At 40.6% G+C, this 60,948-nt stretch overlaps 1 long non-coding RNA gene across 1 annotated transcript; it reads left to right on the plus strand.

The window, feature by feature from the left end:
* Nucleotides 1-37,896: 37,896 nt before the first annotated feature.
* Nucleotides 37,897-59,626, plus strand: LOC137146782 (uncharacterized). Its single transcript, XR_010918048.1, has 3 exons — nucleotides 37,897-38,032; nucleotides 57,623-57,703; nucleotides 59,228-59,626. It is a non-coding gene; the product is annotated as an uncharacterized lncRNA (long non-coding RNA).
* Nucleotides 59,627-60,948: the final 1,322 nt, after the last annotated feature.

Consider the following 60,948-nt stretch of genomic DNA (forward strand, 5'->3'; position numbering starts at 1 on the left):
TCAATATGGGGATAGTTGAAATCCCGTATTATTATTGGGTTTTTTGTTTGTGTAGCCTCTCTAATCACCTCGAGTATTTCACAATCACCGTCACCATCCTGGACAGGGGGTCAGTGGTATATTCCTGCTGTTGTATTCTGATTATTCAAGCCTGGAATTTCTATTCATAGTACTGCTTGAGTATCCATGGTAATGTTTGATTCATTTAACATTATTACTACATTTGACTCTATACTTCCTTTCACATACAGTGCCATTCCCCCCACCAGTGCGATCTACTCTGATGTTCCTGAATATTATCATCATTCAACCAAGTTTCCATGATGTCTATTGTATCAATATCCTCATGAAATATTAGGCACTCAAGTTCACTCACCTTAATATTTAAACTTCTTATGTTTGTATACAGGCATTTATAAAATGTGTTGTCTGCCTTCATGTAATATACTTGAAAGGGACTCTTTTTCATTTGACTATTTCTGTTCATCTTCTACCTGTACTTTATCAACTTCTATCCTTTCCTCTTTACTAGGATATAGAATATCCCTTTTAATAAATCTTCCCTAAGAGGTCTGTCTTTCTGAACCGTGTGCTCCTCCACAACTGTCAGCTTTCCCCCAGCCTTTAGTTTCAAAACTCTTCTACAAACTTTTAATTGTACGTGTCAGCAGTCTGATTCTGTTTTGGTTTAGGTGCAGTCCATCCTTCCTGTATAGGCTCTTCCTTTCCCAGAGGGTTCCCCAGTTCCTAATAAACTTAAATCCCTCCTCCCAGCGCTGTCATCTCATCCACATATTGAGACCTTACAGTTCTGCCTGCCTTCCTGCCCCTGCGCATGGATCTGGAAGTATTTCAGAGACTGCTACTATGGAGGTCCTAGACTTTAATCTCTTGCCTAACAGCCTAAATCTGGCCTTCAGGACCTCTATTCTACCTTTCCCAAAGTCATTGGTACCTACATGTACCATGATGACTGGCTCCTCCCCAGCACTTCACATAAGTCTGTCAAGATGTCTCAAGAGGTTTGCAGACTTCGCACCCAGCAGGCAAATCACCATATAGTTCTCTCTGTCATCACAAACCCAACTAATCAAATTCCCCATTATTATTATCCTTCCCTGCTTTCCACTTCTTGAGATTCCTCTCCTGGACTCAATCTCCATGGAAAAAGGCAAGGGATTAAGACAAATAATTGCTGGACCAATGTCTCAGATATTCAGATTCCAAATCAGAACTCTGTGTTATTCAGCCGTGGTTATTCATGCCTACGTGCAGCCTTATCTACCATATACTGCCTGGCTGTGAACACTGAATCATTCTATATTGCATTTACAAATTACAAATGTTGTGGCAGGTTTTGTCATCTGATAATTGACTGTGATGGAAGTTCTGTAGCCAAAAAGCATGTGTGCATAAGAGCCACAGGTGCAGCTGGCATTGCTATGGAGTAGTATTTATGATCACTTTCTGCTGTAGCACAAGACCAGCAGAAGAACTGTGATACCACATATTCTAAAATCAATGTGCATTTATTCAAGCATGTGTCGGACATGACTGTTTTTGTCCCTGGAGATCACAATTCACAAGCACTGAAAGCCGTGAAGAGGTTAATGAATCATTCTTGCTATTGTTTTCTCATAGGTGGATTGATTTGCTGATTTCTAGTCAAATTATGTATGACTAGATGTTAATAAATGTTATAGCTAAAAGTGCATGAAGCTCATAATACCAAAATCCAAATTGAGCTGTAGGCTTTCTTGGAAAATGCAAGCTTAATAATAAAGTATTCCTAAGGCAGCATACTGGTTCACAGTTACTGTATTTGTTTGTTTTTCTTTAAATTCTAGTCCTGAGGTTCCTGAGAATTTAATCCTGACTATTTTAGTCAAAGACGAAAGATTTCTCATATATCAATAGGCTAATAAATTGCTTGCACATATATTTCTTTGGAAAGAGATAGAAAATCAACATCAGAGTTTCATTTCTGGAACATAATTTACCACCTAAAAAAAAAATTTATCAAATTTTATCAGGATTTTTCCCCTTTGACAGCCATCTTTCACAGAGAAGTCATTGGCCTCATCAGCATAGTAACGCAAGAGGAGACCAGGTCTCTACAATTGTACCCAGACTGCTGAGGCAAGAACAAGAAATGGAATCACATGCATTAACAGTAAAGAGAGTGTTTTCCATTTAGCCTGGAAGGCCATGGATTGAATTTAGATGTGCACTGATGTGACTTCTTGATCTTGATTTCTCTGTGTGAGACATCATGCTGAACACTTTGCACAAGATCCCCAGTGGGAGTGGTAGAAATCAGACCTTTCAAGCTACTTATGGTGGCTGCAAGATAATGACTCAGGAAGAGTCACTGATATAGTTTGGGGAGTTTTAGTGACTCTCTCATTGTTCTCTGCACAGCAGGCATCAGGGCAAAAGTTTATCAGGAAAAAAACTTGAGGGTTAAATAGAACTAAAGAAATTTAAACATGTTTAAATAAGTTTTCTTGTGGGCTTCATTCCAGCCTTTGATTTGCATACTTCTACAAAAATTAAATCATGTTTTAAACTTAGCAGTCTTTTTGTATCTCTTATTTAATCCTTAACTCCTGACTCAAGCTTTATTAATAACATTAAATATTAGTCTTTCAATGTTAGCTGACTGGTAAATGGAAAAGGTGTCTGAGAAATCTTATTTCCCTTACTGGAATCATTTTTCTTAATAAGTAGTTAAAATGTACAAATGACATTCCAGTATTATAATGCTGTTGGTAGAGTTACCCATTGAAGAACAGAAATATTCCATGTAAATACGATACAGTCTGCAATGTGGGATAGAAAGGGGTATTTCAAGGTATTGCTAAAAATAATTTTATCCCCAAAATTACTAAACATTTATAGTCTAGAGAAACAAGAAATTATAGGCCAGATCTTAATTATTGTTCCTCTTATGCCAATCCAGGGATGTGGCCCCTGCTATGTTAGTCACAGAGGATTGTTACCATGCTCGAAGGGATGCCATGGTTAAGGAAAAGCAAAATCCTCTCAAACACTTATTATGAATTATTCATTAAAAAAAAGAAAAAACCTACAAACAAGCAGTAAACAACGTTTACTTCTGTCAAAATATCTTCTGTGTGTCTCTTTGTGGAGAGCTTTAACAGAGACTACGCTTTTAAGAGTGGGTCTCTCTGTGGTGGGGACACTGTTCTCTCGCTGAATTAATACCAGAGTGTAGTATTCCCCATATTCGTAGTGGATTGGGTCTTAGAGTATCATAGATAATGAAACCAGTTTATAGATGGGCAAAGGAATTTTGCTTAAGGGTTGGTGAATCCTATTTGGTTTATAATGGATAACCTTAATGCTTTATTAATGGGCAGAGGTAAGTAAGTCTTACCTTCTTCAGGTCATGTTTAACTCGCAGTCATTCAAATGTTACTCAGATGAATAGCAATGGGGTTTTTTTAAACCGACCAACTGATTTCATGGAGTAGTCGTGAGACAGGCAAACTAATGATTATTAGGAATCTCACATTCAAAGTATAGCCCGCTATTTATCTCTAGTCACTAAAGTGAACTTATGTTCTCCAGCACTATACAATTGTGACAGAGTGCTAGGAACCAACACCTATTGGGAATCTGGGAGCTAAAGGCTCCTTCCCCCAGCCTAAGGGGAGGAGCACTATACCCAGATCCCAAGCAATTCTGGAGGACAATTAATGATAAAACGGGAACAGCAGTGAGAGTTACAGGGTCAAAAGTAGGGAACTAGAGGGAGACACTGAGCAGAGAACCCCAGATAGCGCCCACTGCTCCTCAAAGGTGTCTAGAGAGACAGCGGACGTGGCCCAGAAGACTCTGCTCGGATTCGTGATCCAAGGGATGAGCAGAAATAGGCCCCACAATTGCAGAGCAACCTCCTCCTGGTATAGTGAATAGCTACTTTGGCCAGTACCAGGAATAGGTTGACAAGTTGATCTCGTGACTTCATGGAGACATGGATGAGGTGTGCATAAATCAGAAGGTGAGGGGAAAAGGGCAGCCAGAACCTGAGGAGAAGGTTCTGGAGGAGCTGGAAAAGGGGCTGCAGCCTCATGCACTTGAGATAGATGTGTGCCAGGATCTTCCTTATGCCACAGAAGGGACAAGTATTGGGGGGGGAGGAGGTGTGAACCGCACTAAATACATGCCCATGATCACAGCTCCATGAAGGAGCTGCCAAATGGTATCCCCAGCAAGCCATGGGGCAGAGTGGATTACAGACTCAACCAACAGCTGAGCCAGCACTCTGATCACTTGAACACTAGTTAATTCCCTGAGGTGCACATGATTATGCCTAATTAGCAGATTAGAATGGGCTGGGGAGGACTAAAAATCTAATTAGAAGAAGGTAGAAGGCAGGACAGGAGGGAAGTGCTGGGGGGTGAGATGTGCCAGAAATAAGAAGAATCTCTGGGTGGAGAGAACTTTTCCTTCTCTTCTTGGCAGAGGAGGAACTGATTTGTAAATGCTGTGACATATAGATTGGTAAAAGTGGTAGAAGACAGTGTAAATAAACTATGTAGTGGTGTTTAACAAATGAAGATCTCTGAATAGTCTGTGTAGCCAGCACAAAAGACAGGAGCAAGACTTTGTCCTGTCACAACAATCTGGTGTTTAACAGGAAAAGTTGTTAATACCTTGAATTACAATAGCATTTCAATATCCCCTTAGAATTATTATAAGAACAATTTAAGAGCCTTTAGCTCCCAGATTCCCAATAGGTGTTGGTTCCTAGCACTCTGTCACAATTGTATAGTGCTGGAGAACATAAGCTCACTTTAGTGACTAGAGATAAATAGCGGGCTATACTTTGAATGTGAGATTCCTAATAATTGCCCCTGGCAATGCTTTTGCACACATCTCACCAGTGATGCTATAGAATTGGTAATGTCATATTGTAGAAGCAATAGGGGGCTGGAAGATTGCTGCTTCTTAATGTTGTATTGTGGCTTATTTGTTCTTTGTCTGCTGCTGCTGCTGTGTGCTTGCTTGGAAAAAATGAGAGGTGAGTGTTGAGGTGAGAGTGCTGAGCTGATATCTCAATTCCGAGAGATTTATACTCGTCTCCTTGCACAGTGTCACTGAAGGTGGAAGATGCACCTCTTTCAGGGGCTTGGCAGGTTCCAAGTATTAGCTACTGTCACTCTCACTGTCTTGGCACCTTCATAGGGTGGACTTGGTAGCGTCTTCAGTTAATGCATATGCAGCAGTTTTCTAAATCTTTTTTCAACTTCATGGTTATATTTCTTTAGTCTTGGTGGCAGGAAGTTCTCAGTCTCTTTAAATTTAGTCTTAACTTTTTCTTTTATTTGGCTCTTTTTTCTGAAGTGTCCCTTTAGTTCCATTAGGACTAAATAGGAGTTGAAATTCACTTTTAAATGAGTCCAAACACTTTTGTCTTTTTTATATCTAAGTCTTTCAGCTTTTAAAAGTCTTTTTACACTTAAATGATTCTCATAGCGCATATTTAAAGTTAAATGATCATCAAAGTTCTTGGAGAAGTGATTCTTTACTTTCTGAGTTTGGTACAGAAGTTGCTTAAGCATTGCCATATACCTAAGTAAATAATTTTTCCAATATAAGCATTTTGTACTCATAAGCAATTATAGCCTGGTCATTTGATTCTATTGCAAGATAAAACATCTTAGTGTTTACATAGTCATGATATTAGGAAGTTATTATATTAAATGTTTGTATTTAAATACTAGACACTTGCAAATTCACCTCACAAAAGGAGCTTATACCATCTGAAGCATTTAAGGAATAAAAAAGGTGGAAACATGGCAGTAATAGTAACCAAACTCTTCTCCAATTGTGGGTTTTCTTTAACGGTAAATGAATGAAGACGTTAGAGCAGGGTAGTCAATAGGTGGATTGCAGGCCAAATCCTGGCCTCCATAAGCTTTTAACAAACATATTTTGGGGTCTGTTTTACTTATTATTATCAATATTGTTGTCTTTATTTTCTCTGGAGCCTGGATCTTGACTATACCTTGACCAATAAATCTGGACTTTGACAAAAATAATTGACTACCCCTGCTTTAGAGTGCTATAAAAGAAATCAGTTTCCAATAACAATATTTCTTGATGTTTTTGTGTGGGTTTAATCTTGAGATTTTTTTCTTTGAAGAGAGGCGGGGGAGAGAAGGGATGATAAGACTTCTGACCTAGCTTTTGTGCCTTCAATAAACCAGCTGCTATATATCACTTCTCTTTGAAATCCTCCAATATTATCTTCACATTTCTGAATAATGGAGTGGTATCCTATTTTTTGAGAAAACACTTCTGTTTGTTACAATCTACAGTAGCTCAACCCACACCTAAACACTCTTACCAAACACTTTATACATAACTAAACTCGCAGTAACTAATATTCAGATAGCTTTCTAATATCACATACATTAAAACTATATAGAGTATGAAAGCAAAATATAAGTAATAAAGCTGCATTACAGAGTCCATGAGATTCCTAGAGGTGATAAATACAGATTTATGGCCAAGGAGGAGGCGTTCTCCTTGAAGCTTTTTGTGCCTGTAGCTTATTGGAGAAAAAACAGATTTCCTAGCAAAATCTTTAATTAGCCTGGACATTTCATTTAATAAAATAATCAATCAACAATATAAGCATTTGACTTATTATTCTCCAAGCATCATGTATATGAAAGTAATTGTAAATATTTCCTAAAATTCAGTAAAGAAAAAAGGTTTGTATTAACCAAAAATTATACATTATTATACTTTTATTAATAACCGTTTGCCATCAATTGGAGGTTTATCACCCACAACAAATTAATGGGAAAAATGAATTGAGGTAAGGTGTGTTATAAGTTGCAAATGAGGTGTGAGTGAGTCAGATGTGAGAGAGTCAGTTTTTGTTCATCACCATGGGTATCACTGTGATGTAAGTCCAAAGGAGACTAAACTTCCCTGAGTCAGTCAGCTATGCAACTCAGTTTAGTCAACCAGAGCTTGGGGGGAGGAGCTAACTGGAAAATGGTGTGTTCTGCAGTGGTGTAAGTGACCAAACAGTAACTAAACAACCACCTCTATTCAAAATGCATTTTAAGTTAGGCCCCTATTAATTTAGACATCACCAGTGCTTTAGCAGAATATTTAAGGCCCTATCCAGCCTTTTCCTGTGTGGTGGAGTAGCTGCAGTTGAACCAAACTGAGGTTAAGTCAAAACCACGATCTGTTTTGATAGTCACAAAAACCAGAACACTGTCTAACATAAGTGAGAATCTCCACTCTAAAGAAGACAAGATCTGGATTGTTGTGTGTTCCAAGTCAGGATTTAAGAATGTTGACAGACTCTGTGTGGAGAGGCTTGTCTATCCTATCTGCAATATACTTGGCTCTAAACTACCCTAACATATCTTCACTTTCATAGGCACAAAATTCACAAACAAATTTAAAAAACAATGGTAAAATTTTAAAGAAAAAGCTTATTTGCACTGATGTGCTGAAAAGAGTTCCAGAACAGGTCATCCTTAGTAAATCTTACCCTACGAGGCTGCCAAGGACAAGGTGTTATCTATTGTGTAAATGCCACTTGCATAAATTACAGCTTCCCACAACAGCTTTAAATTTCACATTTGACTCTTTCAAATATTTTCCAAGTTTTACATTAATCTGAAATGACTTTCTACTACTAAGAACACTTTATATTTTGCTCACTTTCCTCCAGTTTCTCAAAATTTCATAAGAAACTTTTGAACTTTTCAAACCTATTGCAAGCAACTAAAATTGGTTATAGATAACTTTTTTCTTTGCCTCTCCAGAGGATGTAGTGACCTTTTGCAATACCGTTAAATGATCCCATATTTTCCCCAGTAAATGCCATTTAGCTAACACAATAATTAATAAAAACAAAGAATGTTTCCTGCTGTGTGTCTTGCTTGTATGCTTTTAAGTCCATTTTTCTACCATTTGCAATTTATCATAAGAGGGGATGTGACTATTTATGTTTAGCTTTTAATTAGGTTGTTTTGATCTTTTGTTCAACTGTTTACACATTTTAATTATTATACCTATGAAGAATAATTGAATTGTTTGATATGTTTTTTATAATAAACAAGGCCCTTTGTTCTTGTATGATAGTTATTGTGTAACTGTATGATCACAAGATACCAAGTGCTTTGCAACAACACACACAAAATACATTCTTATGACCTGAGTTTAAAATACTTTGATCATTTTTCTTTTAGGGCAGATCTCATTAATTTGGAGATGGAGACTTAGTCTCTTTTAAATGGTTACATATGACATAATGGATCTGAGCTCAAGGTGTAGATGATGAAACAAACAAACAAAAAATCAAAGGGTGATCCCTGTGCTTCCATACATATGATTATTAAGAATTCATTTGCAAATTTCATTTAATAGAGATTCATTGGATCAAGGTAGAATGGGTAAATGGTCATTTGAAATATCAATTTATCCTTATGCTTGTAGAAATAATCATTCTCAGAAATCTCTCCCTTACAAGGAAGGTGTAGTTCTAATTGTACTCTGCCCACAGGTCTTGAAATCTTTTATATATTGGGGGTTTTTTTACACTGGGTAAATGTATTGCTTGTGAAAGTGAGAGATTGAGAGCAATAACTATATCTTCCTTTACACCGCTCTGAATTAATCACATCAATCCTGATTTACACCATGCCAGCTATTAGAGTGCTGGGTTTCTTCTGACTAGAGACTGTCATTCATGCTAAACTGTATAGTGATTTTATGTGAACAATTGTCCACTAGGGAATATAGAATGGGAACTCTAAATATAGTTCCTCTTGCAAAGCAGAAGAATTTTAACCCAGGTTGCTGAAGGATTAACATTAACCTCCATAGTATTCTTTTAAAATCATTTAAGCGATTCCATGCATTCAGTTTCCAAAAGTAAATCTGTATATATTTCATTGGCATGGGTAATTAGAATAGAAATAATGATGACACTTTTGAGGGATAATACCTTCTTTAATTGGGAGAAGCTGTGTTTCCCTTGTCAAGGAGGATTACTATAATATCTCCACCACTTCCCCCAGGAATAGAGGACCAATTTAAATAAAGGCAGCCCCCACTTTAAATGTCTTGATTCTGATACCTACATTATAATGCACAGAAAATTATGCTACCACTGGGCTAAATCCTAATTTTCTCCCTTGGCAAACTCCCATTGAGTCTGATTTATTTTTGTAGTGTTCATATAATACTCAGTCTTGGCTCCAGTTCAGGAAAATGCTTAAGCGTATTCTTAAGTTTAAATAGCTGACTAGTGAAAATTCAACAGGCCTACTCACATGTTTAAAGTATATTCTTAAGTGCTTTTATAGTTTGGACTCACAATGCTGAGCAGCTTACAAGACTGAGTTCACTTTCCATTGACTTCAGTGAGATTTGGATCAGGCCTATACTACACCATGATCAGATGAGAAAGAATTAGTCAGTCAGTGGGCATTTGGTGAGTATGAACCAAATAAGGAGCCCTGGATTTGACCTAAATTTTTCATTTGGAGGTCATGGTGGATAATCAACTGAAAATGAGCTCCCAGCATGACACTGTAGCCAAAAGTGCTAATACAATCGTTGGATGCTTAAATGAGAATCTCAAATAGGAGTAGCATTTTTATTTTACCCTTGTATCTGGCACAGGTATGACTGCTACTTACTGTGCCCATTTCTGGTGTCCACAATTCAAGAAAGATGTTGGTAAATTAGAGAAAGTTCAGAGAAGAGGTACGATAATGATCGGAGGTTTAGAAAACATGACTTATAGTGATAGACTCAAGAAGCTCAATTTATTCATTTCAACAAAGAGAAGGTTGACTTGATCACAGTTTATAAATACCTGTATGGGGAACAAATATGTGATAATGGGCTTTTCAATCTAGCAGACAAAGATATAACATGATCCAATAGCTGGAAGTAGAAGCTAGACATATTCAGACTGGAGTCTCTAAGGAGATAAGGTAGTCTAAAACAGTATGGATATTGGCATCCTCTGGAGTTATCCAGCAATGTTGGCATCAGGTAGAAAACCTTTTCCACTTGGCTCTGTAGCATTACCTACTTTGGTTAAGGATGGATTTTACTGCATCCAAGCATGATTTTTCTAGGGTCAATGTCCAGCCAAATATCAGGCAGTTAGGTGGGAAGATGTTGGATAGGAATGTTTGATCTTGCCTATGTCCTGAGTCAAAAGGTCTCGAAAGAGTTGGATATAGATGCTTGGGTTTGTTGACATCTAAAGAATGCTGGGAAAGCAGAACTGTCTGTGCCATTTAGAAGCAATCAAGATCATTCACACTCCCACTTACTTGATCTTCTTCAGAACTTAAGGAAACAGGAGACAAGATGTAAAGGTGTATGTCAATTGTCCCCACCATGGAGCTAGAAATGCATCCCTTATGGAGCCCTGACCTTGAGCCACCCTGGAACAGTAGACAGGACATTTCTTGTTTTCTTGAAATGCAGAGAGGTCCAAAGATGAGAACCCCACTGTCAGAATGTGTTCGGTAACACCGAATCATGTAGTTCCCATTCGCGGTCCTTGCAGTAATGCCTGCTAAGGCTGTCTGCTGATGTGTTGTGTATCTCTGGGAGGTGAGCTTCTGCGAGAGTGATCTGATATTGAATACCAGTTCCAGAGGTTGACTGCTTCTATGCAAAGAGAAGTGGATCTTACTCCCACTACCCTGTTGTCATGCTGTCTGTCATGATTTGGGCATGCCAGGTTTGAATGAATGGAAGGAGCCGTTTGCATGCTTGTGTACTGCATGCAGCTCCAGAAGGTTTAGGTCTTGAAGACTTGGCACATTCATGTAGCTTGTGCTGTGTGTTTCACCAGATGGGCTTCCCACCCTATTAGGGAGGTGTCTGTTAGCAGCCTTTTTGTGGGGGAGGGAGAGGCAAAAGGAAGACCCACACATAGTACTTCCTTGTTCTCTGTGGGGGAGTGAGCCTATTCTTGCTTGGCATGTTAACTGTTGTAACCACTCCTGCAGACATCGCAGGAAGAGTTGTGTGAGGGTGTCGTATAGATGCATGAAGACATGCGACCTAAAAAGATGACACAGGTGTGAATAGCCATCGGGTGGCTCAGCCAAAGCTGAGAAATGAGATCCTTTATAGATTGGAATCTGTCCTGAGGTAGGTAAGCTTTGGTGCTGATAGAGTCCAGGGTCATCCCCATAAAGTCTATAGATTCATAGACTCTAATGTCAGAAGGGACCAATATGATCATCTAGTCTGACCTCCTGCACAACGCAGGCCACAGAACCTCACCCATTCATTCTGTAATAGACCCCTGACCTATAACTGAGTTATTAAAGTCCTCAAATCATGGTTTAAAGACTTTAAGGTACAGAGAATCTACCAGCAAGTTAGCCATGCCCCATGCTACAGAGAAAGGTGAAAAAACCCCAGAGCCTTTGCCAGTCTGCCCTGGGGAAAATTCCTTCCTGACTCCAAATATGGTGATCAGTTAAACCATGAGCATGTGGGCAAGACTCACCAGCCAGAATTCTCTGTAATAACCATCTAACATCCCTTCACAGGCCACTGGCATATCTACAACCAATAGTCAAAGATCAGTTAATTGCCAAACTAGGCTGTCCCATCATACCATCCCCTCCATAAATTTATCAAGCTCAGTTTTGAATCCAGCTAGGTTTTTTGCCCCCACTGCTCCCCTTGGAAGGCTATTCCAGAACTTCACTCCTCTAATGGTTAGAAACCTGCTTCTAATTTCAAGTCTAAACTTCCTGATGGCCAGTTTTTATGCATTAGTTCTTGTGTCTATAATCTGTGTGGGAACTAAAATGGACCTTTCGTTGATTACTTAAAGCCCCAATGAGTGAAGGAGAATTTTAAAATTCCATTCATACCTGTTGAGGAGATCTCCCTGTCAGGAATCATTCATGGAGGTAGGGGAAACTGATGAGCCCTGTTAGTGGAAGTGGGCCACTACTATGGAAAGCACCTTTGTGAATATTCTTGGTGCTAATGCAAGGCAGAAAGCTAGCACTCTATACTGGTAGTGGTTCTGGATCATGGTGAAGCTCAGCATTCTCTTATGTGCAGGGTGGATATCTATATGGAAATAAGCATCCTTCAAATCGTGAGCTATGAACAAATCATCCTTGTTAAGTGATGGAATTATGGAAGCCTGAGTGATCATCCTGAACCTCAAGCAGTGGATGAAGATATTCAGCCATCTGAGAGCTAGAATAGGCCCCATTCTCTTTTCTTCTTCGTGATGATGAAATATCTCATATAGAATCCTTTTTCCCTGTGCTGAAGAGGTACTGGTTCTAGTGCTCCAAGACTGAGCAGAGTCTACTTCATGCCTGAGTATCCTTTTGTGAGAAGAGTCCCTGAAGAGGAAGGGAGAAGAACTCTATGGTGTAACCAGTGGTGATTATTTCCAAAACCCATTAGTCTGTTGTTACAGGCCTGGGGAAAATGAGCTAGGCAGCCATCAATTGAGTACTGGAGTTCTAAACAAGTAGCTGTGGTAAAGGGATTGATTCAGAGCTCTTGAAGGTCCCATTAAAATGTTTTCTCATGGGAGGCTGGAATTGGAAGAAGGATGAGGAAGGAATATTGTTTTTGCTGTGTTATACCTTCCGATGCTTCCTGTGTGGCTCATAACCCCTGTGACAATAAAGAGTTGAGGGGCTGGTCTCTTGTAGGGTTGAAATTTGTTGTATTGTTGGGGTACAGATGCACAATGAACTGAGGGTTGTCTTTGAGTCCTTTAGAGAATATAAGAACTCTGTCATCTCAATAAGCAAATTGTTCCCCTTGAAGGGAAGATGCTCCACCATGGATTGAATTTACCTTGGAAATTAGAGGGATTGGACCCACAATTCCGGACGCATAACTCCAGAAGTCATCATTGAGCAGGATGCTATATCTTGTACATCCATGGAGACCTGGAGGGATGATCTGGCTATCAATTTGTCCTCCTTGGCAAGCTCTTGGAACTGCAGTCTATCCTCTTTTGAGAGAGTTTTGTTAGTGAATTCTACAATTTTTTTATAATTAATAAAATAATATTTTGACATTAATGCTTGATAGTTTTTGCTATGTGGAACTATACGCTTGTTGAGGTAAATATTTTTCTCCTTAAGAAGACTAAGCGTTTTGCTTCCTTAGCCAAGGGGTTGGATCTGGCATGATGTTGTCTGCCTCTTTCAGTGACAGCTGGTACTACTAACAAATTCAGAGCAGGGTATGTAAATAAAAATTCTGCTCCATTAGCTGGCACGGTATTTCTTCTCTGTTCTTTTCAGAGTGGGAACACAAATGGCTGAAGCATGCCAGACTTCCTTGGCCAGATCTAAAATGCCTTTGCTAATAGAAAGCACAACCTTATTGAGATCAGCACTGTGGAAAATGTCCAGCAATTTGAGAGATGTCCTACACTTCCTCCAGCGGGAGCTGGATTGTGTAGCCGATACTTCTCAATATGTCTTGAAATTGCCTGTAGCCATTAAGTGGAGAAAGAGAGGCCAGTGTGACCACCTCTTCTGGGGATGAAGATGAAAACCCCATCAGAGTTGGTGGTTCTGTTTGATCCAGTTCCTCCTCTTCCTCCATTAGTTCTTGAGGAGATTCAAGATTTTTCTGCAAGGGAAGGGTTGTCTGGATTCTCAGGGGAAACATCTAGATTTGGTATCTTGCATATATGGATCCCTTGGGCCTCAATAAGGCCAGTGTTAGAGGTCAAATGGAAATTGGAGTAGTCCCCATGAGTAGGGTGCCATTGGTGCTGAGGTGCATGGTTTCTCTTATGACATCAGAATGGTGCCCAGGGGACTCTATCTAGACTGCACCTTTGTCTTAGTGGGAATGTTGATGCTTTCCCACTAACATCCCACTCAGCAGAATAGAAAGTGGCTTCAAATTCCAGGCAGGGGTTGCTGTTAGTATGGGAGGGCCTTATTATACCTCAGCTAGTAGATGCTACTGGTGAGTGACTCTCTTTCCTGCATACCATCAACTGATGTAGTGGGGATCTTCCTGGCTATGACTGGAGATTCTGGGTCCATGTAGATGGCAGTGTTCTATGGGGCAGTGTATCTATCCCCAGACACAAGGGCATAGACCAGACTTTCTTTCTGAAGCACTGTCAGTGTCAGTCTCATTGTGGTCTTCAGTACCAGCAACTCTTTATCATGTTGTGTCATTGTCAGAGTTGTCCACTTTGATTTTCCCCTTGCTGGTACTTGGAAAGGTCCCGCTCCTGCAGTTAACATCTGTTTTGGGGCACTTTATCCTTTTGGAGCTGGGAGAATGGTACTGTGCTCCTTTTGTGCTCTTAATGCTCCTGTACCAGGGCACAGAGTCTCACCCAACTTGGAGGGTGCCAGAAAAGAGGCCCTGGAGGGGGAATTTTCTCATTTTTGTGAGTCTGCTTCCTACACCCCTCCTGCCCTGTGTCGAGAGGTCCTTTGCTCTACTTCTATTAGCCCCAGAATCAGAGATCACCATGTTTGGAGGGGCTTGATAAACAGAGGGGTCTGATGGACTAGAGTCATACTGGGGCCTCATAGCACAAGCCACCAGGAGTCTCCAGAGCCTGAACTCCTGGCTGGATGGGTTCAGCTTGGGAAGCATTGGTGAGTGTGCACTTTGAAGAGAATGTGGGCTCCCCCATGGCAGTAAAGGCATTTCCCTGATTCATAGGGTCTCCATATGGCAAAAGGGAAGTATTTAATGTCAAAGTCATTGTCTTACTTGCTATAGTCATATGAGTTTTAGGAAGCTGGGTAGGATGCCATGGAAGATGTCATTCCTATCCTTATAATGTTTGTTTATTATTTGTAAAGCAGCAGCCTGTAGGAGCCCCAGTCATGAATCTCGGCTTTTTTGGAAAAAGCACTGTACAAACCCATAACTGTCCCTCCATACTTACCCTTCTTCCTTCCTTGTTATGCTGCCAACACCCTACAGAGCCCCCAATGAAAGGCTTTCTTGGAAGCAGTAGTAGAGAAGAACGGTACTGCAGAGGCAGAGCTCTGTGCTTCCCATCCTCTGATCTACCATGTCTCAAAGGCTGAATGGATGATAAGACCATAAGAATTTTTTTGCAAACCAATTTTTACCTTTCTTCTACTAAGGTTTTGATCCAGGAGCCCTGTAAACTATTGTGCTTTCAAAGTCTTCCTCAGAAAATAAGAAGTTGTCTAGACAACCAGTACAAATCATTCTTGTGCTGAAAAAGAAAGGAAAGAATAGCATAAGGTATGCCACTGACAAAGAAACATAGGCCATGGGTCTCTTTTAATGTTGCTGAGAATATGATCTAATGCAAGTCACCAAAACCAGATTCCCAGGCTATGAGAACAAAACACAAAGATGATTGGTTTGGCAATTTTATATAATGGAGGAATATTGTTGTTGTAAAGGTAAAAGTAATAAAATGGAATAATCTGCAAATTGATCCCTTATGTACAAATAAATTGTGTAGCCTTTCAACAAATTGGAACCTTAGTTAGAAAGAAACAATGATTATTTATTCAGCTAATATAAAGCTTAAATAGGATTTCATCATATGAATAAGGGAAACCAGATGGTGATGTTTCATTAAGATTAAAGACACTGTGGTTAAATGGTTAAATCCTGGCCAATCTTCAACCCCAAATAGATTTTGTATGAAAATCTTTACATCCTCTCTTAAAAATATGGCTCACCTTCAAAAGTGTCTTTGCTAATGCAGCCTATTGACATTCCATGCCACCATCATGCAGAATGGACAATGTTTCTGGGTTGCCTAAATCAAGAGAAAATCATAGACTGTATAATTCTTATTTCTACAGTTGTACTTATTACAACTTTCTCTATATATAATAGCAAAGAAAGCTAGTTTTTAATGGAAGATCTTTGGAATAATCACCAATGAGCCCTGGAGAATTGATACTCTAATGGATTTGGCAGTGATTTTTTTCTATCAAAATTTTTCAAACCCCACTTTTACATGGGAGCCAGACATAGCATTTCTATCTCCCTACAGGGGACAGGCAGCAGCTACACATGGGACCAGCAGCAGCACTTCTTTACCTGTGACTTCTGTGAGCCTGCTGGTAAATTTACTTCCCTCACATTGGCCTTAGCCACTCTGTCTCTGTGCACTTGCAAAACGTTTCTTGCAAAACTTTCCCCAGTCTCTTTTCATTACAGGCAGCAGGAAAATGACAGAGAGGAGAGGATCTATACCATAATTATAAGGCACCAGCACATGGGGTGTGAGGGGGGTGAAAATCCACAGATATTAAAGATGAGATGATGGGGAGAAGAAGCCACAGAAACATAGAGCAGGACTGAACAAAGCAGAGAAAGAGACATGGAAAGAGAGCTCATGGGCTTATTTACATTTCACATTATGTTTGTATTTTAATGAGACTCTGCTCTCTTCCTCTTGACTACTAGGAGGGACTGGCCAAGTCTGGCAGTTAACAAATCTGGCATTGTGTTATACATAGGGCACACATTTTAGAATCGTCCCTCTTTTACACATATTTGGTGTCACCTTGCAATGCCAGAATGTTTTGATGAAGCAGTGGCAGTAGATTAGTAATAGATATTCATGATCTAGGTCAACTGTTCCGCAGTGGAATTTTATGCACCTTTAACCCAATATAAAACACTTTTGGTGGTGGGGTTGGGATGGATGAACTAGTCAATTATAAAAATTGTAATTCATTTTCCTTTAAAAATCCCACTGTAGCTAGGGGCATGGCCTCCCTTTGAGACAGATGGGGAAGAATTGTCACTCAACCCCTTGGAGGGCAGAGCCAGGGAAGCCACACCTACCACACTGGAAGCAGGGGGCAGAGCCCAGACAGAACCCAAAAGTATAAAAGGCAGGCCCTACAGCTCAGACAGGAGGCAGCCGCTGAAGGAGAAGGATGTCTCCAGCCCCCTGCTGGAGAGAGGTGACAGTGAGGACCCTGAGTACCCTGAGGACACATCCGACCCGCCTGAGCCTTTGGACAACTCAGACAATCCCAGAGGGCTTGGTTGGACTACCTCTGGCAACGTACCTTGGGGAGGCTGATAATGACCCTTTGCCACAGGTACACAGGCCTGGGTGGAGGAAGTAGCCCAGGGGTTGCCGACTTAGGTTCAGCTAGGCTCGCACTCGAGCCCTTGTCAGTGATTTGCAGCTGGAGCCTCGCTGACCCAGTGGCAGAACACTCTCCAATTTATAGGGCCCTGGGCTGGGACGCGGTGGAGTTGGGAGGGCCTGCGTCCCCCTCCCCCTTTTACCATCCCACCCCTGGAGTCGTAGCCTCATCCTGGCCTGCAAAGCCTCGTTGGGCCATAGACTGCTTGCCTGCCCTGCCCTGCCCTGCCTGAGGGCTGAGAGTAATAGACTGCTTTGCCTGCCCCAGCTAAGGGCCTGGGGATAAAGACTGTGAAGGGCCAATCCCCTGCTTAAAGTTTGCCCACACAGGTGTGGCAGAGAGGGGTTGTGTCCTCCCTCTGAGACTGACAGGGAGGGACAGGCCACCTCCTATACACATAGTAGAGAATGTGGGCATTGCCCCCCTCCATGAAACTAAGGGGGACTGTGCTGCTTCCTAGACCACCAGCAGCAGATGGGAAGATCAGTCTCTGCTGCTTCTGTGGCGACGTAAAGACCCACCTCACGCTGACGGTGGCTGGTCTGACGTGGATAATGCTGTATGCAGTTGGCCAAATTTAGAATCTCCAGGTCCTTCCCAGATTACTTCCTCTCCCCGCCCTCTCCCACTCCCCCCTTCCCCCCCTCCCCCCGAAGTTGAGGGAGCTGCAGATGACAAAACTCAGGGCACAATTTGTCCCAGTTAATGTATTTAACTAAACAGATGATAGACATACACTATTTGTGAGGCATATGGGATTCTGAACATAAGGATGTTGTTTGTGTGGAACGATATAACAAGACACTGAAACAAATTGTATCCATATAGACAGGAAATAAAAAAATACACCTCTTTTTGGCCATGTAATGACTATTTCCCATTCCTGAAAAATTACCCAAATTTGGCTATTGCTCTTCTCCTGTTTGTCATCAATGTAGGAGAAAGAGGAGGATAGGATACTTCTTGTTGTTAAGAAAATTACGGATATTGGCTTCGATCCTGGAGTCATTTTTATTTAAAATTGTCTGTTGCCTGATGCAGCACTGCAACCCCATTCAGAGAAACTTTATGTACTTGCATAAATCCCATTGATGTATGTAGGCTTAAGCATATGCTTTGCTGAATCAGAGCCTTAAATTAGTAGCTAGGGAAACTGAGACAGAAGTGAATGCCACAATTTCACAATTCATATAGTTAGGTGCCTAAATAAGTGGTCTTTTTTTTTTTTACAGAGGTGATTTCTGTAACTCTCAATGGTTTCATTTTTCTTTTATTTCCATTGATTTGATATCTTAATACATATTTTTACAATCTGTGCCTTTGAAAATATCACCATTTATTTTTTTTCTGTGTTTTAAGCTAACAAATAAATAAAGACATTACCTTCCTGACATGAGGCATGATCCAATAACCACTGATGTCAATGAATCTCCTCATTTACTTCACTGGGGATTGGATCAGGCTCATAATGCAGATACACCACAAAGCGTTCCCATAATTAGTCTAAATCTCATTTGGGATGTCCACAAATTTAGGAGAACTAGTTCAGATATGAAGAGATAATGTGTATAATGGAGAAGATTGCTGTGATCCAGTCACTTTGAAAACCACAATCACAGATATAGTTAATCAGATATGAAATAACAAATAGAGAGAGAGAGAGAGAGAGAGAGAGCAAAAGCGAAAGAAAAGTCAGATAGTTTGTTAGACTAATTTGTTGAATGTTGTTTCAAAATTGGTCTATAAGCTCCTTAGAAACAGGGAGTGTCTCTTTCTAAATGCTTATATAGCACGTGGCGCAATGGGGCCCTGATCCTGACTAAGACCCTAGACACTACTAAAAACAAATTAATAATAATAAATATAACCTTAAGATAGCTATAAATACATATCAGCAGTTCCCACTGGCTCCTTATCTAGCTAAAACCATAGTGGTTGCTGGTAGTCTTTAGACAGATAAAACTTGCACATGGTTATGAGGGAACAGATTGTAATACCCTTCTTCACATTGAGTAGCACATTAGTCTCTGAGTAGTTCCACAATGATCAATGGTGCTACTCAGTCTGAGTAAGAGTATCAGAATATGCAGTAAATAATTAAAATTCAAAGTATTGTTCTTTGATTGTAATAATAAACCAAGGCTGCAGCCACTTGCATTCTGCTGCTATCTATAATCATAATTTCTATTGAAATATGCCTGGGTCAGAAGATTTAAGAAAACTAGTGATACCACTGGACACATAAACTCATTGCTTTCTTCTACTGAACAGAACAAACTTTTAAAACAAAACCCTGAGCTATTGCACAGATAAGAGCTGCAGAACATGCAGCAGGCAATACACATGGATTCGGTGGTGGCCAGATTGTGTCAATTACATCCTGGCCCACAGTGGAGCCACATTGCCCCAGGGAGAGATCTGGGATCTGCCTAAGGTACAATCCCTTCCCCAGCTCCCTGCTGCCCATGAGGAATGGGCTAGTTAATACCATGTGTTCTAGAATCATGCAGCCCACTCCCCTGCTCTGCTGAGCAATTTCCTCAGGCCAGTGCAGCGGGAGTTTTCTTTCCTCCTCACCCGTCCCTATTTAGAGCGGATTATGTCCCTAGGTGTAAATGGAAGAGCCCATGTGCTTCTGTGAGTGTAGGGCCTGCAATTGTCCCTAGACCTGTTATGGGGAGCACAGTTGGGATGAAAGGCTTCTTACACCCTCTCACAGAGCACACTTGCTGAAGGGCCAAGAACAGTCTGGCCCTAAACAATATAGTTTCTGTCTGCACTAATTCTAACAAAAACTTTCCTAGCCCATTTTGGGAAATCTAACAATAAGTAACTATGGAAGAGGAGCAAGTAGTGTTTCTGGTTCAAGCATGTTGTTGTATAAGATCATGATCATTGCTTCTCTTTCCACCTACCCCCTCCAAGAACTGCAGATGAGCTATCTACAAATCTGTTTCAGCTGCTTTAGGCAGCAGATAGGAAACCAAAATTCTATATGCCCAAGAAGTCTAGCCTTGCATTTCTTACCAATGTATTTACTTGCAGCAGAGTCTGGGGATGAAATCTATGAAGAAATTATCCAGAGCGCATATATGAAGCATTTTCTTCTTGATGTTTCCTTTCGTATTCCTTTAGGCTCCTGTTGCTGAAATATTAAACACAGAGCTATAAGTGGAATAGCTCAGAGTTTTAAAAATCCATGAAATTTACAAGTCCATAAAAGTTATGTTGGCCTTTGGTTTACAGTTGCTTTTTTTTAAATTTATTGCTTAGTAATACTTGGGTATTTCTAAAATACTGAGGGGTATTGAAATATTCCAAGTCAAATTATCATCTAATCATCAGATCAATACATCTGTGATTCAGAACTCCTTGGAGGAAATTTGCTGTGTCCAACTTGTGATACAGTTTAGAGATGAAACATCCTTTGAATGTTGTTAATAATACAGTACAGTTTTGAATACCTGTTTGAGTGTCATGTTAGAGTTTTATGTTTCCAGTGTAAGCTAATGGAGATCAACACTTTTTTGACACTCCTGATACCAAGTACTTATAAAGTGTTTATACCTATAATTGTCAAATTATGTTAATTAAGCACTGAAAAGACACTACTACGTTGAAGTGCTCAAAAAGTGCATTACTCAAAGTGTCACCTAGAGGCTCTTCATCGCAGCCACTTGGGGGACAGTTTTTTTTCCTTTCAAGCACAGTTAGAGCAGTATATCTTAAAGTGTCTTTCTGATCTTAATTTAATTAAAAAAGAAAGTGCCAGGAAAGTGCACGATTTAATCTTTTGAATTATAAATGCATTCTAAAGTAAAATGGCCTTTTCTTTTCACCTCTTCTTCTTTTCTTCTCAGTTCCATCTCCCCAGCCATTTATTATTATGTATTTAATTGCTAAAAGCACAGTTATGATAAAAGCTAGGAATTAACCCGTGTGAGGGTGTTTAGAGAGAGAGAGAAATCCCAAGGGCCTAAAGTACCCTTAGGAATAAAATAAAATAATAAAATAGAATCCAATTGTACTCTAAAGATGCTGGCTTACATTGGGGGCCTGTGCAGAGTTGCACTACCCCCAGGAGAGTTCATCTTATGGTTTCTTATGCCCTCCCTGTACACCCCACAAGAGCAAGTCACAATCTCACCCATACTAGAGTCTTCTACAATAATTGCAGCAGGCCTTCTCTCATACAGTGTTTTTCTTCCAGAGAATGCTAATCATTTTTAAAAAGAGATGAGTATAATTAACTTCATTTTGCAGATGGTAAGTTTAGGCACAAAAGAGATGAAGTGACTTGGCCAAGGTCCCCCACAGCAGAGCCAGAACTCAGAATGCCTGTCCCAGTCCAGTGGCTATCCACTAGACCATGCTGCTTCCCATATAATATCACATAGTAATACCGCTACTGTAAAAGGAAGTAGTTTGGCCCAGCCCTGTAGAAGTTTATTTTGAGGGTACAGAGAAAATGTATTTTCTAAAGCAGAGCAATTTAAAAGTGAGAGAAGAGAGAGAGCAGCACAAGGACACAGAAATTAAATATACATCTCACTGAAGAGTCTTAAGCCTGATCAAAAATAAACAGATACTTTTAGGAATATTATTATAGAACATTCTACTTCAAGGGTTGCTCTATTTCATGATAGAATATTCTTTAAGATGTACAGATAACAATTCCTACATTGCCTAATTCTGACTAAACTCTATTAAAATGATGTTTTCACTTTTCTGTGAAACTGTATTTAATCTTTGTAGTCTATGTGCTGAGAAAGATCATAAAAAGATAGCTGAACTTTACCTTAAACTTTTTTAATCTTTCTCTTTAGCTTTCATTCTTGTAGCGCAGCCTTAGCAATCAAACTTCAACACTCTATTCCTCAGAAAAACTTACAGATTCAAAAACCAAAGTGAGAGAGGTCTCCCCTTTATACCCAAAGTCACAGATTCTCCTTAATTGCATCTTGTGAAAGTCTTTTGGTCATGGCTACCGAAATTCTACTAATAGTTAGAAGCTAATTTGGCAATGTCTAAACAATATCGTACAAGTGGCTGGATGCCTAAGGGGAATAACAATGGAGCATGGAGCCTTTCACCTGTAGGTCATAGGTGCCTTTTAACTCTTGGTTGGAAGCACAACCACATGAGTCTTTGTTGGACTACAGTACATAAAATGAATTGCTCTTAAACTAATCCTCAGTGAAAAGTTGTCTATATCACAAACTGCTCTCTCATTTGTAGCCTAAACAAAAAAGCCAACAACTGGATGGGCATGTAGATGGAGACTGAACAGAGAAATTATTCCCTTCAGGTCAAGGTTGAGGCACATTGGCAGCTTAATCCAAAGAAGCTCTCACAGCAATTTTACTCTACATATTGACCAGAGTAGAACACTTCACTCTTGAGGGCTCCCAATCCAACACCTACCCAAAGCTTGATCGAATTGCCACTGAAGTCAAGTGGAAAGATTCTGACTTCACTGAGAGTTTGTGGAGCCTCAATGCATTACTTAATTAAATACAGAAAAGAAAAAGGAAATGATTCTTCTTTTGAACTGTTAATTCTTGCTGCATGGAGGGAAATAAACCAGTGATTTTTGTGCATTTCTTCAGCGTTCCTTCTTATAAACTATACCTCTTTCTGATTCTCCAGTGAGCTGACAAACAATCAAGAAACATGCAGGTAACATACAGATTAACCAACCGAAAAAACCCCGAAAGGAGCTCTGATTCACTGTTGGCATAACTCCACTGAAATCACTGGAGTTAGTCAACAGAGGACTGGACACAGAATATATGAAAGAGAACGTAGCAATATAGAAATATTTTTAAAACAGAGATGAGCTGCTGACAAAATACCTTGCATCTTGGGTAATCACAAAATATCTTACTGTTCAGGACTCACAGAGACACTCCAGTCTCTGTGAGTTCTGTGATGTAGTCCTATTGCTTTTGAAAAGTTAGCACATAAGGACTGAAAAAGAATAGATTCTGAAATACTGGGTGCATTATGAAAACCTAGACACACTTGGTTTTACTCATCCTTTCTATTTTAGTTTAATGGATATTTTTGGTTTTGGAAAACTTCATTGGTTGATTGGAGTGGGTAGGGTTATTTTTGTTTTATTTAAACCAAAGCTGGAGTGATTTGGGTCCATGTCATCTTACTGTGAACCACATGCAGTTTGCTGGAGGTTGTGGGTAGTTGGATAATAAATGGTTGTGGTTAGGGTTAGATAAATTACTCCATAATCAAAGCATCTGCCAACAACTTGCTTCCAACATCGTTATTGTAGTATATGAAGCCAGTGTTTACTAATTCCAAGGTAGTACAGCTCTTGAAATGCTCAAATTATCTGGCAGACCTTCAGACATCTGCTGCCCATCTGACCTGGAAAATAAAGTCTGATGAACAAACAAAATTAGATGATCACTGAGGTCTAGATTGTGACTTTTAAAGCCACAGCTGCCTAAATAGCAGGTGCATTGGGGGGAGGGGAGGAGGAAAGACACTAACTATTTAACAGAAGCGTCTGCCTCTGAAGGACACAGGAATGAAGAATACCCCCAAGGGATCTGGCGGAGCTCTTAATGGAGGAGCATTTGTTCTTTGCACTCCCTCTCCAACTTTTCCCCTTGGATGCCTATAGAAAGGAGTCAATGTAGTCCTAAATGATCACAGCTATTTTGATTGATGGAAAATTTGTATTTGCTGCTGAAATTTTTTGTGAAAATGAATGATTCACAGAATGAAACTGTATTTCTTCTCCATCATTCCAAACTTTTACATTGATCTGATTTTACACACAAACAGGCATCCTCCATAACACAGTAATGTTGTTGGGGTTTTTTTTCACCTCGGTAGAAGAAGTCAGGTAGCTCTCATAGGGATGAGAATAGTGCATTCTGGGACAAAACAAGGTTGTGCAAAATTAGACGACCAAAAGTAGTGGATTTTTTCATTTAAGATAGAACCTCTCACTGTGACTGACTCATTGCTTAGTCAGTATCTTTAAACCTTTTAAACAGTCATTTCAAACTATACAGATTTATCTTGGGTTGTGAGAGGAAAAATAATATTGCAGTAGGAGCTACTTTTCTGTAGATGACGCTTAAGATTTGTTACAAGTGGCATAGTATGTACAGTGAGGCCTGCAATGTAATGTCTTAGGGCTGCAGTCATAATATGGATTGTGTAAGCCCTTCATGTGGGTGGTTCAGAAAAACTTCCCATCTCAGACAACATTACATTTAAAAATTCAAATAAGAGGCATCTGGTTGGTGTTTTCACATGTGCCTCTATGGGGAAAAGAGCAAGCCACTAGGATGAAGTGTGATGCAACTGTTGTGCTTTGAAGCTATGTCCCTCAAAACTCTTGGAGGATGTCCGGATACGCAGCCTAAATTTCTGAGATGGTGCTTAGAAGTCATGGGACATGGCCCACATGTTGTAGCAAGGACACCTTGATCTTCCTGTAAACATTACAAGCCCTTCCCCTTGTGGGGAAATTTATATAATTTAAGACCAGAAGAGTCCATCTAGTCTGACCACCTGCATCACACAACCCAGGGCACACAGTCTCCTGATATGAGTAATCTGCATGGGTGGCTTTGTATGTATGTATGGAAAACTGTGATGGGGTGTGTAAACCCCACACCAGCCAGGAAGGGGTTACCTGAAGCCTGAGAGCTCTGTTAGCCCCACCATGTTACACCTGAGAGGTGTGTCAGGCTGAGGGACGAGTTAAGAGGAAGGAGACTCATGAGAGAAGTGGCCTGAAGTTCCCTTTCTGTGGGAAGGGTCTGACATAAGCCTGTCACAGAGAGAGCTATGGGAAAGCTACAGGAGTGGAGTTAACTCCTGTGACAGGCTTTAAAAAAGGAGCAGGACTCTCAAAGGATTCACAATAAGCAGTTAATTCATGGTCATAGAACTTCCCTATCCTAGGCTCTTCTTCACTTCTATCCGCCTCACCCTTTCATTTCAAAACACACACAGCTATGCTCATTTTGGCTGTAAAGAGAGTCACATTGTAACAAATGATGTCACATGGTCACACTAGATGTCTGTATCAGGAAGGGAATGGAGAAATACTTGAAGGACATATGGTACAACTAAAAAGAAAAAGGATTGTACTCATAATAATAACCATATATTGATTTAAAAAAAAATGTGCGTAAGACCAACAAGAGAACCCTGGAAATTAGCATCAAAGAACCTAAATCAAATGGCAAGGAAAATGCAGCCAAATTTTGTTACCCTTCATACTCAGAATCTGAAAATGTTTTAAATAGCTGTAATACAGTACATGCCAGAAAAAACATGCAGTGAATATGTTGCAGTCATTAGAAATCTAAAAAAATAGTTTTTCCAATGACCCTGAAAGAGGCTTACAGAATGAGTGAATGATATAATCTATAATTGGACTGGAATTAAAGAGCAGTGAATATATTTGTTTAGGATATGAGTGCCAAACTCCAGACATGAGGAAAATCTTTTTCTATACTTTCTTAATTTGAAACGATAACTGTCATAACTACATGATGCAACACTGTGGGTGGTAACCTGCCTTTGATAGCATTTCTACAGCTCTAACTGCCATAACAACTTGATGCCACTTTAATATGTGACTGTACTTTTCTGTGTTTCTTTTCAGAAAATTTCTAGAACACCAGTCATTAACTGTGACATAATATGAGTTTATCATGCTTTGAGCTGGAGGTCCAATTCAGCTCTGAAATCAGGCTCAGATGGGATCAGGACTGTTACATTTTTCTCAAGGCCTAAAACGTAAAAAGAAAAAACTTCACAGTCCCACTTTTTTTTTTTTTTTTTTTTTTTAATGTCAGGTTGGTTTGTCCAGGCCTTAAAATGGAACTCTTAAGGGGTATGCTTCCTACTAGAAGTAGGAGTATCTTTAAAAGGAGTGTCTTTTCTTTATGAATAGTACAGCAGCATCTCCTAGCAGATATATGTAGCAGGCATCCAAATGTGCTGCTATTCATCTGTATGAATGCCAGGACTAAAAGGGGAGGGATTTTTTTAACCTGTGAGAAAACAGTAATTACTTATTCTCTTTGACTTAATGACTTCTGCTTTTAATGTACACAGGGGAACTAAGCAGGCCAAGTTACACTCTGTGGCTATGTCTAAATTACACACCAGTGTCAGTGGTGTGTAGTGACATGCCACAGTGAAAAGCAAGCTGTGTCCACACGTGTGTAGCTACACATCAGTGAAAGATTCTGGCAAAGATTCACTGAGGCAAAGAAAGGCTCTGGCAGAGGGGAGGCAGCAGAGAACCCCCTCCCCCAAACCTTCCCCTGCTGCTGAAGTCTTTCTTTACTGCAGGGAAAGGTTCCAGCAACTGGGAGCTGGAGGAACCTTTCCTCGCAGCTGGTGTCTTCCTGGATTGGGAAAGATTCCATCGGGGGAGACAGCAGAACACTATACTGCTACAACAAACAGTGCAGATGGGGAGGCAGGGCATGGGCGAGTAAAGAGTTGTGTAGAGTATGTCCTAGAGCAGAGGTTCTCAACCATTTTCTTTCTGCATCCCCCCAACATATTATAAAAACTCCATGGCCCACCAGCCACAACAACTTTTCTTCTGCATATAAAAGCCAGGGCCAATGTTAGGGGGTTGCAAGCAGGGGGCCCGGGAAGCTAAGGTGCTCAGGCTTCGGTTTCAGCCCCGGAGGCAGGCCTCAGGGCCCCAGGCTTCAGCCCCAGGCAGTGGGGCTTCACCTCTCTGCCCTTAGCCCCAGTGAGTCTAATGCTTGTTCTGTTTGGTGGACTCCCTGAAACCTGTTCATGGTCCCCCAGGAGGCCCCGGACCACTGGTTGAGAGCCACAGTACTAGAGCACATACCCACACCCTTCAGGCATGTCTTTACTCTTCTAACTGTGTCTCACCAGCTACACTGCTATTTATACCCGTGCTGGGGTGGCTATGCAAGTATGCACATTACACCCTGCTGAAAAAAGCATGCAGTGTAGCCCTACCCTGTATGTTTACTCTATTACAGGCACAGCACTTAGCAAACAGTGTATTTGTAGGATGACTGAGTTCTATGTGCATGGATGAGGACTGTGTGTGATACTCATTATAAGGGGCAATGGCTAGTAGATCTGCATGTCCCCAGACTTCTCTCAATGTGCAACCCCTCCCAGCTGCCTGTGAGATGCCATACAAGCAGCTCCTTGGAAATGGGTTTCATTTTCTACACTGTCCAGGATTTGAAAGGCTCTGCTTCTCCGGGCACAACAGAAACAGATCTGAGGAGGGGACAAGATTTTCTCTTCACCATCCCCTCATGTATTTTCTTATTTTAATCCTTGTTACAGAGGTGGCTTGCTGGGGGGTGGGAGACACTGGAGCTAAGCCAGCCCTGATTACAAGATGAGCCCCACCTGGGAGGAATCTGGTGCAAAAGGCTCCAGGAAGAGACAGGAGGGGTGTGGTACAGAGAGAAAGAAAAGAAAAGAAAAAGTGTGTATACATACAGCTGAAATTGCCATATGCAGGAAAAGGAAGCCTCCTAGTAAGCTGGGGAAGCTCAAAGAACAGGAGACTGTGTGGAGCTGGGGAAGGAGGAGTTATAAGGAGCTAGTCTGAGGCCTGTAGAGCCCTAGCTATATGAGGCCTGCAAGTGGGAGCTAAAGAAAGATAAGCTGAGAAACTTTGTTTTGTGTGGGATGTTTGAGTTCTGTGTGGTGATAACCTGTTCCAGCTTGGGGAGAACTGGTGAAGAGTGAATGAAAGGATTGTGCCTAAAAGGTCAGTGGAGACTGTGTGAGGTCTTGGATGGAGGTAAAATAGAGGTGAGACAACCACAAAGGCAACCCTAACTGTGAGGGGTACTCATGGCAAGTGGTGGCTGCTGTGCTACAATTGTTTATAAATAAGTAGCCATACACTTATCTTTCGCTAATGCAAAAATAAGCAAGGATAAACCAAAAAGACAAAGGCTCCCTAGCATAAATTATTGTCAAAGTCTTCCATTTCACACTGTCAGTGACTGGTGCTATGCATTTAGCTGGCAGTGTGCTTGGGTGGTGTCAGATATCTCATTCTCTTTCAGCCCACCATTGTATGTGTTCTGTCAGCAATGACCATGGTATTTTTAATATTCTCTTCAGAAAATAAGGGCTCATCATCCGCCTGAGTCCACAGTAAATTCAACCCATGCAGCATTTATGTCTTTAGTGTTTTAGATATTTATTTAATTGTAACTTTAGAGATATTTAAACTGGATTATAAAAGGGGAAGTTAACAGTATCTAACAAGCAACAGACCTTTATTATTTAGTGCCTAGAGGTAACCAATCTAGAATCAGGCACTGTATGCACCCACAATAAAGAGATGGTCCCTGCACTGAGTAGTTACAGTCTAAATAAGAAGCAACAGGTAGATGCAGCAAATAGATGTGGGAAACTGCGATAGATCAGTGAGGCAGTTACGATTAGTATAATAAACAATATTGACACCACACCAAAAGCTTAATAATTCAAGTGAAAGATTCCTAAAAATTATAAATTGACCAAACAAAGTTTGTCTCTTTTACTCCAAGTGCCAATGCAGTGAATAACTTCATTCACTGGTATAATTTTAAACTTATGAACGCACTGTATGAACCTATGCTTTTTTGTATAACAAATTAATTGGGCTGCCTTTTTCCCATGAGCACTTTAGCAGTCTCCATAATAAGCCAAGCAGCACTGCAGTCAGAAAGCTGATTGTGCCCATTTAAAAAAAAAAAATCTATTTAATGACTTTTTTCCCCCTCTGACAAACCAGCAAACTCTTATAATTAACTTACATTACCTCTATCAGGAAAAAACTGCATGAGTACATAGGCAAGTATAAAACATACTTGTAGCTCTTCTTCAGTCATCTCAGAAAACCAGTTATATAGGCCTTGTTTATACACACACACACAGACATATATCCAGTGCATAACAATGTCTTAAACATTGACACAGAAAATCTATTCATTTATTTGGGGGAAAATATTAGTTGTCTTAACTGAATATTTTATTTTGTCTGACTTTCTCAGTGTCAAGCAAACGTCTCCTTGTAGTTATTAAGTCATGGACCCAGAAAACAAATGACAAACATATGCATGTCTGCCCTCACTATAGAATACTCCAACATTGCCCTTGCTTTGAACCTTCTTCTAGTTTGCTGTTCATTTTGAGTTAGGAGAAAAGCCATATTAATAATTATACATATTCTGTTATTATTCAGAGCTTGTAAACTTATTCATGGTGAATAAATTATCCCACAAATTTAGCCTTTTCTGTTTGCTTGTCATTTGCAAACTGAAGCTGATTTCTGCAAATTGATCCATTCTATACTAAATACCAAATTTTGGTGAACACTATTTAGCATAAGGAATACTGTTAATGAATTGTCTCCTTTCACTATTTGCTATTCACTTCAGTTTCAGGGTTTCTTCTCTCTGTAAAAGTTTTTATACAGTGACAAATAGCAAATAAATACCCTGTTTATGTGAAAATGCAAGTATTTGTATAAAGAACAGCTATTACTTAGCATTAATGTGGTCAAACTGTTTAGAATGCTTGCCAGTAACAGTTAAAAGGTACAAACATGAGTGAACTTAGTGTGTGCAATATTTGGTTGGTTGGTTGGTTGGTTGTTGGGTTTTTAGGTGAGGGGGAGTGGTAAAATATTCAGACAGGTCTGTAATCCATTTTATCACGCCTTTCATTTCAATCAATCTCAAATCACTTTCCAAAACTTGAGGCAGAGAGTTAGTCTATTTTTACAATTAAAAAGCAGCCACATCTGCAGTGAAATGAGGCAACTATTTATGCTCATAAATCAACAATTTGGGGCCCGGAAGTGCAGAATGCCATATCTAATTGAAACTGCAGGGAAAATGTTAGGTAGGCAGACTATAATTAACCAAGTTGGAATCTGGCCAGGACCAGCTCTGTGTATATTATATTTGTCTTTAATGTTCTAAGATGCATTCTTCACGGTTATCCCTGAATACAGGTACAGTATTAATAAAAATCTCCAATACAACTATCAAAATAGACCTAGATACATAGACTCTTAATAGCCCCCTATCTCCTTAGCTTTTAAACTAATTTAGTGATCATTAAAGTGTTACACACTCCCATTACATTATTATAACAAGTAACATCCCTCAGAAATTACCTGACCTTAACGTTTAATGAATGACTTGTCATTGCTTTTGTAATATCCATTCTAAATACTGCCCCTAGTGCTAGAATGTTAAGGGTCTACAACTGCTTACAAATCAAGGAAGTACAGTTTCCAAGCCCCAAGATATGGGTGGGTTACTTTGGCCCCAATTCAGCAAAGCATCCAAGCACAAGCTTAAGTCCATTCCTTTTCAGTGCATCACATGCTCAACTTTGAAGTCAATGGAACATAAGCACATGCATGGGCTTCTCTTTAAGCTTCGGTTTTTTGCCAAAAAGGGACGAACCACTGAATCAGGGCCTTGTTGAACATTCATATTATTACTTATATGGCTCATTTTACCACAGTTGTAAAAATTCATCCTTTTGTATGTTTGATCACTTCTTCCTTGTATGTTCCCCCTCTTAACTTTTTAATGATTTCCAGGCCTTGCTCTTGGTTCTTAGTACCAAAACTCAGCTCAGTCCTTTGCACAGCAGTTATCTATTCCCCATTTGATTTTTGGATCACTAGCCCTGAGAAGTAAAACCCTTTCTGTCATCTGTACAATCAATGTTAGAAAGAGCTTCACTCCCCAGAGACAGTCATGCACTCACTGATCATCTTTCTTCAATTAAAAGCATATGAAAGTCATGAAAGGTACTCAACTCACCGACTTCTATTGACACATGATAGGTACAACACAGCCATGGAAAGGCAGAGACATAGTTTCCTTGCACTGTCTATTCTATGTACTGCAGCACCTGAACTTGAAGGAATTACTTAATTCTTCATGCACATTCATACCTTGTCCTTCCTTTTATTATTAATCTTTTTTTTTTTTTTTTGTATCACAGGTGTATGTAATTCTTTAGAAGCAGTCGAGAAGTAATTTCTTGTCCCTTCGAGCTTGCAATCCAAACCTGCCTAAAACAGCTGCTCCATATCCCATTACCAATTTCACTGGCATGACTAGAGAGCTCTCAAGCTTGGAGTGGCCAGGTTTTGTAAATGATTTGTGAGAACCTGAGGAATAATTACTTTTCATGAACATTCTCTGAGACACCCTGCATAAATAACCAGTAAGTACTGTGCTTACCTAAAATGAAACCCATTTGTTTAGTAATCAATGACATACAACACGATGTATCGTCCCGTCTGTTCCCTCTCCCCATTTTAAAAAAATAGCCAAAACAATCTAACCCTCTCTTTCTCATTATATTTCTTGAGGCAAAGTTTGCTCTTTTCTGTCAGACATATAAACATTCAACCTTTCTTCTGAAGCAGCTCATATGATAAGTGCAAGTAGAGACATAAAAAGAGCTATGATCTTGTCAACCACAGCTAAAAAAAAAATACATTTATTAAAAGGAGAGCTTCTACCAGGGATCTTTGAGTGTTACTCTTTTTCACAAGGCAACTCTAGCATGGCCTGAGAAACTTCCTTTCTGTTAAATTAATATGTTTAGTTTGTGTGTGTGTGTGTGCACCAAATGGGAATTTTGGATGATACACATGTACATTTGTTGGCTTAATAGAAATAATGACCTTAAAGTTGTTAAATTAGAAGTCCCTATCCAATGATGCACTCTTTTTTCCCCCATTACCAAACTGAATTACAGCGTGTTAAAAGGTTGCTGTCAACTTGAAATCTAGTCAGTTTGTAAAAATGAGTTAGCACTGGTTCAGGTAAGGTATTGCACCTCCCCAAGTGTCTCCCTGCTAAGCGTTACAGTCATTTGTAAAAAGGCTTTTCTCTCTTTGCAATATGAAAGATCCACCCAAACACAAAGGTAACCTGCCTATCTAGAGGAAACAGTGATATTGATTTTATACAAAGCGAAGTCTTGGCCCAACTGAAGTCTGTGCCAAAACTCCAGTGGGGCAGGATTTCACCCCAAGTATGATCAAATGCACAGCATAAAGCACTGTAAATAGAAAACATTGTGTCTAAACCCTCTGTTATAGTAATTGTAGGCCTTATATCTGAAAATATTTTACCCAATATTCCAAATAAGTGTGGGTTTTTTAAATGGATGATATCTCTGATTATTTAAAAAATAATGAAAAGGGGATTAATGTCAGTTAAAATTTGTTGAAGCAAATAGAGACATTTAACATGGAGAGTTTCTGATGTGCTGAAAATGATTTCCTTTCAACTCCATCCCCAAGTGTATTCTCTCTGGACGTATTCTATGAATTTTCCTCTTGTTTAATCATCATGTTGCACTCTTCCTCCTCTGGACAAAACAAAATCCTGGAACCCAGCTCCATAACTTCAATATGCATATAATTTTACACTGTTGATGACTATAACACACCATGGCAAACAGCAGGGAGGAGCTAAATGGAAAACTCATTTGTTAGTTTTCACACTTGGAGGCTGTTATTTTTATAAATTACTGATATTGGACACTGTAGGAGTGCCCTCTTTCATATACACTGAAGTACTCTACTGGCCCCAGGAGTCACTAAGACTAGTGGATTTTAATAGTTATAGATCTTAAATGGAGGGTTAGAAATTGTTTCTTTTCATTACAATTACAACAAGGAATTAACCCCAAGGGTATCCACTTAATTTCATAATATATAGACTGGAACGCTAATAATGTGACTCTTCTAAAATGTAATAAAGAAGCAACTGGCCCTTTGATCCCTGGGGTAGGTTTCTGTAAAATGTATTGCAAAAAATGTAAAACAAAGAAGATTTTAAATTAACAAGCTTTGTAATGTCACTAGCTCCAGTGCTCAAAGTGATCAGAAGCACACAGACACTGCATATTGGTACTATTTTTACAGCAGGAGTTCAGAACCAGCACTTTTTATATCGCTTCACTGGTGAAAAACTAAAACCAGTTATAGAGGGAATGGAGGATAATTCACAATTAAGTGAAGCAAGGGAGAGCCACGGAGTGCAGCAGTTAATTATGAGTTTCAGGCTCCACTTGGACCTATACTGTGGCACTCAGGTTAAGCTTCCTGTTGTTTTAACCTTGCACGCCCTACTGCAAAGGACTACTCAACTTTGCATTGTAGCAGTAAGTGAATTCCTGCACACGCTGTTGCATTTGTAGAAGTGAGTAACACAGTAGCCTCTGACCTTTCTGTCACTGTGGACTGTAACTATGGAACCCAAGATCTGAAATATTGGATCATTCCATGGTTTAAGTCTAGATGAAAGACATATCTGTTTGATAATGATTTTAACGGTGTCTGACTGGATACACTATCCTGAGACATCTTTGCAGTAGAGGGAATGGGGTGAAGACCTACACAGGCTTATTTTATTTTACAGAAAAATTTTGCAATAAAAAGGAACACTGAGAATCCTACACTATGGGGTTTTTAAATCATAATTCTTCCAGTCTAGCCTTCTAATTAAGACTATAGCCTGGCTGCCCTTCTTCTGTTAGGTGGGAACAGTTCAACAGTGAAGAAACTATGGAACTTGTGTGTCTAATATACACAGAATTCTGTGCCCTTAGGTTACACTTACAAATATTCAGTGTACAGCAGCAAATGTTAGGCAACTGATTGACCATGTGTATATGCCAATACCCCATTTGTGCACATAGGTAGGATTCACAAAAGTGTTTAGGTGCCTATCTCCCTACTGAAATCAATGCGTTAGGTGCCCAAATACCTTTTAATACCAACCAAGGTACTTAGGTTCCTGATTCCCATTGACTTCATCCTTTGTGAATCTCACCCAGAGGCTGGAAGTCTTGCCATTGACTTCAGTAGAGCCAGGATTTCACCCAAACTTCCATACATGAATTGTACACACCTACATTAGAAAAAGCTAAGTCCTGTCCCATAAACTTGTCAATCAACTAAGGAAAAACTGAAGATCTAAACAGGTGATTGCAACTCATTTGTTCACATTGATTATGCAGATCACAATTTTGGGGATATGTAGAATATTTATGAAGCGACAGAGGTACTTTGTCTTCATTAAAAAATTATCCCTTTACAACTGACAGTCCAAGATCCCTCAGAGACCTGCCAGAGCAGCACAGAACAGATGTCAAAAGAGCTGCCAAGAAGAAAATGGAAATACGGAAGTGACTAAAGAGCATTTGGTTGACAAAGGCCAGAGTAATTGGAAAGCCTCACATATGGCTATGGGAGCCATTTGATGGGCCAAGTCAACACTGGTTAGATGTGGAAGATACAGTGGAGCATAAAAGAAAGTCAAGCGATCGGGTAAGATCAATTAAAAATTGATTGGGAAGTAGCAAGAGGTCCAACAGTTCATGAGAGCTGGCTGGCAAAGGATCAGAGGTAGCTGAGTATGGCAGGATGGCAAATGTGATTCTCAGTTGAGTATTAAATCCTTTAATCATATAAAAATCCTAATGTAGGACTATCTGTTGTTGGCTCTTGACAACTGGACCTTCCCCATCCCATCTGTCCACCAATGATGTCACTCCAGTCTGATCTCTGCCCATGTTGTGAGCTCTCACATACTAATCCCATCAAGAGCATGCACAGGAATAAAAACTTGACCCCTTTGGAAGGGACACGTTCTGTGCTCCCACCTCAGCTCTGGGACCCATGGGCCCACTCTCCCACTGCGGCCCCACTTGGGAACCCTTTACTCCCCTCTCCTACCCATTCTCGCTGTGGAGTACCCAGTGCTCCCGCCACCACCAGGTACCTTGTGCTGCCCCCTTGACTGACTCCTTTTTTGCCTGCCTCACCCCCAGAGGCTCTGGTCACTGCCCTGCTACTGTTGGTTAGATAGATTGTCGCTCCGTATTGCCGCAGCTGCTGATTGATGGAGGCAGAGAAGGAGGCGAGTTGGGCGAGCTCTGGAGAATGCTGGTTCCTGCAGGGGGAGGGGGTCTGGCTGCCCAGTGCTACAGTCTGCCTGGGGTTGGGCATGCACTGTGAGGAAACCTCCAGTACAAAACTTGGGGGGGAGGCGGGCAGGTGCCTTGCCCTCCCTAAATGGCATCCCTTCTCTGGGGGCTGGAGGAGCTATCAGTTCCTACCATGGTCCTGGGGGCCAGAAGAGTTTTTTGTGCCCCTGCCGATTATGGGGGGGGGGGGGGCATGCTCCTGCTTGCCCCACCTCGTACACACCCCTGAGTCCCACAGACTTCACAGCAACTACTTGTGTGAATCACTACTCAGGCCTTACGTTCTGGCCCTCTGTCTCATCCCACTCCCCACTCTTCTGCCATCCACCTTCATCATTCTTTGCCTGTAGCGTCCTCATCTTCAACTTTTTGGTTTTAACAACCATTAATTGGATAGTTCAGACTCTGACTTGGAAAAGTTTTGAGTCCCAAAATAACTGTTCAAGTGTTTCTTTAATTATATTAGCTTGAGGCTTCCATGCTTCATGAACTTGGAAAGCCAAAAAGGAAGAAGAAAAAATTGAGCTGTCCTCCTCAGCTGGGTTTTCAAAGGAGCCTGAGGGAAATGGGTGTCCAATTCTCATTGAATTTCATTGGATGCTCACTGCCTAACTGCCCATTGTGCCTTTGCAAATGTCCCCCATGTATTTTTTTCTCATTACTTTCCTAGGGAAACAGCATCCTAACTCAATTTAATTGTAATGCCCTTAAAATTATAACATGAAGAAGCAATTTTACTTGGACTGATCTTTTTCATTTCTTTATTTTACCTAAAAATCAAGTGCAATAAATCTTTAGGGCCAAATTGTGATACCTTTACTCATCATATAGAGTCATACAATATGCAGAGTCCCACTGATTTCAGTGTGACTCTTTGGGGAGTCAGGCACTACTTGGTATAAGTAAGAGAATCACAATTTGGCCCAAAATGTGCATATATACAATAACGTTTTGTTTAGTTCTTTTTCTCCCATGTATGTATATATACACGCAATTGCGATGAGGTGTATTGCCTCATAGAATCATTCAGTGAATTTCCCCTGACGTTTTCAACTTTAATTGGAGGGTCCAATATCAATTTGACTGATAAATAATGTTTTTATAATAAGGTGGGTGATAATCTAAAGTCTTCAGGTCAGCTAGTTATGTCAGTTAAATTGTTCAACAGAAAGGGTTTTTTTCTTCTTTCTTTTCTCTTCCAATTTAATTTCCTTTAGTATAATCCTAGAATATATTATATTGATTCAAGTGTAGATTAGTCTTTCTTAAAATTAAGAAGGGAAAAAGCAATGTATTTCAGCAACAGAATTTATCCTACAACAACTTTCAGCAGTTCCACCTATTGGTGATAGTTAATGATAATGCTCTCAAATTCACTCAAAGCCTGTGCTTACATCATCCAAAAGCCATACTGCTTGTTTAATGCAACTCCTCATTACAATTTAATATAAATGAATGACAAAGAATTACAGAAATGGCAAGATATGAGTGCATCCATGTACTTTGGGCTGAACCCAAATGCTGCAAAAATGTCTGATTATTCAGAATATCTGTTCATGACTTCCAGGAGTAAGATCTTTATTGAGGGTGAGACTAGGAACCCTCTGGTTTCTCTAGTAAGCAGTTGCTCACATGAATAATTCCAGAGATTTTAGGGCTCAACAAAGGGGGAAAAGCAATCCATAATCTGGATTTTAATCTGGTAACCAGAATAATTCTTAAACACAAACTGTTATCCAGATGAAATATATGAAATTTTATTTCCCATTGTTATCAGGCTATTGCTGATTAAAGCATTCCTGTCCGTGTAAATTGGTCGAGGATAACAGATGTAATGTTATGGAAAGTTTATGTAAAAATATGCTGAGGTATTTCCCCTCTCTATTGGGTTTAATGTCCTATAAACCGAGCTATGTGTAACTCCAATATCCTATCATAATTTAGCAATGTCAGACTCATGCCAAAAGCAGTGGCTGAAAAACTGGTTAAAAAGTGTCCTTTTCTCTTCTGGGAATGGATATTGTCTGTTGTGGATGTTGCAAATAAGATTGGACCTGTCCACACTTGTGGCGAGTATAAGGTATCTGCAGCCTCCTGGCTGCAGGAAAGGCAATGTCCAGTCCAGGAAAAACTAAAACTGGTTTGCACAATTGTGGTTGTGGGGCAGGAGGAGAATGTTCAGAATATTGTGTAATTTGCTACACTGTTCATTTCTATTTAATTTATTAATGTCTAGGTTTCTGAACAGTCAGTGAAGACTTAGAATTTTATTAGGCAAGAAATGAGTTAATCAGACCCAAGTCATTCTTTCATAGTCATTTTAACTACCTTCAGCAAAAATGGATTGCAGCAGAAGTGTCAGCCATGCATACACACATGGGCTAAAGTCAGTGGCGATTAGCCACACTTCATGGCTCCAGAGAGTCACAGTTCTGTGTTCAAAATGTACAGTCTAACTGCTTCTCTGCACCAGATTCAATGAAGACAGTTGTAAATTCTAACTTCCTTCACCAGTTAGGTTATTTATGCCTTAAGGGGAGTGTAGTGAGATGTACAAGCCCTACCGTGTAGAGGAAGGGGTTAAGGAGCTGCCCTGCACCCAGGCAGCTCCACCCTGCCACACCTGAAAGTCATGTACAGGCTGGAGGAAGAGCTTGAAAGGAGAACAAAGTTGCTCACTTGCAGGCAGCTGGTGGAGGTGACTAGATCAGCTCTCTGGAGCTCTGTAAAGGGAGCACTGTGGGAGGCCTAGCTGCTGGGGCCCCTGCCTATTGACGATTTAGTTGACCTGCTGAGGGAAAAGGACTCTGGACAACTTCCAGGTTGGGGACTCATTTGATCTGTTGTTTATATGTCTTGTGTGAGTAGGCCAGTAGGAAGTGATCCAGGGAGGCAGCTGCAGGATACTGTGGTGTACCTTTGGGCCCTGGATTGGAACCTGATTGAGAGAGCGGGTCTGGGTTCCCTGACCCACCCTGCTGGTTCTGGAGGCAAAAAGCCTATCCCTGAGACTAGAGGCCCAGGAATAGGAAGACCCTATATCCTAGGGTCCTGTCTCTGGGACTTTGTCTGAGTGAAGCCTGAAGCTCCTTGCTGGGCAGTGGAACTAGCATTTGTTGGACTCTTTACGTGACACAGAAGGGGAGAGACTACAGCCCAGATATCAACAGAAGAGTACCAGTCACACCCTTGCCTGGGTAGCACCTGTGGAGCGTGTCACTTCACAGGGGGTTAACCAAGCGAGACATGATGCCTTCCTGTGGGTTTCCAGTGAAGAGGGAGTACAGCTTTAATTCACTCGGGGAGCTCCATAGGAGCTTTGCAAGTGTGAGCCATTGTGGAAATAAGCTGCTGAATCAGCATGTTCACATTTCTCAATAACACCCCATTAGTGGGCTCTGCTGTGCTCCAACACTTACACCATCCTAGGTACTAGGGATGTTGTGGTTACTTTGGGAGGTCTCTGCCAGAATCTGCCTCAGCAGTTGCTGACATAATAGCAAGCAATTAATTTGTGTGTGATTTTTAGCACTGGTTCTCCACATTTGTGTGTATTTCTAATGCTTGTGTCCACTGTTTGTAGCACATGGGCAAAAAGCAGATCTTCCCCTTGCTGCTGTTTCTCCCAACTCCTGCTTTTGGCAGTTGTGCCTCTGTCTTTAACCCACCCCAAATTAAAGTGCTTCAGAAGAGCATGAACTTATTTGCTTACTCAGAACCCATTACCCTTATATACCTTTAGTCATGTGGTTCTAGGCTTTGGGCAAGAGATTACCTCTTGTCCTCCTTAGTGCTGTTCCAGTTGGGGTCGTCTTGTTAGCAAAAAAGGAGGCATTTTAGTTTTGAGAGGAAGTCCTGTCTGCCTTTGAGAATGTAGGTGACACAAGGTGATAATTACGGTGCAATCCAACCCAAGAAGGGAAAGGGGCATCCTTAAAGATGACCTATTTCAATAAATTTATTTTCCTACCTTTCCCACTTTGTTACAAAAGTAATAGATTGTCTAACACTAGTGACTAGCATGGCTAATCATCGCTCCATTGAGTTTCCATTGTGGAAATAACTGTTTATATCTTGCATGCTCTCACAGTGAATTCAGAGTTTATCATTAAGGGCTATTAAATTCCTATTAGTAATTTCAAACATTTGTTAGCCTCAGCAGAAACTCTTTACTGAATAACTGCAAAAATATTTCTTATCGCTCTTCAGTGATTCACTTCTTACCTGTTTTTACTCTTATCTCATTTCCCCATGTTGAAGGTCAAAGCTAACGGGAGAGCCAAGGTTGCAGCTCCACATTGTCTGGCTAGATGATTTCACAGGCTGCAGGAGTGTAATTTTAAGGGAAACACTATGAGCTGAGCTTCTGCAAAGATGTAGGAAAATGGTGGGCTTTTCTTCCTGGGTAGAATGGGCTATGATGCATGGACTTTCCTAATTTTTTTGGGGGGGGGGAGTGGGCATGGGGTGGTGGCAGTTCCCTTGTCCCTTCAAGAAACAGGCACATGTATTACCCCCTAAAATTGTAACCGTTTCAAGCTTCACGTGGATATTAGGACACCTGCAGAGGGAAGAGACCTCTATACTGCTCCCCTTTGCTCACCCTCAGGGCATTAGGAACAACTCTGAAATACACAGAGCAAACCAACACACAAATCCAAAGTCTTTCCTGATTATACAGAAATAAATGAATAATCAATATCTTCAACACTTAAAATACTATAGAGTTGGCTGTGGGGGATGGGTTATCAGTGAAATCATGGAACATGGCAAAATAACTGGAAGTATCCAGTGCTTACTGACTGGATTTACAGAGAAGTACACATTACATTTTATGATTCTAGGATAGATCTGGGTCATTCTAGGGTTATTGAGGCTGAGTCTGACTGATGCAAAGTATGTCACCACAACTGAAAAGTGACATGGAAACAGATAATTAAAGGGTACCATAAAATGATTGCCAATGATCACGAATGGATCCTATGACTAACAGGATTTCCAAGAAGATTAGAAATGTGTGAAGAGAAAATAGAAACTCTGCTAGGTGAGAGAAAGTTGGAAGAATAACATAGTGATGGATACCATGTAAGAATCTGCAATAGAATCTTAAGTACTAGGAAATAAACAAGAAATATTAAGAGATACCTATTTATAATATTTACCTGCATATCTTCACACACATTCTCTGTATCTTCTTGTCACTGTCCCATTGAATCACAAATGATTGGGGGTTGGGAGATAAATACAGATTACACTTGAAAGCTGACTTTTTGCAGAGACCATGTGGGCAATAATTATACACTTCTGAACACAGTACATTGACATTATTCTCAAAGTCACTGATATTTCACGTGAAGGGGTTGTGCACAGGCTGTAAACTACCAAATCCTCCAAGAAAAGCTAATGAGTCAGGGCCAGATTTTCAACAGCATTTAGGCTCATACATTGCAAGGGGAGTTAGGCACATAGTGATATTTGAAAAGCCTCATCTGCAAACTTAGGTACCTAAAAACCTTTAAAAAAATTGCCCTTAGTGAATAAAAAAAGAGACAAAACATGAGAAACAATCTAATCTATTGTGTACTTACTGAGTCACAATAGTATCATAACATGTTGGCTCTGTGACATTAAATGCCACTTAACCGCGCTCTGTCTGCATTTACTGTTCTACAAAATGGCTAACTATTGTGCAGAAGTGTGTTGTGATGGCCAATTTATTACTGTTTGCAAAGAGATTTGAGATCCTCTGATGAAAGGTACTACAGAAGTGCAAAGTGTTTATTATTATTATTTTTATTATCAAATTCAATAGGATATGAAGTATTAAACTTTTTTCTAAATGAACTAATCAGGAATCCCTTATCTGTGCTGATAATGACCCAACAGTCACGTTTGTGGAAGCAAAAAATACTTGGGTTGTTGAAGCAGCAATTAGAAGGCATTGTGAGGAGAAGAGGCGCTAGTCCAGAAATGAGCCTTGATGAGCGTAATTGCCTTTAATTACCCAAAACATTTTCTTGTCTTATGAAGACATAAGAAATCCTTGTCTCTCCAAAACAAAAATAAGCCTTAGTTTTGTTTTCCTTGTTTAAAGAAGGATGTAATATCCACTATAGAAACATGTTCTTAATCAACTGCATTAAACTCTGTGCTGCTCTGCTTCTCTTGAAATTACCTACCTTCATTATTACTGGGGGAAGAGGATGGGGTTTGATCACTGTTTAGTTCCTTTCTCAGTAAATTAAAATATTAATTACAATACACATTATTTTATCTTTGCATAAGCTCTCAGTAAGTATCAGTGAAAGAGCTTATTTTGTGCTGGAGTAATTTCATTAACAAACCATGCACGCTTTTTTTCGTTCCTAAAAAATCCTATCGGGACATGCAATGCTGCTTTTTGAGAGCCATCTGAAAAAATGATATAGCAAAAGATGTGGGGTCTTTTGTTTTTTCTCAAAGATAAGTATCTAAGGTACTTCATCCATAAGATGAGATGTGATGGCCAAATACTAAGGCTAGGTCTACACTTACCTTGAAATTCAGCAGCAGTCGATGGGGAATTACGCAAGCTACGCAGAGTAGCTTGCGTAACTCCCATTGACTTTGTAACTTCTCTTCTATACAGTGTCTTCACCACACTGTGCCACTTGACGGGGTGGTTTTAATGCATCGACTTCTGGATCGATTGAGCTGGTCTTCAGTGACTGCTCAATCGATCCGGATAGATCGATCTGACGGCAGCGAATTTGCCACCGTTCGTGAAGACATACCCTAAGATGTTGGTGGGCAAGTGAATGCCAGATGTTTTCAGAGAGAAAAAAGACTGCTTCTCTCTACTGCTTTGTGCTGTGTCAGAATCAATCTGATTATTCTTCTATTCAAATGCTGAATAACTAAAAAAAAAGAGGAGGTTTTGATATAACTGCCACTTTGAATTAAAATCCACATTGTCTACCAAAATTACAGTTGACACAAACCTATGAGTATAAGGAAAAGCACAGAGGAGTAACATGTATCAAGATGGATAAATATTTCCATATACTTTCTGCAAATATTCACATTTTCATACAAATTTGTATTGAATATGCTTATGCCCTCTTTTTTGCTTGCTTTCCATGAATATCCTCCCATAGAAATATGCCATTCCATCATGTTTTGAGCCACTGGAGCACCTTAACATTTTTAAACATAAGTGCAGATTTAAAAATATATATAGGCCCAGTTCCTCAACTGGTATAAATTGGCTTAGCTCCATTGATGATGGGGCCACACTGACTTAAACCAGTTGAGGATCTGATCTATTATGTTGAAGTATCTTAGTTACATAAAGGCCAATATGAACACTGCTAACAAATCCTGAAACACAATTATGTAGCAATATGTCCAACAGGTGTAGCTTAATGCATTTTATCTGCATTGGATAGGGACATAGGACAGTAGGAAGGCAGAACAGAGTATTCAGTTTTCATTGAACTGGATCCATTTTCTTTTGTTTCCCTTTTCTCACACTGAGATGTGGAGACAATGGAGAAACAGGCCAGGTGCTGTCCAAGTTGCCTGATTTGTACCTGTTACCCCTCCCCATGATAAGTGATATTTTGCTCTTACTCCTGCAAGCCCATGGGTATATAACTGAGAGCAGAACTGGGCCCTGAAAGTAGAGTGTTCTATTAAGGCCTTAGATATACATCGTGTATTGGAAGTAGTTCTGGTAATTTAAGTTTCAGGGATACTTAAATCAGATTACCTAAACTCTTTTTTCATTGGTGAGGCCTCTAGGGGCACCACACAAAAAGTGCTGGCTGGAAAAGCTGAGACAGGCTGGAGATAAAACAATACGACTCAGGTCCTAGTATCAAATTGCTCATGTTCTGCTTTTATGTAACCCTTTACTTTTTACGTGCCTAAGGCAGCTTTCATTTAAGCTCAGCTCTAAACCAGTCTTCTCTTCACAACCGTTGATCTCTCCCCTTGACCTTAAAGACCAAATACTGTATTGTACCAAAATTCCTGTCTGGGATGGGGCAGGGGAGGGACCAAACAAAGCAATAGTACTTTATAGTTTGGGAATTAGTTGTTCTCTGAGGGTGAGACACGGGTGAGGAGGTTTCACCCTTTAATTACAGGAGCCTGCACTAGGATTTCTCTTGGGCATTCATGGTGACTTGTTTTATTGATGTGTCCCATTTCCCACTGATGGTCCTGATCTAGTTCTGGAGGAACCCCTCACACCATGCAGGTCACATTTGCTTCCATCTTGCTTTCTAATAATTTTCTCTCATTTTCTAATCACTCTGATTTTCTAGGCCAGTTTGACTGACACTAGGGCCAACCCTAAACAAAGGGTGATCATAAACTACCCCAGCCCTGGCCCCAAGAGACATTGTGACCCTGGATTATGATTCAGCCTGTGCTCCCTCCTGGCTTTTAAGAAGTAGGGATGGTAATTTGCAGCTTGCCCACCCACACCTATAGCATACCCTCCTCCATCAGATCAGCTGAGCTGGCCAGCCTGTGGGGACAGGTAGAGCTAAGACTCCATTCATTTCCTATCCTTCCCCACTTGCTCGATGGGCAGGGAGTAAGGACATATGCAGCACCTGTTTATGCCTGCATGCCCAGACCTAGACTGGGTATCTCTCACAGGGATGTAAGAGCATGTCTGATTCCCCTGGTTGGTTGTGGAGTCCAAGTCCCAACTGAGCACTCTGTAGATAAATTGCTTTCTAATGGCTATTGGTATTTGCTTCCTTAGTTTGTGGTTCTTCTCCCCTACTTCTCCACTCAGCAGACAGCTACAACATGCTGCTTAGTGTGGGGGCTTTGCCCATAGCCAGAGGTGAACATTTACATGGCAGAGGGGGATTAAGGGAGAGTCTGAGGTCATGCCACTTCCTCTCACACACAAACCAAAATTAACTGTTAAATTGAACCCTTAATAGTTTGTCTGTAAAATAAGGGTACAGGTACCGCATGACAATCCGAGTCTAAAGGTGATGGATCTGCACTGTTACATATAGGATTATGAACATCTTGGGCACAGATGTTTGACTTCTTTAGCCATAGGTTAGGTGTATGGAGTAAAGGAGAGGGTCTAGCTCACTCACCATTTTAAAGCAATTTACCGCATTTAGTTCAATGGCCATTAGTTTTGTTCTCTTGCTAAACCTCCTCAATAGCAGGATCAGTGCTGAAACAGAACCCGTGCTGTTATTCCCACTGCTTTCTTTGGGTCAGCGCAAATTCTCCACAAGTGAAGGGAGAAGATCGTTTTTGCTGTAATTTAATAGGCACCATATTGCTGGAGCTGCTAGATTTGTTATTTTTGTTTGCTCTGCAATCCTGACATATTGTTTCCCTGGGAAGAGGAGGAATAACAAGAACTGTGCTGGTTTCTAACACCATAACTCGTCTCTGTGTGTCAGCAGTCAGCACTGACACTGCACTCTTTGGAAATAGTTCTTTCACTTAGTAGTTCTCAGCTGACCTTAACTGAACGCAGAAGTAACAGCCAGCATTGCTGGTAGTATATCCCTTTAACGTGAGTTGGTTGATGAGACCGGGCTAAGTCCAGCAAGGTTCTGAGCACTCTGGGCCCAATCACCTAAGCACATGATTAATTTGAAGTGCATGTGTAGTTTCATTGAAGTCAGTGGGCGTACTTGTGCACATAATGTTAAGTGTGTGTTTTTGCTCTTTTGGGACCAGGGTGTTCAGGACCTGACAGGACTGAGCCCATAACAAGGCCATTGGTAGATGCTCCAAATAGTAGAACTTGTGGTTCCCACTTCCTTCTGGCCACAGCCCTTCCTTTAAGGTGTGAGAAACAACTAAATCTGAGATTTTCTTTTTTCATGAGGCTGCACTCGTTAAATAATCTGACAGTGTAGATGGTGCTGTTCAAGACAGAATACCAATTGTCCCTGTGTTCTCCAGAATGGACTTTGGGTAAAAGGTTTAAGTTAACAGTATACAAGGAGACAACTTAAAAGGATAGCCATGGATATTCTAGGCTATTCACTGTGGCCCATGAATTCTATGCAGAGAGGGGGAATGGCTCCAATGAATACATATAAATATGTAACGCTTTTTTCCCCCAAAGTGTTACTTAAGTCTCCTCTCTTTTCTCTCCCTGGTGTTTGCTGTCACCCATATTTGGAGCAACTTCTCCCCTCTCCTTGCATGGTTTGAGTCCTAAGATATTTTGGTAGCTAAAGTCAGTGACTCCTCACTGTGCCATATACACACAAGTGCTGTCTCTTGAGGAAAAAAAATCAGTGATAACGCTACTAGCTGACAAGGAGAGTGACACTCAGTACATGTGACACAATAAGGTAAACCCCACAAAAGGAATATCAGACCAAAAATAACAGCATCATGGAACAGATGGCTTTGGAGGCAGTGGGGCAGGGGGAGGGAGAGAAGAAAATAGGATCTGGGTTAAGGGTTACAGTTGCATAATTATTAATGCTTATTATTAACCAATTCCCCAACTCCTAACACACACAAACTCCTCCAGCCAAACTTCCATCCTTAGCAACTTTGAGGTGGATTTCTGAGGTTGCGTGTCCTGAGATGGAGTTTTGCAGCGTTGTGATATCTGACTTAAACAATCACCTTACTCTTTCCTTCATCCCTGCCTGGGGCAGGGTCCTTTCCCAATTCCAACAGGGTTAACTGATTCCTGGACTGGAATCCTACTGGGGCGTTGGGTTGGAGTGATCTCTCTGGATGCTGATCACTGCAGGAGTAAAACTGCTTGATCCATGCAGCAGAGTCTGAGCTGTGCAAAACTCTCAGGGATGGAGTGGGAGTTTAGCAGGGACTTCCTGAGCTGTGCTGTCTCTCTCTCCCAGCTTCCAGCCTGGATTGCTTGTCCAGATCATCCCCTGCAGAAGCTTCCTTTTTGGCCTCAACAAGGATTTCTTTTTTCCTTCGGTCCCCACATCTCATTCCTAGAAACCTGAGAATGAGAACAGAAGGATACTCCAAGTGTGGGTTACATATGCACAGGGTAACCGTTTGAACTAGAGAGATTGGGAGACCCACCACAGAACAGCAACCTAAAAAAAAGAATTCCAGGCAAGCATTTATAAAATGTGGTCAACTTATTCCTCCTTTCGGTGTACCTGACCTTCATTAATGGATCATGACAGTTATTGCTCTGCACACAGTGAAGAGGGAGAATATAAATAAATGGGTTCCTCTAACTTGCAGTCCATTTTTGGTTAGCTTTGTGGAAAAGGATAGTCCCAGAACATAATAGAAATCAAGAGGGGCTTGTGACTTTGAGCTAAGAATGAGCTACTTACTAATTTGTATATTCTATGTCACAGTTCAAAAGTCTCTAGATTTTTATTGGGCTTCAGTAATATTCTTATGGCCAAGTTCGGTTCTAAGTACCAAGGGTATAAATCTGAACCATTTGTCACTCTCCAAAATTTGCTGTACTATAAATAATACTAGGAGCTGAAAGCACAGCTGTCGCATGGGTATAATTCATAAAGATGTGTGAATAATAATAGGGGTTCTTGATTCCCTGTGCTGTTTGTACACATTGCACAACATTTTGTGCATGAGCTGTCTCCTGGCTGGGGTCTCAACCACTTCTTTGTTACCCCACTGAGCGGTTACTCCCCTTTTCTCTGATCAACCCATTCTATATGCGACAGACCCTTTGGACTCCAACTATCCATCTGGTTCTCTAGAGCCCAGTGGTGATTGAACCTACTGATATTCATAAAGAGTTGTCAGCCATACTTGTTGCGGTTTCCATTGTTTCACACTGACTCGCAGTTTCCATTGTTTTACACTGACTCAACAGCCATTCTAGGCTTCAAAGTGACAATCCTGGAATGTTACTATATAGCAATATGTCCTTTACCTACCAAATACAGATCCAAGTTCTTTGGGACTGGGATGTTGGAGCTACTTAGGGATTTACATCAGCATAAGTAGGAGCTGAATTTACACTCAAGCAAGTCATTAAATTGCCTCAAATAAGAATTTTTGAAGTTTAAAGTGTGACATATAAACTGGTGCAACTCAGAGCAGAAACTGGCACTGTAACTATAAGAACTTACTACTGACAATGTCATACCGAGGTTTAACAAGGATGCAGCTATTATGAATAAAAACTTGGATACATTCTCAATACTTTGGCATGAAATATTTAAGTATTAGAAATACCATCCTGTAGACTAGACTCCTAGAGTTTAAGGCCAGAAGGGACCATCATGATCATCTAATCTGACCTCCTGCACAATGCAGGCCACAGAACCTCACCCACCCACTCCTGTAATAGACCCGTAACATCTGGCTCAGTTACTGAAGTCATCAAATCATGATTTAAAGACTTCAAGTTAGACTCCATCATTTACTTTTGTTTAAACCTGCAAGTGATCCATGTCATGTTGCAGTGGAAGGCAAAAAAACCCCAACTCAAACCCAGGCTCTCAGCTATTCTGATCTGGGGGAAAATTCCTTCCTGACCCCAAAAATGGCACTCATTTGGACTCTGAGCATTTTGGGCAAGACCCAACAGCCAGACTCCAGGAAAGAAGTCTCTGTAGTAACTCAGAGCCTTCTCTATCTAATGTTCCATTACTGGCCTTTGGGGATGTTTGCTATTAGTAGTTGCACATTGATTATATACCACTGTAGGCAGTCTCACCATATCATCCTCTCCATAAACTTATCAAGCTCAGTCTTGAAACCAGTTAGATTTTTTTGCCCCCACTGCTCACGCTGGCAGGCTGTTCCAGAATTACACTCCTCTGATTGTAGGAAACCTTTGTCTATTTAAGCCTAAACTTAATGGCCAGTTTATATCCATTTGTTCTTGTGTCAACATTGGCACTTACATGAGATGGAAAGGAGTTATATAAGGTATCTATAGAGAGCAGTCATCTCTCCTCCGCCTTCATTTGGTTAAGGTAAACAAACCACACTCTTTGAGTCTCTTCTCATAAAGTAGGTTTTCCATTCCTCTGATCATCCTAGTAGCCCTTTTCTGCACCTGTTCCAATTTGAATTCATTTTTCTGAAACATGGGAGACCACACTTTCACACAGTATTCCAGATAAGATCTCACCAGTGCCTTGTATAATGGTACTAATACTTCCCTATCTCTACTGGAAATACCTCGCCTGCTGCACCCTAGGATCACATTTGCCTTTTTCATGGCCACATTACAATGGCGGCTCATAGTCATCCTGTGATCAGCCAATACACCCAGGTTCTCTGTCACTTCCAACTAATATGTCCCCAATTTATAGCAAAAATTCTTGTTAATCCCTAAGTGCATGACTTTGCACTATCCCATTTCTATTACTCCAGTTTTCAAGGTCCCCCAGATCTTCATGTAGGATATTCCAGTCCTCCTCCAAATCGGCAATACCTCCCAACTTTTGTGTCATTCACAATTTTTGTGGCAAGGTCATTAATGAAAATGGTAATTAAGATTTGTCCCAAGACCAGTCCCTGATGAACTCTACTAGTAACTTCCCTCTAGCCTGATAGGTCACCTTTCAGTATAACCCACTGTAGTTGAATCAATTCATTATCTACCTTTCAATTCTGATATCAATCCCCATCTTCTGCAATTTAATAATTTTCCATGTGGAACTGTCATGCCTAATTGAAATCCAGGTAGATTAGAGCTACTAAAAAAAATCTTATTTCTCAAAGAAAGATCAGGTCGGTTTGGCATGATCTACCTTTTGTAAAACCATGTGGTATTTTATTCCAATTACCATTCACTTTTATGTCCTTAACTACTTTCACTTTAGAAATTTCTTTCAAGATCTTGCATACGATTACGGTCAAACAAACATGCAGTTTTCTGGATCATTCCCCCTCCCCCCTCCCTATTTCTTAAAAAGTACTATATTAGCAATCCTTCAGTTATACAGTCTGACCCATGAGTTTACAGATTAGAAATCCTTGCTATATTGGGTTTGCAATTTCATGTGCCTGTTCCTTTAATGGTTTTGGATGGACATTATCTCTGCTACTGATTTAATCCCATTAAGCTGTTTGAGTTTGACTTCCACTTCAGCTGTGGTAATTTCTACTTCCTTATCTTTTCCATTAGCAACCCTGCCACTACGCCTACCCTCCTGATTACCCTTATTAAAAACTGAGGCCCAGTATATGTTTAAGTGTTGGGCCATGCCTAGATTATCTTTAATCTCTAACCCATCCTCAGTGATTAGCGGTCTCACTTCTTGTTTTCTGTTTATACCGCTGTAGAATCTTTTTACTATTTTTCATTTCCCTTGCAAGGTCCAACTCTGCTTGGCTTTCGGCAGTTCTCATGTTTTACCTGCACTTTCTGACCTCCAAAGGGTAGCTTTCCTTGCTGATCCTTCCCATCTTCCATTTCTTGTAGGCTTTCTGCTTCCTCTCAATAAGCTGTTTGAGATGCTTGCTCATCCAGTTTGATCTGCAACCCTTCCTTATGATTTTTTCCCCTTGCTAGGAATACAGGCTTCAGATAGCCTCTGCTATTTTAATTTTAAAGTAATATCAAGCCTCCGCCACATTCAGATCCTTGAGTTCTTCAGTCCAGTCCACTTCCCTAACTAATTCCTTTAATTTTTCAAAGCTTGCCCTTTTGAAATCAAGGATCCTAGTTGAAGATTTTTGAAAAAGGCTCCAGATGTGATCCAAGCAATTACAGGCCAGTAAGCTTAACTTCAGTACCAGGCAAATTGGTTGAAACTATAGTAAAGAACAGAATTATCAAACACATAGAGGAACACAAATTGTTGAGGAAGAGTTTTTGTAAAGGGAAATCATGCCTCACCAATCTATTACCAATCTATCACCAAACTATAGTCAGCTGCCCCTGGGCTACTTCCTTCCACCCTGAACCCGGGTACCTGGAGCCAGAGTCTTCCTCAGAGTCGCTGGGGTAGACAGCTAGCGGGAGTCCCACTAGTCCCTCATTGTCAGCAGGTGTGGGAAGTCCTTGGGGCCATCAGTGGATGGCAGCTCCACCAGGTCACAGGATCCTGGTGGGTCCTCTGGCACACAGGACTCAGGCAGCTCCAGCGTGTCCCCAGCAATGGGAAGCTCCTCTAGGTCAGGGCCGGCCTCGGGGGTTTCCCCCAGTCAGCAGCCTCTGGCAGCTCTTCCCAGCTACTAGGACCTGGCAGCTCTTTCCAGTCAGTAGGGCCTAGCAGCCCTGGCAGGCCCTGGAGGCTCCGGTCAACGGGGTGTCTGCTCTGCGGGGCCTGGGTCAGGCCCAGACCACAGCCTCAGGGAAGGCACGTCCTTCTCCAGCAGTAGCTTCCCCTGAGCTGCTAGGCTGGCCTTTTATCCTTCCCCTTCCTGTCCTACCCTGGGAGCAGAGCGGTGGGGCCATTTGGCCTGCAGTGTCCTGATCTGCCCAGCAGAGGCATCGCGGTCCTTTCTCGGGCCCAGACTCCAAGGAAGACCACAGCGCCTTGCTACACTTCCATTTAATTTAAACTGAATTAGCTCATGATCACTTGAACCCAAGGTTGTCTCTCTAACAGCCAGCTCTTCTATGGAGGTCCTCACAACTCACCAATACCAAATCTAAAGTGGCATCACCTCTTGTAGGTTTAGCAACTATTTGGTGAAGAAAAATCTGGCCCTACAATTAGTAGCACTTGTCCTCCAATCTATATCTGGGAAGTTAAAGTCTCTCATAATCACACAATTCCCAGTAGTTTTTTATTAAAAACATTAGAGATCTCTGTCTATATCCAAATTGGATCCTGAGGGTTATAGTATGCCCCAAGCACTCCCGGGGAGCCTGTGGTAGCTTTTTTCCCCAAAAGGTTTTTTTCCAGACTCTGTTTTATTAATTCTGTCACTTCTAATTTCTCTACAGTTTACCTCATCATTAACATACAATGCTACTCAACTACCTTTACCTTTTCTTTCCTGAAAAGCTTATACCCTTCAATAACTGTACTCCAGGCATGACTACTATTCCACCATGTTTCTGTTATTGCTATAATATCTGGTTTCACTTCCTGTGCCAGTAGTTCTAGTTCCTCTGTTTTGTTACCCAGGTTCTTTGCATTGATGTATGAACGTCTTAGTTGTTTCCACTTCGCTTTGCCCAGATTCCTCACCTGATTCACTGCCAGTAGAATTATTTATTTAAATACACTTATTAAAGTGTAACTTATTAAAAACAAGTTTATATAGATTTAACGTCTATGGCTAGAATCTTCAAAAGTGCACACCTCCTATTTATTTAAAATGGGAGTTGGTACCTACCTAATTGGAGCTGTGACTTTTAAAGGGACATATGTATGCATTAACTATGCATCTTACATGTTCTATGTTTAATATACTTTTAATCTGATGTGATGCATTCAATGTACAGTAACTATTAAAAATAAATGTACAGTTAATACTGCACTTAAGACCTGTAATTTAAAGGATCGCCAGCTGCAAACACAAAATTATATACAAATGTCTGTCTGATTATCTCTTTTCTCAGTGGTCCTCTAAGCAGACAGATAACATAGTATTCAGTTTCCAGACAATCCAACTTCTTAAGATAGTCAAGTTTGTAATATAATGATTTATCAAACTTATTTGCCAAACTTCTTATTAGAAGGATAGCTATAAAATAAAAAATGGTTGAAAGACAGCAAATTCTAAGTCAAGGTTAAATTTATGAAAAAACTCATGGTGCTCTGGAAATTCAGAGTTATGGTTCTAAACCAACATTAATGCTACTCCTGTGTCTAGCTATAGCACTATCTAAGATTTGATCCAACAAATGCACAAGTACTTAACTTTAAAAGCATCTGAGTAATCCCATTCAAGTCCATGGGACTACACATATACTTACTTAATGTTAAGCACTTGTTTGTTTCCAGGACTCGGGCCTTAGTTGGCAGATGTAATGAAAAGTCTGTAGCATTTTTACAACAGGAATGCAGCAAAGGAGAGGGGCATGTGATTATTTGTTTGACAGGAGGGTCTTGAAGCCCCAGTCAGGATTGGGTCTCCATTGTGTTAGGAACTGTTCAGATATAAAAGATAGTCTGCTCCAAAGAGCTTATTGGGTGATTGGTACTGTGCCTCTAAAGGTGCTGCCCAGAAATCACAGCTGTGGTGAAGTAGGGCCCTAGTGAATTAAGCCATCTTTTGTGCCTTTCCAGTCCTGCTGTTTTGGGGCTGAAGAGGCTTAGTGTAATTTAGACCATACCGGAGGCCCGTCTCCATTATGGCAACCTCCTTGGGATACACCGTGAGCAGCAGCTCTGGATCAAATCTCTAACACTGCAAGTTGTGGCCTGCTGAGCACAGCAATCCCATGCCCGGAAATCCCCTACTCTGGAGCTTGTAAGAGGGGCATCAGAAGACAGTCTTGCAGCTGCTTTCTGCAGATCCTGTGTTAAAGGTAATTCTCTCCTAGCCAGATACAGGCCCATTTACACTACTCCAGTCCTTTTTACTTGAGTAAATGTTCCTCACAATCTTTGTTCTGTATGTAATAGGTGTGACAGATACAATGAACACAGACACATGTTTTTGAGACTATTGTATCAACTGTTACTGTATAAATGTTACCTGTCTCTTAGTGAGCTGAGAATTTATATGTTGGATGGTTGGAGAGGTTTACTGAGCTCAGTCCAGAAGTAAAATCAGAGAGTAGTTACTGAAGACCCCTGGGACAGGTAAACACAGGAGTACCAACCCCTGAGGCGAATTACACATGCAGGTTCAGATCAGGCTCAAGAAACCCAGGAGACAGGCTTTTGTGTACACAGGCTGAGTTTGATCTTGGAGGGGTGGAGGGAGTGATGGGGGGCCCCTTGAGCCAACAGACTTGCATGAACTTTTAACCAAGAGGGAGAGCCTGCTGAAAAGCTTGAAGTACTGGTACCTGCCAGATTCTCCAGAGGAAAGATGAAGAGGGTGCCCTCTGGTAAGCTTAAATATGTGTTTAGACTTTTTATTAATAATGCTTTTGCAGTAATGCTTTAGTCCTACATAAACATACCGTGCTGTGCCTAGTCACTGATAAACCACTGTCACTGTCTTTGAAAAAAGAGTGAAACTGCGGGTGGTGAGCTGTGCGTGGTGAGCTGGTCAGACCTGCTATGATGATCCCAATGAATTCCTAGAGGTACTGCAGCTGAAATCCCTGGTCTATTTGGAAAGAGAAGGGGGGCCGTGCCCACAGACAGATGATGGTTAGAGTCCTGAAAGCAGAAAGAGGATATCCCTTGGGCAGACCATAGTGTGGATCAGAGGTGCAGTTATCCTGAAAATGTGACAGTAGTCATGAGGGGATATATTATATTGTTGTGCAACTGGCTGATTCCTGGTGGGTGAATTTTTGAGAATGGTCTGTTTCTGGGTAGGTTGCACCAATAAGTGAGAGTTTACAAAATTAGGTCCAGGAGAAGTAGTTGGCTTACTCTGAAAATGTATGAAGAAATATGATGTCTGGATTTAAGAGGCTTTCTGGGATATCAGAATAGGATGATCTTTAACCCAGATGTCTGTCTAATTCCTTCTGAATTATATCACACGAGTGTAAATTGAATTATGTTCTATCCACCATGGGCCAATGTAGTGGGAGGATCTAATCACGAACTGCAACATCAATTTGGACAAGTCTGAGAAGAGAGTGAGATCATCTCCCCTAGCTCTGTGAAATCAGATAAATGAACAGAGTTCAAAATAAGGTTTAGAAGTGAAAGAACAGGGGAAACAGAACTTACCTTGGTTGCAGCTTGTCTGCTTGGTTTTTACTTACAACAAAAATATTGCAGCTTGCACAATAGTCGTCTTGGCAAAGAAAAAACTATAACAATTACAATGGCCTAACTAAAGAGGAGACTATACTATGATGCTGAAATAAATCATTTGCCCAATTTATATATATAGATTTAAATAATAAAGACCTCGATTCTTAGCACACAACCAGTAACACAGCAAAATCCCAGCAAGATTAAAGGAATCATTCAAACAGGAACTCTGCTGGTCAGCCACCTATAGAAACTCCTTTCCACCCCCGTCATCATCATAGAATCATAGAGTTGGAAGGGACCTCAGGAGGTCATCTAGTCCAACCCCCTGCTCAAAGCAGGACTTACCTCAGTTAAATCATCCCAGCCAGGGCTTTGTCAAGCCGCAGCTTAAAAACCTCCAAAGATGGAGATTCCACCACCTCCCTAGGTAACCCATTCCAGTGCTTCACCACCCTCCTAGTGAAAAACGTTTTCCTAATATACAACCTAGATCTCCACCACTGCAACTTGAGACCATTGCTCCTTGTTCTATCATCTACTACCATTGAGAACAGCCTAGCTCCATCCTCCCTGGAACCCCCTTTCAGATAGTGAAAGGCTGCTATCAAATCTCCCCTCATACTTCTCTTCTGCAGACTAAACAAGCCTAGTTCCCTCAGCCTCTCCTCATAAGTCTTGTGCTCCAGCCCCCTAATCATTTTTGTTGCCCTCCGCTGGACTCTCTCCAACTTGTCCATATCCTTTGTGTAGTGGGGGACCCAAAACTGGACACAATACTCCAAATGTGGCCTCACCAATGCCGAATAGAGGAGAATAATCACTTCCCTCGATCTGTTGGCAATGTTCCTTCTAATGTAGCCCAATATGCTATTAGCCTTCTTGGCAACCAGGGCACACTGCTGACTCATATCCAGCTTCTTATCCACTGTAACCCCCAGGTCCTTTTCTGCAGAACTGCTGCCTAGCCCGTCGGTCCCCAGTCTGTAGCTGTGCATGGGATTCTTCTGTCCTAAGTGGAGGACTCTGCAATTGTCCTTGTTGAACCTCATTAGATTTCTTTTGGCCCAATCCTCCAATTTGTCTAGGTCACTCTGTATCCTATCCCTATCTTCCAGGGTATCTACTACTCCCCCTAGCTTAGTGTCCTCTGCAAACCTGCTGAGGGTGCAATCTACCCCATCCTCAAAATCATTAATGAAGATGTTGAACAAAACCGACCCCAAGACCGACCCCTGGGGCACTCTGCTTGTTACCGGCTGCCAGCTAGACATCGAGCCATTGATTACCCGTTGAACCCGATGATCTAGCCAGCTCTCTATCCATTTTATAGTCCATTCATCCAACCCATATATAGAAAACATACTTTCAGCCCTCTCCAAAAACCCAGTTAAACAGATGTCTTTTGCAGCTTGCCTGGAAGGTCATCAGAGTCCAGCTATTTTGGACCAACAACTAATTAAGTTTAGTGTTTATGACTGATCCTATACTGCAAATGGGAATTTGTAAGGGTTTTTTAACAAGTTTTCAATGAGACATTTTATCACTTTTAAACAATTAAAGCTGACAGGAATGCAGTTCCTAGCAAACATTGCATATTAAACTGTAGAATAATATTACTTTTCTTTGAAGCGCTCATTCACAGGTGTAACTTTAAATTCTTTATAAGCTTCCAGAATTTCATGCAGCTGTTTTGAAATATCCATTCATAACAACATGGTTAGATCACAAAAAAGTATTTCTAGGCAGTCCCATTTCTAGTTTTGGGCTTTGTAAAAGCTCTAGGAGTTTTTGTTATCTTAGCTTTGATAGACAGAGCATTTTTTAATGAAATGTGGGGCTGGGGTCATTTTCTCTGATGATTTACCAAAGATTTTCACCTGCTCCTTATTGACTTAGCATTGGTAAATGTGGATTTATTTTAATCCTTCCTCCAGCGGCATTATCTTTGGACTTAATCTCTCACTGAAATAATATTTGTACTTACAATTTTATGAAAAATTTAAAATTCTGACCCAATTTAACCAAAATAATCCAATGCATTTTCTGTCTGGTGTGATTCTGGACACTTTGTGATCAGTGTGGATACCAATGAGACACGGGACACCCAATTTGCAGATCAATAAGGTTTAATGTGCAAGGTTTTCTATAAATATACTAGTTAGATACAAAGCCTAAATTAACTACAATATATCAGACTCACTAAGCCTGGAGAGCTAAGCAGTTACTCAGAAGGCTGTATACAGGAACGGCTATCTTCAGGGGCCCCGCCAGGGAGTCAGTGGATCCTCTGGTCCAACCGGCAGCACCTCCCGTGGAGTCAGGTGTTGATGGAGCACACCCCCCCCTTTGTCTAATTAGTGACTACTTATACCCTTCCATAAACAACCTTCACCTAATTATATCTCTCTCATTATCATATATGCTAATTACCTACATTGGGTTTCCACCCTTAACTACATTCCATTCTCACCGTGATAATTGGGGTCATAAAAACAACATCTGGTGATAGGAGGGGTGGAGTAAAAGTATGCCCCTTGGCAATAAAACAGTGTACCCCAGACATTCAAGGATTGCTTATTTTTCCCATCACCGTTATCTATGTGCAGCTGCAAGCATACAGTATCTATATTTTGTCTTATTATGCGTCGTGCTGTGCAGAAACTGAGACATCTATAAGATTATTCAGTCTCTGCCAACTGGAAGATATCATGCTACGGGGGTCAGAATAGCCAAGCAAGCAACTGAAGCTATGCTAGGCCTGTAGGACAGTGGTCAAGCAACTCAATTTGTACTGGGCCTCCAACATCTGGCACTTCCAGTATATCTACTATCATCCTTCCCTCTCTTTCATTTAATCTTTATTTTCCAGTGGCAGGGTCTTTTTTGTTTTTTTTCTGTTTATATGTTCAGTCTGCTAATTTGTCTTTCCTTACATAAGGTTCCAAGTTCCAGCCACAGAGAATAACCTTAGCCAGAGGGTAGGCCTTCAAGATTCCTATCTTTTCCTCAGTTTAATTTGAAGCTATTCCACTGTCTTCGTAGTGTCAGTTTTTTTCCCGAAAGCGGATGACCCATCATAAGGGAAAGCACTGAACCATCCTTCCTCCCCTCTGCTTCAAAATTCAGTGTATGAAAATAAATAAACTTAAACTCTGTCCTTCATTGTGATTTGTACTATCCTGCTCTTTATTGAATTACATGTTTTAATAAAGGGCTTATATAGCATCTAAGAAGAAGTTAGGTGCCATTTATCAATTAATTACCCATGAAAATCTGAGACAAGTTACATGGTGGTAGTTATTGTACCCAGTGTGTTAGGCATATGCTACATAAAAATGCAGTCACCTTGAAATTATATGGACAAAGCTGCTTGTATCCTGCAGAATACTAAATAACAGCCTTTATGTACAAGAGGCCTTTAAATTTGTCCAAATGTTGTCTGTCTATGGAATACATTTTTAATAAACTGGGGATCGATGGCATGATGGATTAATGCATGAAGCTTTATGCTCTGAAGAATGTGGTTCAATTTTTTTTTCTTCAGTCACAAGTGATAAAGTTGGCTGATCTCCACTTAATTCTGAAAGTAGGCAATTATCCCTATTACAAAACTCCACGCTCATTGTATTCTGTTTGATGTTCACTTCTTAGGAGGGTTCCAGACTGAAGTAAAAAGGGGGTTGCAAGTCGAGATGGAGCTACAGCGGTAAAAAGTGCTACATAATTGTACAGGTAATCTCTGAGGCGAGTAGAGAGAATCTCATCACATGATGATATTCCAGTAGTTATTCTCTTTTAGGGCCACACATGGACTGGTTCCCTATTCTGTCAGAAGTCCCATTGGAGTCAGTGAGCATATTTACTCTGCAAAGCCATCACAATCTAAAACACATAGATGTGTCTTATAGACTCCTGGTAGACTACTGTCTACATCTGGTTCACCTGACAAATCTTGAATCTATGCAACATAGATGCTATTTCACTTTGTTCTTGTGCAACTGGACATTAGTATGTCCCCCATGGCAAACTCAGAGCACCATTTGCAGAAAACCAAGTCACTTTCTCATTCTGACTAAACTGCCTCAGAACTTATTCTGGTTAACTTTACTGCCTCTGTTGAAGAAACTGAAGACATCTATTTTTGTATTGCATTGGCAGCCAGCCAGTGTAACGAGAATCTGAGGCTCCATTGTGCAAGTTGTTGTATAAACACATAGGAAGGCAGTCCTTGCCCCAAGACAAGATGTAACAAATAAAGGCAAACGAGTGGGAGTGGAAGAAGGATGAATATAAAAGCAATAAGATCATATTGTCACATGATTCAAAGGCCATTTAAATCCATTTAACTACATGCTTTAATAAAGGGTTTATGTAGCTTCTAAGAAGTTAGCTTTTCATGGGTAACTAATTGACACATGGCAGCTAAGCAAGTTACATGATAGTTGTTGCACCCAGGGTATAAAGCATATGCTACATGAAAAAGCAGTAACTTTGAAGTTATGTGGATCATCTAGGCATATCAATCAATTCCCTGCCACTGCAGAGGCCTGGGCTAGTGCTGGCACCTTGGTCTCTCCCCTTCTGTGCCTGTGGCATACAGCTTAGTTTCCTGAAGCCTGAAATGTTTTTGATCTAACTAAAATCTTTGCACTTAATAGAGGGGTATCTGTATGAAATGTAATGACCTGTCTTATACAGAAGGTCAGACTGGATGCTCTGATAGTCCCCTCTGGCCTTAAACTCTATATAAAACTGTAAAATGGTTACCTTCAGTGGGCTTTGAATTGAAACCTATATATATAAATTGAAAGTTCCATCATCCTCATAATCCCCACTGGTTTTCTACCTATTCTTCCAATAAAGTTTAGTTTGAACAACCAAAAAGAGAACAAACTCAGGTTTATTGACAGTTTTCTAGGAATGCTAAAGTCTGCGTAAGAGTCAATATCTAATGTACATCACATAATGTAGCAATATGGGGACACCATGGCAGGACCAAGAGAGGTTCAGAGGAGTGCAAGACTTTGAAGTTTAGTAAGTAGGGTGTCAGAAACAGACTGGGGAATGGCATTCAAAGTGGAGGTGTGATTCATTACCCATTTTTGACTGGGATTTTCAAAAGTGCTCAGCATTGGCCCAACTCCGCTCTCATTGAAGTCAATGGAAGCAGGGTCAGAGCATGTCTGAAAATTCCCAACTTACTAGCATTACAAAAACAAACAAACATCTAACAGGTTAACTTTACTTTTTCTGCAGGGGAAAGGAATTGCACTAAAAGTTATGCAACTTCTGAATAAGGACCAACCGAAGATTTCTCCACAGTGGAACAGCTACTGAAACGAAATGTGTATAGGGCTAAAAGCTCTTGGAGGCGTAGAAGACATCTTAATCGGTTAAATGGATGCAACTGAGACCCCATATGGTGTAAATGGAAAAGGTCTGAGTAATCGGAGAGCTCATGTTTGTTTTCACGCCTTGGTTTGTTCATTTTTTGCCTTTTGGTCTTCAATTTTTCATATCACCTTGTAGGTTTTGTATCAAGGAATGGTACAAACTGACATGATGATGATGAGATTGGAAAAGGAAATGACAATAGGCTGAAGAATCCCTAGTAAATCATTCTCTGACATCCAATAAAGATGTATAAAATTGCAACTGATTTTTTTTTTAACTCCTTAAGTGTAAAAACCAGATCGTGTCTATTCATCACACAGCATTTGAGTATTAGGAAAAAGATGTGCATAGAGAGTTTTCATTATCATACTCAGCACTAAAAATATTCTACTATGACTGGAGTAATCTGATAAACAACACTATATTTGTGATTTAAAATGTTTGCATTTCCCACAAAAAAAACTTTAATATTGCATGTCGCTTAATGGATGATAAATTATTTAACATGTGCCCAATTATAATTTTTTGTATTTTAGTTTGTGATTATATACAGGCATTCATTCAGCTGCATAGTTTTTGCAAGCAGCTATAAATGCATCAGTTGATAACTAAATGCTTTTATTCTTCTGCTCTTATTGTCATAGCATTTTACACTTCAAGTATATTATATGCTTCCGATCATACATTGTGCACCATGCACTCTTCATAATTACTGCGATCTGAATAGTTGCTGGGGTTGAAAAGGGTAACTACCACTAGAAATATGCAAAAGTGAATTAATTAATGCATTTCATTATGTAAGAGAACTGTCAAAGTTCCCATTTTATGTCAAGTTCAAAGGCAAGCTATAGTGCTGTCCTTTTTCAAAATTTTTATTCTTAATAATTGAGCAATCATTTTAGATTTCATATGCCCCATGTCAAAATCCATGCTGTTAATGCCCCTTTCCATAAAAGGGGAGCCAAGTAGAGGCTGGTGACATCTGAAAGCAGGTAGGCACATTTGATAAATAAGGGTGCAGTCAGAGTATGGGCAAAGATCATGATGTATGGGATTGAAACCGATCTGGTAGAGCTTCCATTAGTGACGTGGCATAACAATTCTACCTCTTCTGCTTAGGTGAGAGATAAGCTACATAAAAAGTCCTATGGTTTGATCTTGTTTTCCCACTGACTTCAGTGGAAGCAGACCTGGGACCCTAGTGCCTTTCACTCAAGCATCTACAGTGGGCCATGTAGTCCAGCTGCAATCCATGTAAATGATCGGATCAGTCAGATATTGTGACTAGACAGATGGTGCACCAGAGAACTCCTGAGAACATCTCCCGAGAACAGGCAAAGCTACAATGTAAGAACTTCCTTCTGATTGGCGGTTACTATGGAATTACGCTAGAGCTGGCCATGACCTGCCAATCCTAATGCTTTCAGGCACTAGTTCCGGAAAGTAGTTGTATAGAGAAAGCACTGAAGGCCAAACCTATTCAGCACAGCATTAAAGCATGTGCTTAAGTGCTTTCCTGAATCACTTTCAGTAAGTAAATTTCCATCCTCACTGCTAGGATCATTGACCCTAATCCTTTCAAG

Source organism: Emydura macquarii, unplaced genomic scaffold (genome assembly GCF_026122565.2).
Source record: "Emydura macquarii macquarii isolate MOO-44397 ecotype Brisbane River unplaced genomic scaffold, CSIRO-AGI_Emac_v2 contig_480, whole genome shotgun sequence".
NCBI classification, from domain to species: Eukaryota; Metazoa; Chordata; order Testudines; family Chelidae; genus Emydura; species Emydura macquarii.